Below are 72,089 nucleotides of genomic sequence, written 5' to 3' on the forward strand. Positions count from 1 at the left end.
GGTTAAAGATGCATAAAAGCACGAAGGACTTACAAAGGGTCCAAGCAAAGAAATCTTGATTCAAATTACTCAAGTATGAAGTGCTAAACCCCAACTTAGAGCAATTGAATCAGATTTTGTGAATTGCAAGGAATGAAAGTGTGGGTATTTATAGATTTCGGTCCACCGTTAAGATCGTTCCTCGATAAACGAGCTTCAATCTCAACCATCCATGTGTGCCCAATGAATTAGATTAACAGGGGTGCCCAAAAAAAGCCCCTTGAATGAAGAAAACCATGTCCAAAACCATAAACCAGCTGCTGAATCAAAGAAATCAGCTTGCTGATCTGGGCAGTTTACGCGCCTCGCGTAAGAATAGAGCCTATCTTACGCGGCCCGCCTAAGCCATGTTTGGAAGTTTGGCAGAAAAGGTCCCCATTTCAAGGCTCTAAAATGAAGTTAAAGTACAGGGAACATGAAATGTGCTCAAAAACATCTCGGATGTCGGTTTGTTTGGTCGTACGGTTGCGTTGTTCGGTTAATTACGACGAAACACGAACGGACGCGAAAAAACGATCCAAATTACGCGACGAATGGAATTTTATCTTGCCAATCACTAAAATAAAATATTTTAATGATTACATAAATTTTTGGATGTTCGGATATATTCAGAACGTAAGATATGCGCGAAAATGCAAACTTATGCACTTTTTGACGCTTTTAGTCCCTGTTTGATCTAAAAGTTTATTTTTGCGCACTAAACACCTCAAAGCCTATTTCTAAGCTACATAAAGGATATTTAGGGCATATTTAACTTATGATCAAGTTCCGGAATGTTCATTACAGTACGAATCGACATACTTTCGCAGTTTGTCAAAACTAGTCCCTATAAGCGAATAAACTTGATTTCGACACACCAAACCCTCTAAAACTTATTTCTAAGTTATGTAAAGGTTATTTAAGGTATGTTAAGCCTATTTCACTATTCCGGAGTATTTTTCGTGTTAAACTGATTACGTTTACGCATCAGTTCGCGTATAACCTTCTAGAAAGCGATTTAAAGCTCGAAATTGAACAAGAATTGATATGTGCAAATGATACGCATATTTTTACAAATCCCAAGTATGAAACACAATATTTCATTGATTTGGTATTTGTTTGATGGTCGAATAGACATAGATGTCAAAGTCTCCCCTACTTTAGGAACTTTCGTCTCAAAATTATACGTAGGAGTCTGTCTGTGACGTTGCGTTAAATAATTGTCTTGCATGGAATCTAGGGTGTTATCTGTTTGTGTAGAGTAACCCATCAAAGATATGCAAGGCGTAATCCTGTCATTTCCCTCAACGGATATTCTTCAGAAGCGAAAATGAGCGGATGGAGTCATTTTCCTCAGCGGGTTCTTCAGAAATGGAAATGAAGGAATAATCAAAAGGATATTCATTTCCCTCAACGGACATTCTTCAGAAACGAAAATGAACGGACTGAGTCATTTTCCTCAATGGGTATTCTTCAGAAATGGAAATGAAGGAATAATCAAAAGGATATTCTTTTTGGGTAAAGGGTTACCCCTGGTTAATTTTATAAATAACTCAAATCAGTACAAGGGTATGCCAGAATGACATACCAACTAGGCTTCACAAACCAAAGCCTAGGAAACAACACCAAAGACAAAAACACAACCCAGAAAACAACGACCAATGAACAAACTAACAACTAAGAAAACAGACACAGCCCCGAGCCACAAACTCGAAGAACCGAAGCACCAAGCGCTAGGCTTCTAACCCGGGTCATCCATCTGTTCGCCTGCAACGATCTCCCAATTCTTTAACAACCGGTCCACTTTGGAGTCACCTTTGAACTCGAAACCCATGAGCCGTAACCTGACAATGTTCTTAATCCTCTCAACCACCGACTCAACTTTAGCCAGATTATTAGAAAACAAGCAATTGTTCCTCTCAAGCCATATAAAGTATGTAGTCGCCGCAATGACCAATTTGCAAACAATGTGATCTACCTTCTTAGACGAAGCATGAACCAACATCCAATCCATAATGGATTGCCAAGAGTCATCAATCTGATCCAACGAAGCCATCACCTTGATATCATTCCATACCTTTGAGGAAAACGAACACTGAAAGAACAAATGGTCTCTAGAATCACGATTCCTCCTACACAGGGGGCAACACATAAGATTAAGGTTAGTAGCACTACCCACTTCCCATACCGCCAACCTATCTTGAGTTTTCAGCTTGTTCTTGATCACCAACCATAAATGATCTCTTTTGGAAACCATCTGTAAACACTGGTTCAGAGCAAGGATTGGGGGATCTAGGGTTTAGGTCGTTCTCTGAAAGATTGCATGGGGATGTTTTCATTAGTAAGAGCAGTACGAAGCCATTGAATGCACAAGAGGTGCAAGGTAACATGCACACATCTGGACGAGGTATAGACATCAGGTCACTAAAAATTGATGGGAACCCTCTCTTGCCGAAACGGGGTATTGTCCAAAAAGAGCAAACTCCAATCAATGTTATCGATGAATTGGAAAAGATTACTGTGCCGGTTCAGGTGGGTAATATAAGTGGAGGTGAAGATAATGTTCGGAACAGGAACACCATGCCTGTATCCTATGCAGCTAAGGTCATGATGAATGATGAGCAGAAAAAAGAAGTAAACTTCAGGAAGCTGGATTCTGCGGAAATGGTTAAGGATGTGGATGTGGTAATTCCTAGAGAAGTTGTTCGTAAAGTTCAGGAGAAATTTGAAAATGTTCTATATGGATATTTTTTAGGTAATCGGCTTCCGTTTCCCGTGGTTGAGTATTATGCGAAAAATGTTTGGTCGAAGTATGGTTACTCTAAACTGATGATGAATTCCGATGGCTTCTTTTTCTTTAAATTTGAGTCGAAGGAAGGTATGGCAAAAGTGCTGGAAGGGGGCCCATGGTTAATCAGGAAAGTTCCTTTATTCTTGAATGTTTGGACACCATCGGTTAGCTTGAAGAAGGAGGGGATCAAAACGGTTCCGGTATGGGTTAAAATGTTTAATGTTCCTATTTCAGTCTATACAGATGATGGCTTGAGTCTTTTAGCTTCAAAGATAGGTAATCCGAAGAGACTTGATGGATACACGGCTGATATGTGTGCGGATAGTTGGGGGAGGAGCAGTTTTGCTCGGGCTTTAATTGAGATAGACGCGGATCAGGAACTGAAAGATCATATCGTTATAGCCATTCCTAAGCTTGATGAAGATGGGTACATTACTGAAAAGGTAAAAATTGAATATGAATGGCAGCCGCAAAGGTGTTCCATTTGCTGTATTTTTGGCCATAATGACCAGAATTGTGCCAAGAATGTCCAACATAAAGAGAAACAAGTGGCTATTGATGAGGATGGCTTCACTGTGGATAAGAGAAAGGTGGCTCGTGGGGGTGTAATGAATAAGAAACAAAAGCCAAAACAGAAGTTTGTTTATCGGCCGAAGGTTAACAAGTATGGGCCGAGCACGTCAGGAACGAAACCGGATACGACGAGTGTTGCTACTAATGAAGGGGTACATACTCAAAACTCGTTTGCTGCTTTGCATTTGGATGATGGGGAGGCGGATGTCGGTGATACGAGGAAGGTTGATAATGGGAAGTCGGCTAGAATAGATAATAATGGGAAAGATACTCGAATAGATGAAGAGGTGGTGGAAAAGGTCCCTACTGAGATGGCTGACTTTATGCGTGGTGAGAGGCAAAAACATTCTGAGGGGGCAAGCACTCCCGGTCACAATGGTGTTGATGGATAGTATAGCTGCCTGGAACATAAGGGGCTTGAACCTTCCCCTGAAACAAAGTGAGGTTCGGCTTTTAGTGTCTGAAAATAAACTTTCTGTTTGTGCTCTTCTTGAATCTCATGTGGATATCTCTAAGCTGGCTAAGGTGTGTAAAAATGTTTTCCGGTCTTGGAATTGGACATCGAATGGAGGATTATGTGATAGGGGTACAAGAATTATTTTGGGTTGGAATGCTGATGTGGTTGATATTATGATTTTGGCCCAATCGGACCAAGTCATACATACTCAGGTCTTCTCAAAAGCTGATAATCATTCTGTTTTTGTTTCGTTTGTTTATGCTAAGAATAAGTATCAAGAGAGAAGAACTCTGTGGGATAATTTATGCAATCATAAGGGTTTATGTTATAACAAGCCATGGGTCATTATGGGTGATTTTAACTCAGCGTTACATATAGATGATTCTTTGTATGGTCCTTCCACCCCATCTATTGGTATGAGAGAATTTAATGATTGTGTTCAATTTGCGGAGTTAATGGATATCAAGGGTCATGGTTTACACTACACATGGAACCAGAAACCTTTGAATGGTGTGGGTTTGCTTAAAAAGATCGACCGAGTGATGGGTAATATGAAGTTCTTGGAGATGTTTAAGGATGCGTATGTCTTGTATCATCCGTTTCGGATTTCTGACCATACCCCGTGCATTCTCAAGATTGCTCCGCCAACCAAGTTTCGGCCGAAACCATTTAAGTTCGCTAATTTTATTACCTCTAAGCCGGAATTCAGGTTATGTGTTGAAAAGGAGTGGGCTACTAGGGTGGATGGCTACTCTATGTTTTCGGTCACTCAGAAACTTCGGCTTCTGAAGCCTTATCTGCGTAAGATTGTGTTCAATCAAGGGAATTTGCATGTGAAAGTTGCTGATCTAAGGAAGCAGCTAGATATCGTTTCCCTAATCAAAAGGATATTCACTTCCCTCAACGTACATTCTTCAGAAACGAAAATGAACGGATGGAGTCATTTTCCTCAACAGGTATTCTTCAGAAATGAAAATGAAGGAATAATCAAAAGGATATTCATTTCCCTTAACGGACATTCTTTAGAAACGAAAATGAACAGACGAAGTCATTTTCCTCAACGGGTATTCTTCAGAAATGGAAATGAAGGAATAATCAAAAGGATATTCATTTCCCTCAACGGATATTCTTTAGAAATGAAAATGAACGGACGGAGTCATTTTCCTCAACGGGTATTCTTCAGAAATGGAAATGAAGGAATAATCAAAAGGATATTCATTTCCCTCAACGGATATTCTTCAGAAATGAAAATGAACGGACGGAGTCATTTTCCTCAACGGGTATTCTTCAGAAATGGAAATGAAGGGATAATTAACAGGATATTCATTTCCCTTAGCGGATATTCTTTCAGAAGTGAAAAAATGAATAGCTAGTTCATTTTTCCTCAACGGGTGCTCCATCAGAAATGGAAATGAATAGAGTTAACTCTAGACACATGACAAAACTTGTTGTGGTTTCTGTGCACTAAATTCCATAATTATGTTTGCATCCATAATTACGTAATTCCTTGCATAGTAATCACAGTTTGTTTTATAATGTGAAGGGGATAGAATTTGATAAACAAGGTCGAGATAACTTGATTAGGTCAACACGTAAACATATAAGCACATAAACACATAATTGTTTTCTTGGTTATTAATTTGTTATCAGTTTGTTATTAATTGTTATTAACTTGTTATCGATTTGAACATGGGTATTCAAGGTATGCCAGGAACCCAGTCGATGGACTTCAACGTCCTTAAGAATCTATCTGAAAAGATAGGATGATCTTCCAAAAATTCGATTTCGTTTACAAGGAAACGTAATATTCGAATTAGGGTAGACAACAATTAAGGACTTACAGAAATACCCTTAGGTACCCTATTAAGGATTTATAGTGGTACTTTGGGTATTTGTCCCGAGTTGTAACTTGCGCCTTGTACTTCGTTTCCTTGGAAGAAACGGGTACTTGATTTTCGTGGAAAACGCAAGAGATCATAAAATGGAAGAATTTTGGGAGTAGTCTGTTCTACAAGGAATACAGTTCCTTGGTTGTCGGTATTGTAGGGGATATGTTGTTTATACATGCAACCACACAAGCACATTGCAATGTAAATAAAAAGATTTGTTTCTAAACAACAACAACAACTGTTTCATATACCATGACAACAAAAGAAAATAATACATAAGGCTTGATTATTTCTAAACAGCGTTGTCTTCCAGTCGGTCAAATGCTCATCCCTGCGCTGGATTTGCATTAGTAAGCTTTGGGCAATTTCTTCGAAAATGGCCTATCTCGCCACAGTTGTAGCAAGAACCTGGTGGAAAACGAGCTTAAGCAGGATTGTTGTCAGCTTGATTTGGTGCAGCTGCAGTTGGGCAAACCCTTGTTGTATGACCTATAAGTCCACAAATTAGGAATTTGCGGCACTTCACACTGGCGTGATGATGAAGGCTACATTAGTTGCACAAGGGTGCAGTTCCGTTGTATGGCTTCCTAGCAGGGGTTTGAGCCGGTTGGTTGGGGATAGCTTGATCATTGTGACCAAACCACGGCGAAGTTCTGAGAAGCCTTTCGCTTCTTGGACTTCTTGGAGGATTCAGTCTGCTCATCCTTTGGTTTCGATTCCTCGATCGGTTTCTTATCGCCCTTTCGGAAAAGTTTACTTTTCCGGATCTGAGATTTAGTAAAGGTAGCGGATAGCTCAATGGCCTGTCTAACTGCAGTGGGGTTGCTACCAGTAACAATGTCTTGTACTGAGTCAGGGAGGCCATCAATGTACTTTTCGATTGCGTTATCCAAAGGCGTAACCATGTTCGGGCATAACAGATTTAACTCCTCATAACGGTCCGTGTAAGCTCGATGCTCACCGCTATCTTGCTTAAGATCGTCGAATTCCCTTTCCAATGCCGTAATCTCATGACGAGGACAGAATTCCCTCATCATTAGAGCTCGAAGCTCTTCTCATGTTTGAGCCAGTGCTACCTTAGCACCCCTATCTCTCATCACACCATTCCACCATGTTAAAGCTCGTTTCTCAAAGACACTAGATGTGAATTCAACCTTTCGCTCGCTTGGACATTGAACATGTCTGAAGGTGCTTTCTAGACTCTCGAACCATTGCAGAAGTGCAGTCGCTCCTTGAGACCCAGAAAACTTTGATGGCTTGGCAGAGTTGAATGTCTTGAAGTTACAGGGAGCATTATTGTTGTTATTGAGGGCTTGGTTACATTGAACAATGATGTTTGGGATTGCAGCAGCCATTTGCTGCGTAATGATAGCTGCCAGTTCTTCATTAGGTATCTGATTGTCACGTCGAGGAGGCATTCTAAAAGAGGAAGCATGAGAGAAAACAAGTGAAATGGCATTGGGTAAGAATAGGATGTTATAATTACCGACCAAAAAGCATGGGTGATGGTCATTTGTTCGAACCACGAAGCAAACAAACGACACACAAAAGCTAAATCAAAGTAAATGGATCCTCATAATGTATCGCGAAGACATGCTTTAGCCTATAAGTGGACACTCATCCCAAGAGTTCCCAGGTAAGAGTGACTGGTCTGATTATGTGGATTTGTACGAACACTCTAGCCTTAGACAGAAAACTCAGGATACAGGCCCCACCCTTCCAGATTGCATGTGTTCACATTAATAAGACCCAAACTTTGACGAGATTTTGAAAACTTTGAAGGTTCAAAACCTTATAATAAATCATCCTAGAACAGATGATTAGTTTTCAAAGCGGATTCGAAAATTGTGTTCTTGTTGTGGTTGTCACCTAAAGATAGGCGACGGTATTGTTTTATGACTAAACGCAAGTAAACTCGCGTTAGGGTCCTAGGAAGGTTATAGTCTAGGTCAAAGCATTACTAATAACCTAATTCCCTATAACCATGGGCTCTGATACCAACTTTTCTGTCACACCCCGACCGCGTTAAAACAACAAACCGCAACGGAAACGTCAGGGAGTGTCGTAACAGAATCATTTTTTCACAACACATGTATAAAAGTTCTGTTTTATTGAATTAAATGTATTACATTGCATTGAAATTAGAAACAAAACATGAACAAATCAACTTTCATTGTTATTAAGTCACTAAGGCCTAGTCCATTCCTATGTGAGCATGCATCAATATCATCATCAAACATCATCAACTATGGTACCTGAAACACATGTGAAAATACGTCAGCATAAAAATGTCGGCGAGTACATAGGATTTATGTGAGTGTCATATTCAGGGCTCGTTTTACTTTTTAAAAATAACTCAAACAACTTTGTTATTCGATGATAGAAAACTTAATTTTGTAAAATGTTTGTATTGTAAATTAAATAACCAAGTCAAAATAGATTAGTTATAATTTATAAAACCTCGATACCATGAATCTTAACTCAAAACATTTGTTTAGGTAAAACCTAGATTGCAAATCGTTTTTGTAATAAAGACTCGAATGGTTTATATTGTTAGAAAAACCTTGTAGTATAACTTTGTTTTGATAACATTTGCCCAAGTGATCTAGATAACGCAATGATATATAATGTGTTAAAAGCACTTATATATAGGAAGTACCAGCGGCGTATCCACCATGCTTTTATCACATTACACTCGCCCCGTTACCTAATCACTTCCCTAACCCAACGGTTCAAACAGTTCCAAACGGTTCATATAAATCAAACAGTTCCAAACGGTTCACATAAATTAATCAGTTCCAAACGGTTCACATGGATCAAACAGTTCCAAACGGTTCAAACAGTTCAAATAGTAATATAAACCATATCATTTGTTTAAAAGACTCGAAAACATTTGGCACATATGAATCACCCCAAAACAGTTTAAATTGGTAAAAGAGGTGAACTATGTACTCACTTAAGGATGCTTAGAAGTCTTGAATAACAACTTAGCAAAGCTAGAGGGATCACGGAATCAAACGGAACCTAATATAGGTAACTACATTAATAACCGGACCTAAATTGGGAGATCGGATAGAATGAGGTTTCCTAAACCAAATGAGTATTGGAACTCATATGATATGGTTTAACAAAGTCTACATACTAAATCGAAACCTAACCTAAGTGCTTACGACCCATTACGACCCGTTTAGGTAGCTTACGCTACTTTAACGCGTCGTTCGCGTAAAACGCGTTCGGACCGCCTAACTAGTCCTATGACAAGTATTATATGCCTTAACATGTCTAATAATGTTACCTAATCAGTTTAGATGTAAAAATTTAGGTTACATATGCTTAAAATGAAATTATGCGTAAAAAGGGCATTTTGGTCATTTTCCTAAGGCATATAAACTACCTATCATACAACTACTTAAACGAAGTGACCATAAGGTATAACCTCAGAAGGTTATTCCCTATACAACTATAGTTACAATATATGCTTGGTCGGATCCTAATGATCAACCAAACGGGTCGGGTTCGAAAGTCTAAGCGGTTGTTTAGACCGCTTATCTTACGACCCAATATAAGCACTAATCTTAAAGTGACGAGTTAAACATGTTAAAACATGTTTAACTAAGTTTGAAAACAAGTTTGATATCAAAACAAAGGGTTTTGATACCCAAAAATAGTTTGGTTGCAAAATACGCATAAACGCACATTTTGACCGAAACTATGACTCGTCACTACACCTAATCAATGTGGTAATCAGTAGGTATAGTCACATGAGACTATGACCATCGTGATTACGCTCACGTTGCGAAGTTCAAACGAACTTCGTGTTGACCAAAGACTGGTCAAAGCAGAAAGTCAAACACTGTTTGACTTTCGTGCTTAAAAACACATAAAAGCACGAAGGAATACTTACAAAGGGTCCAAGCAAGGAAATCTTGATTCAAATTGCCCAGGTATGAAGTGCTAAACCCCAACTTAGAGCAATTGAATCAGATTTTGTGAATTGCAAGGAATGAAAGTATGGGTATTTATAGATTTCGGTCCACCGTTAAGATCGTTTCTCGATAAACGAGCTTCAATCTCAACCATCCATGTGTGCCCACTGAATTAGATTACCATGGGTGCCCAAAACAAGCCCCTTGAATGAAGAAAACCTCGTCCAAAACCATAAACCAACTGCTGAATCAAAGAAATCAGTTTGCTGATCTGGGCAGTTTACGTGCCCCGCGTAAGAATAGAGCCTATCTTACACGGCCCGCCTAAGCCATGTTTGGCAGTTTGGCAGAAAAGGTCCCTGCATGTCTAAAACTTACATTTTGATGCATTTTTGGCACGTTTAAGCCCCGTTAACCCCATTTCAAGGCTCTAAAATGAAGCTAAAGTATAGGGAACAAGAAATGTGCTCAAAAACATCTCGGATGTCGGTTCATTTGGTCGTACGGTTGCGTTGTTTGGTTAATTACAACGGAACACGAACGGACGCGAAAAACGATCCAAATTACGCGAAGAATGGAATTTTATCATGCCAATCACTAAAATAAAATATTTTAATGATTACATAAATTTTTGGATGTCCGGATATATTCAGAATGTAAGATATGCGCGAAAATGCAAACTTATGCACTTTTTGACGCTTTTAGTCCCTGTTTGATCTAAAAGTTTATTTTTGCGCACTAAACACCTCAAAGCCTATTTCTAAGCTATATAAAGGATATTTAGGGCATATTTAACTTATGATCAAGTTCCGGAATGTTCGTTACAGTACGAATTGGCATACTTTCGCAGTTTGTCGAAATTAGTCCCTGTAAGTGAATAAACTTGATTTCGACACACCAAACCCTCCAAAACTTATTTCTAAGTTATGTAAAGGTTATTTAAGGTATATTAAGCCTATTTCGCTATTCCGGAGTGTTTTTCGCGTTAAACTGATTACGTTTACATATCAGTTCGCGTATAACCTTCTAGAAAGCGATTTAAAGCTCGAAATTGAACAAGAATTGATATGTGCAAATGATACACATATTTTTACAAATACCAAGTATGAAACACAATATTTCATTGATTTGGTATTTGTTTGATGTTCGAAGAGACACAGATGTCACAATCGGATTGCCACCCGATCGGACAGCCATCCGATCGATGACCCACCTGATCCCATGCACTTTCCTTTTTGGGAAACCCTATAAATACCCCAACTGTCACATCAATTGATGTGACAGCTCCTCTCACTCGACCTAGCCGCTCTATAGCTTCTTTCTCTTGATTTCTCGCGATTCTTGTAAGTTTTGAATCTTGACTTTTAACCGTGAAATCAACAGATTTGAGGTGTTCTAGGGTGATGTCATCATAGAGTTCTTATGAACTTCATGTTTTGGCTTCAATCCACTAGGAACAACTTAGATCTGAACAATTTCCACATGAATAAACAAAGATCTTGCATAGATCTGAACATATTCAGGGTGAAAAGGATTGAAAGATGGTTTCTAACCTTCTTTCAACTCTTTTACACTCAATGCACTCAGAAACCGATAGAATCAGAGCTCGTTCTGATCTTCTACTTGTTCTTGGTGATGTATCGGTTCAAGATCTAAATTCTATCCAGGAGACTACTGATTTCGGGTTAAACATGAAACACCGTCTCGAACAGTTAACTGGTCGGACTAGGGTGATTGCTGTCTGATCGGGTCACTCGAGTCTGGATGAAGTTTCTGTTGTTTGGCACGTATCACATCGTCTTGATCAAACCACAAACTTTCAAAACAAACAAGTGACAAGACGGTCAGGCCACCGGGACAGATTGCCTTCCGATCGGATTGCCACCCGATCGGACAGCCATCCGATCGGCTTGCACTTGTTCCACACTTAAACTATTATTCTCAATTTTTCAGAGTTTTAAACATTGAACGGATTACCGTCCGATCGGATTGCCATCCGATCGAACGACCACCCGACCATCTGATGTTTGGACTTCAACACTTAAACAATTTTCAACATGATTCAATGCATGGACAGAGACCAACAGATTGCCACCCGATCGGATTGCTATCCGATCGAGTGACAAACTGCTGTGAACTTGTTCTCACTAAGTGTCCCACCAATCGGATCGTCACCCGATCGAACCGCCGTTCGATCGATCGACCTGAAGGGTAGAGATACTTCTCTGTTTTCAAAATGCTACAATGAAAACTTCAAAAGGCAAACCATCATACACAAACACATCAGATGACAACCCAATCAAATGGTCACCCGATCGGATGACCATCCGAACGGATTGTCATCCGATCGATCGGCCATCCGATCGGGTTACCGTCCGACCCTTTGACATTTCGCACCATTTTGCGCGTCGCTTATCGTTATGCTATCATTAACTGTTCAGGCTAATCTCTCTCAGTGCTCCCTTCAATCCAAGGCTATGTTTATTTGTTAAACACAATCTGTAAGTATACTCAAACCCTTTTTGCTTTTAGCACTTTTGGGTGTTACATACGTTACTTATTCTGAATCACAATCTACACACAACGCAAACACTATTTATACGCTAATCGCTCTCGCATTTTATGTGTTATTCGATGAATGCTTGTATGTTATGTTAACACGGTGATTGTTGCCTGACACCTTAGCAACGATAGTACTATTGTTTAGACTCAGCACCTGTCGGGGACAGGGGTTGTTAAGGGCTTTACTTCACGTGTCCCAGTGGGGATATGTGTTGCGCATTCTACAACTTGCAGTCACGTCTGTGCATATTTCTCTGTCAATAACCTACTTGCCTTCACTTTGTACATATTACATGTTGATTTTGCGTAAACTATTTCGAACTCTATATGCTATTATCAAACTTGTATGCTCACCTTTACACTATGTGTATTGACCCGTATTTTAACATATGTGACAGGTGTTTAGGATGCTATCTGCTAGGATGCTTGCTATGTGGAATCGAGTTAGGATGAGTCTAGAAACAGATGAACAATTAATTTATATTTATAATCTGAGTTGTCAAACATGTTTTTTGTTTTGAGAATATTGTTGTCTGTAATAATTAGATTACTTGAATGGGTTATGGTATGGGACATAGTATTAACTATTTGGTAATTTAGTCGTTATGGAATTTCTCTTGACAATCTGTTCACTCAGTGCCATGCCCTGAGATTTCCGCCTTCGGTTGGGGTGTGACAGATATAGCTAAAGTTTCTTGCTTTAAGTGTAAACAAAAGGGGCATTTCAAAAGAGAATGCACAAACAACAAAGCAGATGATAGTGTGAATCCTTTTCACGAAGATTACTACAAAAAGGCCATCTATCATCGCAACAATGAGTAACCATCAAGAACAAACCAAAAGCAAATTTAGGAAGGGTTGTCATCAAAAGAGAGGAAACAAGCTTATGTGACGATTCAAGATGATGAAAAAGAAGGGTTGACTGGAGTAAATACATAAAGGAAGAGAAAAGAGAGAAAAAGGCGTTGGTTGTTGAGTTCAAAGAAAGTCGAGAAGAAAATCATGCAGAGCATATTTGAGTGAAGAGTATAAGAAGTACAGGGAAGAAAGATGGGCAAATAGATGGAATCAAGAGAAAGAATGTTATGTTGATCCTCAAGGAAACCCAACAGTTGATCCTGACGAGGTAGATTTTGAAGCATTAGTTGCTGCAATTCCAACTATGGGAGTTTGGTGTTGAGGGCTCGAAGAGATTCCACACTACAGAGAAAAGGTAGAGGAAGGAATAAACAAGGTGATCTATGCCAGCTTAGAGAAGAAGAAGAAGAAGAAGGCAATAGAGGAAATTGTTGATAAAAGCCAGAACATGGTGAAGGAGGTGAAGAAAGAAAAAGTAGCTGATGAAAAGTTGGAGAAGCCGGTTAATGAAGCTGTTGCTGAAGAACAGCATGGGAAGGAAGAAGATCAAAAAAGGAGGGCAAAAGAAGCTGAGGTGTCGACTACGGAGGTAATATCTCAAACTGAATCTTTTAAAATATCAAACAAAACTGATCATAAAATTGATGAACAGTGCAAGAAATGCATGGAAACGTGCAGGGTTTGTACTGAAAAGGATAAAAATCTAAGATCCAGAGACATTGAGTTTACTAAAGTAGAAAAGGTATTCAATGTTATGAAATGCTTGAATATGAAAGATTTTTGAAAGAAAAAGAAAAGGAGCTAACATAGAAATGTGAAAATCTTGCAAAAAAAAAGTTTTAAAACAAAAGTGTTTAGCTAATTGCAACAAATGTGTTCAAAAAGATAAAACTATTTAAGAGTTGCAAAAAGAGTATGATGGAATGAAATTGTCATACTACCGGTAAAAGAAGCTTATGAAACTTTGAAGAGTAAAGTCAAAAGTCTGGATGATAGATTGTCAACATGTCAGGAAACAACTAAATTTCTTGAAGCCAGATATGAAGGAAAACAACTGGTTCTAAATAATTATATTGATGAAGTTGCTAAACTTACACAAGAACTAGCCGAAAAAGAAAAATTGGTTAATAAACATCAAAGTTATCATGCTTCTTCATATATTCTGGAACGTATTTTCAACATCACACCAGATGGTAAAGAGTCTGAAAAGAACAAAAAGGGAATTGGGTTAGAATACCATCAAGTTCCACCACCGTTGGAGGGTAATTATACATTCTATGATGGCGAAAAGGTGGAAAAAACAATAAACATGGTTGACCAATTATCTGACAACATCGATTTGACTTACACCAAACCTGATGATCTTGATGATTCAGATGTGGTAGGTAAGGTTGTTGAAAGCGTTCTGACAGAGGAGTCTACCAAAACAGATAAGTCTGAATCACATATTGAAGATGAGGAAAGTTTTCATGAAAAATTATCTTAAAAATTCAAAATTTGAGAAAGATGCGAATGATGATCTGATAGGATTGGCTTATACCATGATTGGATCGGACAAATTATTCTCAGATATTGAAGTTCCGATTCAGAATGTGATTTCAGAAAAGATTGACAAAGTTTTTAAACTGATAGAAATTGAGAAAACTGAAATTTCAAAATTTGCTGGGAAAAGCAAGAAATCTTTTTATAACAAACCTGGTTACAAAAAGAAAACATGAAGGCTGGGTTGGGTTATAAAAAAAAACAATATCAAAAGAAACGATTCGAAAAGACAAATTATCATAAAAAGATGACCATTGTTCATGGAAAAAGTTCAGAAGAAGAGAAAGAACTCCAATTTAGACGACAGTCTAATGAAGAGTTCTTTGGCCAAAAAAAGCAACAACAATAGGCCAAAGATGTTTCAAAAAGAACATGTTTTAAATGTGATCAAACTGGACATCTTGGTCGCAAGTGTCAAAATCTGAAGCCTGCTGATGTTGAAAGGAAAAATAAAGTTGAGGTTAAGAAGTCAACCAAGTTTGAGACAAAACAAACTTGGAAATCGAAATCAAAGACACCCAAAATTGAACCTAAACAGATTTGGAAACAAAAGGTTGATTTTCAAAAGCTAAAACAAACTTGGAAACCAAAAATATCCAAGTTTGAATCAAAACAAATCTGGAAACCAAAAATTGATCCAAGATTTTATCAAAGGAAGGTTTCAAAAGGTCAAATTTGGGTGGCAACGAAACAAAACAGGCTTGGGTTACTTTGTTCAAGTAATTGAGTTAATTGTATGTGCAGGTGCTCCTGAAGACAGCAGAATGTTAAATCAAGGAGAGGAGCAGTCTGGCACGAGAGTAGTCTGAACCCTGCAACTGAGAAACAGGGCGTTTGTTCGTTTTTATACATAAATAAACCATATTAAAAACCCTAAAAATTTAAGATTATAAAAAAACCAAAAATATGTTTTTATTTTGTCAAAAAACTGAAAAATGAAAAAAAAATGATTATTTTGTTAAAAATAAAAAATTTAAAAAATGTGTTGATTGAATATGCTGAAACCCTCACGGCTGAACAAACATGATTATTTCACAAATGATTAAATGGTTTTAACATTGTTAAAGATCAGTGTGTTGTAAATCATGCGGGTATTTTCTGCAAAACAGAGCATAATAGGTAGAAAATGAATGGCGAGACAAAGCTATCTGCATCGGATTGTCAAATTTTCTTCAAATGTGATAAACGATCTCTCTAATGATATGCCAATAGGTTTTTACACATTTAGTAGATTGATTTCGAGATATAAACCTAAATATCAATATCTTGCTTATCTCGTGGGGAATATCTCTCGGATATATGGGTAACCCCCGAAATCTTGGTTGAGAGGTTGCCTGATTCTGAGATACTAGGTTTTTATACTATTTGATATTTGGGTTACTATACCTGGTCTTCTGATTTTGCATCAGCATTGGCCTAGACCTGTATAAAACTTTGCGCACTTTAAAAGCTTTCCCTCTGCATAAAAATTGAAAAATATCGAAAGATATGAATCAAGTGCGGTTGTGAAGAAGATCCCTAAGTGGGACATACCTCAAATCGAGCCTTCATCTCTTTGATTTAACGGTAGTTCATACCTTAGCTCTCAAGGTCTCGCATTAACCCAGAGTGCAGATATCAATATAGTATATTCATCTGTAAGACTGAATCTAGAGAATCTTGATACATGAGTATATTATGAGGTGAGACACGCGAATCTCGAATCAGTTGAACTTCGTGTGAAACTTTAAGTGAATCAGTATACTGACAATCTAAGTGAATCATTTAGAACTTAAGGTGTTTATAGCTCAACGGTGCAAGTGATTTTTTATAAACAGATATGATCCTCTGATGTGAACTCAAACAAAAATATTGTCTGTAAATATTTCTTTACTGTTTTATGTTTTAGAAAAAAATCAAAAAGATTTTGTTTCTACTTTATTTTTGACAACCGATGTTTGAAAGCTGAGTTTCAAAATCTAAGTAAGCTAAACATGTGTCTAAAAATAAACAAGTTCATTGGTTTGAAACTTGATATTTTAAATGAAAAATCAAAAACAGTTTGTGAAAATCTCTAAGGTCATTAAGTTGGACTTGGATGATTATTTGATAAAAGTTTTGGATACTTTAACCGTCATATTCTGATGATTAGAATCAGGTTACGATCTTGTTTTTTTATTAAATTGTCAAATACTTGAAGTTGTTTGATGGGGGGGGGGAGAGTCAGGAAATCCTGGAAAATTACATACTGTTACATTTACATTTAGAGCCAGTATTCTGAATATATGTGTTTAAGGGCCAGGCAATAGTTCTTGGGAGATTTTAAATGGTGTTTAAATTGCTAAATTTGAGACAGGTTATTGTTCACTGTTAGATGTAAAATTCAGATTTCGGTGAACAAACAATGTCCTGTACAATCACATATTTGAAATGCTCCAGCTTATGCATGATTAAATGTTTAGAGCTAGGTTTTTAATCCTAAACTTGAATTGTCAAATATCTTATAAAGGTTTTGAGATGTGCAGGTAATAATCCAGATTATGATCCTAGTAACTGAAAGCACGAAAGCTTAAAGCAAGGGGGAGCCTGAGTTGAATGATAGGGGAGCATATAGAGGTGTTAGAGTATAAGGGAGAGTCTGTGGTGCGGAGAATGTTATCACTTTGTAAAGACTCTGAGAGAGAGAGAGAGAAAAGACAGAAAGCTACGAGATTGACTGCAGTAATATCCAAGGGGGGGGGGGTCTGTGAGTGCATAATGTCTATCACTTCCGTCAATCACGTAACGTAGCTTTATCAGTTGTAACAAGACCGGTGTTGAACTAAGTTGAACAACAAGATAATAATGGTTATAGTCCATTCGGACGGATGGACACAAAGTCCATCCGAACGAATGCGTGCTTTTTTTTGTTCAAGTGAGTCCATCCGTCCAGATGGAGTCCATCCGCTAGGTATGTTCATCCGTATGGAGGTTGCCTATAAATAGAAGTGTAGGGTCTTGTCATTTGATAACTTTTGGTGACTAGAGTGGGGAAACTCTGTCCATTTGATTTCATGGTTTTATACTGTCACAATATCAATAGAAATCAGTTTATAATTACGTCTTCATGTTCTATCCACAAACGTGATTGGATTCCGCACAACTTACGTGATTATATGCATTCAACGGTCAAGGAATCGATCCAGGATTCAAATCCACAGATTCACACCAACTCCCAGCAACAACCTCCGAACACCTCGTCCCTCTTACCCTTCACTCAGATCTTCCAAGGATCTGTCTATTCCAAGGATATACCCATATCCACTTTGGTGCCACAAGACAAGCCCTAACCATCCACGAAAGAAAAGGACTACCAGTGTGATAACAACCCGGGTCAAGTTTTGACGACAACGGGCAAATAAGTTACAGCTGCACCACTCAAGTTTTGACGAAAGATTCACACAGATGAATCTTAAACAAAGAAATTGAATTAAGCCAAAAGTCCTTTTCTGCTTTATTCCATGTACTTTAAATGGGAGAATTACAAGATAATAACTAACCCATGATCTCACGTGATCATGGCTAAAATAAAGGAAACAAACTTGACCCATCAATACCTGGAATAATTCAAACTAATAACGACAATAAACTTGAATTAAAATAGCAGCCTAATTAAAAAGGACTTGGACTTGGATAACTTGGATTGGCCTGCATGCATGTGTTCACATGAGAAGAGCAACCCAATTTACAAACAGATTCTTAGCTGTTGGGCCCGGGTCATCAGTAGCCGTTGAAGTATCAGTTGGGCCCGGGTCATTATCATCCTCTCCGGCTTGAGAAAAGTGTGTCCTCAAACTTGGAATACCCTCATCATCTTCATAGTACGACCATAGGTCAGAGACATTGAACGTTCCATGTACACTAAATTCACCTGGTAAACCCACTTTGTAAGCATTATCGTTGACACGTTCCAATACCTTAAACGGACCATCCGACCTGGGACTAAGCTTCAACCGGCGTTTCATGGGAAACCATTCTTTTCTGAAATGCAGCCACACTAAATCACCCGGTTTAAACTGAATAAAACGACGATGTTGATCGACCCGCTTCTTAACCTTGGCATTAACTTGTTCGATTCGACTGCGGACTGTTTCATGTAATTTCTTGATTTCTTGAGCTCTATCAGCGGCTTCTTTACTGAACTTAACTGAAGTATCCATAACAGTGAGATCTGTTGGATTGTAGCCATACACAATTTCGAAAGGGCTCAACTTTGTTGTAGAGTGTGGGGCCCTGTTATAGGCAAATTCTGCCTTTGCTAAAACCTCCTCCTAACCCTTGACATGCTTTTGAACCAGAGCTCGTAGTAATGTACCCAACGTGCGGTTTGTGACTTCAGTTTGCCCATCCGTTTGTGGATGACTAGATGTACTAAACTTGATCTTTGTTCCCATCTTTTTCCATAGGGTCACCCAAAAATGACTTAAAAACTTTGTATCTCTATCACTGACCATCGATTTAGGTATACCATGCAAACGAACAACCACTCTAAAATAAAGATTAGCGATGTATACCGCATCATGCGTAGTGGCACAAGGTATAAAATGGCTCATTTTAAAGAACTTATCCACCACAACCATGATAGAATCGGACTTGTGGACTGAACGTGGTAAACCAGTAATAAAGTTGAGGCTTACGTCTGCCCATGGTGCTTGAGGAACCGGTAAAGGCAAGTGTAAACCATGACCTAGTACCTTACTTTTAGCTCTCTGATAAACAAGGCAATGTTGTATAAAATAGCTTACATCCTTTTTAATTTTCGGCCAATAAAAATAAGAATTCAACATTTCAACTGTCTTTTAGATGCCAAAATGACCCGCGAGCCCACCTTCATGAACTTCCCTAATGATTACCTCACGAATAGAATGACAAGGTACACAAAGCCGATTACTCTTAAAGAGAAATCCTTTATGTAAATGAAAGTCATCAACAACATGGTTTATACACTTGCTGAACAACTCCCCAAAATCATTATCACCTTCATAGTATTCTTTAAATAATTCAAACCCAACAATCTTGGGTTGCAACATTTGTATCAGCAAACCCCGATGAGATAGAGCATCTGCTCCTCGATTCAGACTGCCCAACTTGTGTTTGATAGTGAATGTGAAGGATTGGATGTATTCAACCCATTTAGCATGACGAGGTTGAAGCTTATGTTGCCCTTAGATATACTTGAATGCTTCGTGATCTGAATGTAGGACAAACTCTTTTGCAATGAGGTAGTGATGCCAATGATCGAGTGCTCGGACCAATGCATAGAATTCTTTGTCATAAGTTGAGTATCGCAGCTTAGCATCATGTAATTTCTCACTGAAATAGGCCACAGGACGACCTAATTGAGTGAGAACAGCTCCAATTCCAACCCCGGATGTGTCACATTCGACTTCAAAAACTTCATCAAAACTGGGTAACGCCAACACCGGTGTGGATGTTAATCTATATTTCACTTCTTCGAATGCAGCTTGTGCAGATTCAGTCCAGTTAAACGTCTTCTGTTTCAACAAATCCGTTAACAGAGCCACAATGGTACTAAAATCTTTAACAAACCTACGATAAAACGAAACCAATCCATGGAAGCTGCGAACTTGTTGTAAAGATGTGGGTTCAGGCCAATCACGAATAGCTTTAACCTTTGAATCATCAACTTCAATTCCATTAGCAGAAACTACATATCCAAGGAACACCACTTGCGATTAGAAAAACTGACATTTGGAGAGATTCCCGTAAAGTTTTTCCCTAGCCAAAACAGAAAACACTTGCTGCAAACGGTTAACATGTTTAGTAGTGTTCTTGCTATAAACAAGAATATCATCAAAATATACGACTACAAAACGGCCCAAAAAAGGTTTCATCGCTTGGTTTATCAGCTGCATAAACGTGCTAGGGGCATTAGATAACCCAAAAGGCATCACCAGCCATTCATAAAGCCCCTCCTTGGTTTTAAATGTTGTCTTCCACTCATCGCCTTCGAAAATTCGAATTTGATGATACCCGCTACGCAAGTTGATGTGGGGTAAAATACACATATTTGTCCCGTGTAAATTGTATAATTTTTGTATAAGTTTTATTTGTTTTTATTTAGTTTAGTGTTATATTATTTTATATTGTGTTTTGTCCTGGTGCAAATGGAGCGAAATCGAGTAATAAATAAATAACTAGCAAGTTGAGTAGAATAGATCGCCAGAGACCGAATAAAAATTGCAACCATTTCCCGTGAGTGGGCCGAGCCCACTATCTCTATGTTGTCTATTAGAGACAACTTGCACATGTAGATGCATTGTGAAGCCTATTTGGCCATATATTATTATTGAGAGGAGGTGGGCTACATATGATGATTTGAAGGAATGAACGAAGGTAAAGGAAAAAAAGGTTATTGCTGCTACTATTATTATATTTGAAGGGTATTCTCATTATGGCCATAACAGAATAAATGGCAGCCGTATTAGAAGCCAACTATAGTGAATATCATATATTGGAGGCGACACCCACAAAAAAGGAAAAAAAAGATATATTATTTAAAGAAAAAATTGCCATATAATTAAATGAAGAAAAAGGAGGTGGCCAGAAAAGGTTATTATTATTTGAGATATTTTATCATCTCAACTAGTGCTAATATCCGCGAATTTTGCGGTGTTAAGAAATGATATGTTTTTTTATTTTTAGAAAAAAAAATAGGTTTATACTGATCATAAAAAATTGTATGCATGGACTTGTTATGAAAATCTGAAGTTGAAAATTAAAATAAACGAAGCATCATACTATAGATCTAACAAAACCATGTATTACAAACTCCTAAATTAAAACTGAGGGTTACCTTTTGTTATATTAAACATAGTGAACTCATGATAGTTGTGATCAAGAGAACTGAATCGCCATGAGTTGTAGGACTTGAGAGATAAGATAACTCAGCACACTACTATAAAATGGAGCATTAGACGGGGTGATTTAGGTTTTAAGACGGGGTTTCTAATCCCGTCTTAAAATACTGCTTCTTAAAAAGCGGTTTTTATTAGACGGGGCGTGTTAAACATGATGAACCCCGTCTTTAAATCCAAAATACATTTTCAAAAATTATTAAAATTATTATGATGGACCCCGCCTTATAATGTAAGCTGAAAAAAAATTATTTGGCATTTTGTGTCCATTCCAAACCTGCCCAATTCAAGCCAATATATACACCAATTCGAACCTTTTCAAATTGACCCAATACATAATTCAATTCGGAAAGAAACCTGTCAAATTACAATTCTTTCTCAAAGAATTACAAACTACATTAAATTATAAACTACATACAATTCAAAAATCTATATAAAGCTAAACTAATAGAATACCTAACTCTTTAAAAAGTTCGGCTCAATAAAATATCTACATCTAAATAAAGTAAATAGAAAAAGTTAATACAAATATCTTCAACGAAAACTAATAGCAAATAAAAAAATAGCATCAACATCTTCAATAAAGTTTTGTATGTATTTATATATGTCTAAAAACAAATATAGAATCAACTAAACCTTCTCAGTTTAAAAAAAAATCACACAACTAAGATGATAAGCTTAGTTTATAAATGAAAATAATAAATAATACTTACGACTGAACTTAGTAGCAGCATTAACAATCAAAGCTTCAAGCTTAAACAAATGGAAGTTCTTAGCAGCATTAACAATCAAAGCTTCAAGCTTAAACAAATGGAAGTTCTTATAAGCTCAACAATATTATTTCGTTAAGCATAGGCGCATAGCACGTTCAAATTAATAGAAAATCTGCACTGCTTCCATTCATTGAATAAGAAGCAGTTGATATTCTATTGCATATCAAATTTCCAAGTTTTGGGAATTCCATGGTTCGGTTATGGTGTGATAAAATATGACAGTCATATTGTGTTATCGGGTTTTATCTTGTTATAGGGTCTCAATATTAGAAAAGATAGGAGGCATAAAGAGTGTTTCAGTGCATTGGCTTCCAATAGTACAATTTACATATTGGTTTTAGTTTGCTTATGGTGGGTATATATTCACTTATTTTGAAAGGGCCTAGTTAGCTAATTGTGGTAGAGTTGTTAAGACTATTTAAAGTGGAACGGTTTAGTTGTGGTTTTAGTGTATTGGCTTTGGTTACATACTTACTGGACCTTGTTTGTTTTAGTCACATTATTTATTAGTTGTTTCTCTTTTTGTGGGCTGGTGGAGGTGCTTCGACATCCAGTGATCTTATTTTAGTTAGGCTGTGTTTTTCTAGTTTCTTTTGGGTAGTTAACTGTGTAATCTCTTTTTTTAACATCTTTTAAACAGCCCAACCCGAAACCTGTTCTGACCCGGGTCCGTTTCAACCTGAAACAAAACAGCCATTTTTAACTGACCCGTTTTGACCCACCACCCTACTCGCCCCAGGTAGAAAAACTTCAGTAACATCAAATACAAAAGTGACTAAAAAGGCCAAAAAACAACGAAAGAATGAGGACATACCACATTTTTGTCAAAAGGAACAAATTCGTACCACCATCAAACTCTGTAGTCATTTACATTCCCTCATTAACCCATATCAAGATTCAATAAGTATAACATGTTCAAAAAATTTCTCCCTAAATTGTTCAGATAACCCGAGCAACTTGATCTCTGATCCAATTCTGGATCCTTATCTGTAAAAAAATCAGAAGCGTTATTAGTGTGGCTTCTAAGAAAAATTAATGGCTAAATTCCCAGTATAGAAAATATTAAAAGTGAGAAAGATAAAGTGATAATCTAACAACATTTAGATGAAATTGCAATGAATAGCTTTTCATATGCTTCTTCTGGTGCGTGGGTTTCTAAACAAAGCTCCACAGTCCTTGCAATAATTCATCTTCCCCCTTTTTACTCTTTTTCTTCATTACCTTCTCTGATTTCATCCTCAATGTCAACAAACTCAACATGATAAGTTTGTAAATCCAACAATGATGATCGAATATGGACAAACTATAACATACATAGCAAAGTAATAAGGAACTAAAATCCAAGGTAAGAATAACAATCTTTATATCAAAAATCCCTAAAATTAACGATTTCGAATGACTGTGTTTGCATATTCAACCTGAGATAGCAAAGCAAAAATAATATCACATATCGAAACTTATTTGAAGAATTATTTGAAGATGAAATGAATACTTGAGCACTCGTAATAGTATTTGAACTATAGCTATCAACCAATATGCACGGGCGTAGGTACATAGAGACGTACGGGTTCGGTCGAACCCGTACCAAAACAAAAATTAGTGTTACATATACGTGTATTTTGACATCACACCCGTAGAAAAAGCCGAAATTTAGTTATAAACAGTCGATCGTTCGTCCCTCGAAAATTTCCGAACCCGTAAGAAAAAAATTTTGCCTACACAACAGCCAATATGATACATATACAAAATCAAACAAAGAGACCAGAAACTAAAATTCAAAAGGATACCACAATTAACATTAACAATAACTTATAAAAATACAATTGAATAGTAATTACTTCCTAATAGCAATTAATACCATATGTTAAAAATATGTATAACTCGATATACAAATAATACGATGGGGAAATTATAATAGCAATTGTTTCTATATAAAATAATGCTAAAAATAAAGCAATTAATTACATTCACTTTTGGTGTATCCAGATGATAGAAGCAATTATTTGCATTCACTTTTGTAGTAAATTAATTTTACTATATAATGAAAAGGTCAAACTTGCAAACGTTTTTTTTTTTTAATATGCCGTCTAGTCTAGTTACATGATTATATTAGAAGGTAATCTGACATAAGAAGCACAATACTGGAGTATATAAGGTGATCCTCATATGTATGGTAACTATAAAGGTCCTAATGAAGAATAATTCTATTAAACACATAGGAAAGATGTAATTGTACGGGAGATTTAATTACAAAGAAAATTAGACTAAAAGAACCCATAAAGTTTATAAAATGGAGAACCTGTTGCCTTTAGCATCGTTCGTCTCACATCCACAGGCATCTCCACGTCACATACGAACCAACAATCAGTCACCTAAAATAAGATGTTATTCAATAATCGATTCCTGATGATAACCCCTAAATCAAACAATCTATCAAATTAAACAACCTGGTATCAGAAAACACATTGAATTAAAGAAGAAACAGAGAAAATTACCCGTCAAAGAAAGCGGAGGCTGCTAACTTCAGAGATGGTAACACACTATTTTTAACAAAACTTTCACTATAAATTATGGTTCAATTGTGCTAACAGTAACACTATTTATACAATAACCCCCAAAACTGAGACAACGATACAATAGATTCTGTTATGCTAACATTATGGTTCAATTGTGCTAACATTATGGTTCAGATGTTGAACAGAAACACCAATATAACCTAAATCAAAGTAAAACATATACAAACCTAAGTATAACATATACAAATATATAGGGTTAATTAGATAATATGATGGATTCAGAAAAACAAAATATCAATTGAAGAAGAAATCGCCAAAGCATAAAGTGGCAGATGATTGTGGCTACGAAGAATCACAAATCCAAACATAAGTCAATTAAACAACTAACATAACTATAACTAATAAAAAATATATCCCTAGAACGCGTAACAAACTCAAATTAATAATAATATATTGACTTTAAAATAACACCAAATGTACGGAAGATTACATATGAACCACATATTAATCGCAACTGCCGTTCCCCCTCCATCCCCCAAAGAACAAATTAAATCAATAATAATAATGAGATAACACATGACTAATCAACAAACACATGACTTACTTGGTTGATTCATCGACGAAATCTAACATTTATGATGAAGACACAGATTAGAATCAGATTCACATAGGTGCGAATGAGAGGCAAAGAGTAAGTGATTGATGAGGGAATCAAAATAACGAATCAAAACCCTAAATTTTCAAGAGTATTCCATTACAATCAATATAAAAAATCTAATAGAATCAGCAATCATATTTAGTTTGCTTGAAGAAATCGTATACATGATTGAGAGAAATCCACATAAAAAGGATGAAGGATCGAGTGTATACAAACCTGTTGATTGAAGAAGAATAAGTAGATGGATTGGATGAGAGAAAGGGGTTTTTGGAGCAAAACCCTAGATCGCGAGTGAAGGATCGAATTAGTGACGAAACTTGAAGAGGCTTTTACAAATTCCTTCAAAAAGCCATTTGAGTCGGAGCTGTGAAACGACAACAGGTTAGGAAGCAGAAGAAAGATTCTAGGTATGGAAAAGATGGCATCGTCATAGAGGGAAATCAAAACACAAAATAAGTAATCAAGCATGAAGAATCATCAATATATATTGCAAAATTTATGTTGATCTACAAAGAACATGTTTGATTTACCTTATCAGACGTTTGAGATTGAGAGAGGAAGCTTGGAGAAGAAGCTGAATCTTGGAAACCCTAGTATGTGAATGAAAGGAGCGGGTTGTTCTTTATATATGGAATGAACTTATCGGACCCAAATGAGTGATGCGGATCCCGTGTCGGGTTAATTCATGGGAAATGAGGAGAATGCATATTTTGGTGGGAAAATGAGTTTCAGAGGCCCTAGGAGGGCGACATGTGTCCCCTAATTAAGGCTTTTATTAGGTTGTATAGATATATTGATAAAAGTAGGGAATTGGCAATATTTATTGGCAGAAGGAGACCATTACAAATACGACAAGTGGGAGGCTGCCGTAGAGGTTTTTTTTGGGGCTGGCTGCGACTAAAGAAAAAAAAAAGACAACGGGAGGAGAATCACATCAGACGCAAGGCAGGAGCAAGGGACGAATTGTGAAGCATCTTTTGCAAGGTTCAAGGCCACGGAATCATCAGGATCGAACGGGAAGCTTGGAGAACAAGAAACTACTGGGTTTTATTATTCGGTTTCTTTTATTTTCTAGTCTTCTTGTTTTATTCTAATGAATTCTCGTTCTAAACCTTGTTTGATTGTTTTTAAGATTATGTTTCTTGGCTAATTTTATTTAACTACCTAGATTGGATGAATGATTGCTAAAGTTCTGATTCTTATTATGGATTTATGAATTCTGTGGATTATTTATGAATTGTAGGCGATTTGTTCCATCGGTTAGATGTGTTTGCGTGCTTGATATTGTTTGAATATTGTTTATTGCTTCGTATGATTCTTGGTGACGGTCTTTATCACATAATAGAGTCGTGCTAGGGTTTTAGATTTTGGTGAGTGTCTATATCACATAATAAATCTTTACTCTTTAGGGTGAAATTGCGCAACTAACCTTAGGAGTAATATTCGGTAATCTTAAAATCAAGTGTTCTACTAATCGTCAATAGCTGAAAGGTGCGAGGTTATTGCTAGGTCTAAGTCATTAAACTAAAAGGTAGGAGCTTCGTTAGGAGTAAACCTATTGGCTAATGTCTAGCAAGTCTAATTGAGAAAACAAGTCTATCCTTGGTTTAGATCTCGACAGGGAGTGAGCCTCGTAGGATACTTTCATAAATCCATTAGATGTCTTGAAAAAGAGTCTAATAACCGGTAATCTAACAACCTCTAGGGTGTCATAGCGTGCTCTTGAGAAGGGTTAGGAGTCATTTAGATTTCCCAAAAGGTGAGAACTTTATGATCCCGGTTCCATAGTAAACAACTTCCAAATATAATTATAACTAAAAGCAATCAAGATTTCAGTCTAGATAGTGTTTCCACCATCCGAGTAAAAGTCCAAAGTTAGTTCAGCTTTAGTTAATTTAGTTAGTTTTAGTTAATTTAGTAGTTTGTTAGACCCCCCCCCCCCCAAAAAAAAATACAAAAAAAAAAAAGAAAAACAAAAAACAAAACAGTTAGGTTAGAGTCAGTCTAGTCAGAGTCTAGTAAACGTAGTCAGTAGAGTCTTGTGGGTTCGACACTCGGACTTACTTAGGCTATGCTACATTGACCGGTACATTTGCCGGTTGTGTGGTCTAGGTTTAGAGAGTCTTAGTTATAAATTTAAAACTTAGAGAGTCTAGTTTAGGGTTTGATTTTAGTTAATTTAATTAGACCACTTTTAGCGCATCACAAGTCAATCTTAGAAAACACAAAAGACCCATGTAATTCATCCAACAGATCGTTTAAGCGTGGAATATGGAACCTGTACTTAATAGTTATCTTGTTTATGGCCCTACTATCCACACACATAAGCCATTCGCCATTTTTCTTGGGTACTAACAAAGTCGGAACCGCACACGGGCTGAGTGATTCTCGAATGAGGCCCTTAGTTAACAAACCTTCTACTTGCTTGCGGATTTCCTCTTATTCCCGCGGGTTAGACCTGTAAGCTAGTTTATTAGGTAACATAGACCCCGGAAATAAATCGATCTTGTGCTGAATATCTCGCAACGGTGGAAGACTGGGCGGGATCTCCTCGGGAAACACCTAAGCAAATTGTTCGAGCAAAGGCTCAATCATAGGGTGTAACTTCAAATACGTTGGGTGTTCTTCCTCTCTAACATAATTTATGAGTATGAGTTCCTTGACGGATCGAAACTCACGAAAATTTGTTTTGAGAATAGTGGCAATCAAAACTGATTGGTTTTTATTATGGTGTTCATGTACTAAAGGTAATAGGGTGATTATGTTAATCCTCCTTAACAAAAGAATAGGTATTCTTAAACCCATCATGATGGACCTTTCGATCATACAACCAAGGGCGCCCCAACAATAAATGACATGCATCCATAGGAATAATATCACAACATACTTCATCCTGGTACTTATTCCCAATACTAAAAGAAATAAGGGCTTGATGAGTTACCTGAATGCTTTTGCTATGGTTGAGCCACTGGATTGTATATGGTGACGGATGGACCGTAATGGGTAGTTTTAGTTTGGTGATCATGGCCTGGGAGGCGGCATTGGTGCAACTTCCCCGGTTCACGATCACAGAACAAACCTTGTTAGCCACTGTACACCTAGTATGAAATATAGCTTCTCTTTGTGAAATATTCTTTTGTGCAACAGTACTATTTAAGGCCCTTCTAATAACCAGACACTCACCTTCATCAGGAAAAAGCTCAAGAATTCGTTCGGACTCACCAGTAACATCAGACGGGTCTTCATCATATTTTGGATTATCAACGCTTTCGAAGTCGGTAAGGGTGATAGCTCGGGTATTTGGACATTCTGAAGCAATGTGGCCAAGCCCATGACATCGGAAACAACGTCTTGGAGCTCGATTGGGAAGGTTAGAGGATTCAGGTTTGGTAGTGGGTCTGAGTGGGTTAGAAACGGAGGGCTTGGGTGCGGGTACAGAAGTTGGGTGGATAGGGGGCTTTGTGGCAGTGGGTCGGGTGAGTTCATACTTAACTTTGGATTTTTTTGGGCTTCAACCTTGTGAGCGAGTATAGTGAGTTCTGCTAGCAACGAGTAGGGGTGGAGTTCAATAACATTAGCAATCTTTGGGTCAAGAGCCCCTAAGAACCGAATTAAAGTTTGAGGATCGTCCTCATTCAAACCAAACCTCATGATAAGGGCTTCAAATTCTTGAGAAAACTCTTCCACTATTCTTGAACCTTGTTTAATAAAATGAAGTTTGGAGAAGTTGTCTTGTAAATAGTACGTGGGCATAAACTTCTCATTCATTAGTTTCTTCATTTTATGCCAACTCATCACCTTATCTTTTCACCGCTGCTCCCGTTTAGAACAAACATTAGCCCGCCATGTGGAAGCGTACTTCCGTAGTTTCAAAGCTACAACCTTCACTTTTCGCTCATCGGGTGTCTGCTTATAATCAAACACTCGCTCCACTGTACGTAACCACTCCACGAATTCGTCCGGATCAAGACGCCCATCGTATTCGGGGATGTCAACCTTAATGTCACTGAAGGGGTTTTCCCGTCACCTATACCGATTATAATTCCCCGCGTCCGAGTCATCAGTGTCATAATCATCGTCACGTTGATAACGTCTGGGAGATAGTGTTCTATCACGATTCTGTTGTTGTTCAACAGTGATGGACAACTCACGGACCTGCTCCTGCAACAACTGGACCTGTTGCTCTAAACCTTGTCGATTGGGATCCATACCGTTGGTTACTGTGTAAGAAAAATCGAAATCAACTGAACCGTTCTTCAGCTCTGATACCAGATGTTACAAACAACACTGGACCAGGCAAAAATAGCGGTTAAATTTTGACGACAACGGGTAAATAAGTTACAACTACACCACTCAATCGCACCTTTGGGCAACGATACAATTTCTCGAATACAGATACACCTTCGAGAACTTGAACCGTGATCCTTTGGTCACAACTCGAACCGCCAAGATCAAGCTAGCTAGGATACGAAAGATTCAAACAGATGAATCTTAAACAAAGAAATTGAATTAAGCCAAAAGTCCTTTTCTGCTTTATTCCATGTACTTTAAATAGGAGAATTACAAGATAATAACTAACCCATGATCTCACGTGATCATGGCTAAAATAAAGGAAACAAACTTGACCCAGCAATACTTGGAATAATTCAAACTAATAACGACAATAAACTTGAATTAAAAATAGCAGCCTAATTAAAAAGGACTAGGACTGGCCTGCATGCATGTGTTCACGTGAGAAGAGCAACCCAATTCACAAAAAGATTCTTAGCTGTTGGGCCCGGGTCGTCAATAGTCGTTGAAGTATCAGTTGGGCTCGGGTCGCTACCACAACATTCTCTCGTATCACCCTAGTCGATACTAGATTTATGGAGTACCAGCACGCTTGCATCGGTACCATCCAAACGACGTCAAAGGATGGAACCGTCTTTATCACCTTCTATCCCAACTTTAATATGGCTCTCAATGATCCTTCATTGTCGACAGCCTTGAACGCCCAAATTCATATCGGTGGTACGCCACAGGTCAACACCTTTCAGGCCACTTTTCACTACCAAATGGCATATCGTGTCCAAAACCACTCTTTGGACATCATGGTTCCCGGATCGCATGATAACTCTTGCGATGCTCTGCTCATAGACATTGACTCCAACACCACACCAACCTTCACATATGTTCCCAAACAATTATCCAGAGAAGAACTTACAAAGCTTTTACCTGAAAAATGGATAACAAACTATGAACATATCCACCAAGTACCGGTTCAGACAACAACAAACCCTGACTTTGTCCGCCATCAGGATGGACAAGTTGAAGTTCGGTTTGCAAAACAAGACCGAAGAGAAATTTTCTCTACGGGGAGCATGATTCAACCGGTAGACGAACCACACTTCCCGTTCGATGTCTGCGACTGCCAGGAATGCCTGGCCAACGCATATCAACTTGAGTACAAGGAGGAAACCAAAAACAAAAAGAAAAATGGATCCCAAAATGCCCTAAAGAAAAGATATGAAGCCGGAGGTCCAAATGTTGGTCTTCTTGGAGAACCGTCAGGAAAGTTTGACAACTATGTCCTGTATGGCTATTCAAAACCAAAACCTAAACGGTCAAAACCACCCCTACAGAGACATCCACCTACCCAACTAAGCGAATACTTTATGCTCGGAACAACACCTCTAGCCTCCAGCTCCCCTGAATACCAAGTTGAATTTCCACCCTTAACTTCTTTTTGAACATACCCATCAAAAAACCAAACATAGCTGGAAAATCAGGAACCCAACAACCATTAGTGCAAATGGTATTCCTGAATCAGTAACAGCTGCTGAAGCCACCCTGAGCTGGTAGAGTGAAAATGCTATTGCACAAAACAAGGCTCTCAACTTCATCCTAACTCAACAGAACAATATCACAAAAGCCCAAAAAGATCTAACAAGCAGAGTTCAAGGCCTAGAAGTTATCATATATCTGATCAAGACCAAAATCCTTGAGCTACTGAACTTCTCCAGGTAGTACACAACTCCTTAGGGCCACAAATGTGACAACCCTCAAAATTCCATGTATTCCGTACAATTTATTATTGATAATTAAAGTGTTTGACGACAATGTAGAATTACTTAACTGCTCTCTGATTACTGTGTTATACTTACATGTACTTGTTGACATACTAATAGTGTACAGAAAGGTCATTAAATAGTCCGTTATGCTTTCCTGTGTGTTGAAAATTAATTATGTTACAAAAATATACCTATAAGACACCTTACGGAACAATTAAACAAATTAACGAAATAGTATCCGACCGAACAACCGGACATTACCCGAGACACCAAAATTTTGTCAGAAATATTATTTTATTATTCTTAAATAATTATGGTCTCAAAAATTCCCTACACACTATAGAAACATGACATACACTCACTATTCAAGAAAATACCCTTAACCTTCTAATTATTTACCCACTAATCATCAAATTGTACAATTTACCCCCCCCCCAACCGATTTTTGATCCCCATGGACCCCATCCCTAATCATTTCAAATCTCTACCAAATAATTCTTCTAATTTGTGATTGGGCCTCCTTTATTTGCTACATTGGCCAAGAAATCACACTCATTACAAATAGGGTGGCTCATGAGTTCCAATGCACCCTATTCACTCTCTCACCTCACTTCTCTCTCTCTCATTTTCGGCTCCCCCATAGCAGCCACCATCACCGCCATTTTGACATCACCATCTCCTTCATATTCAAGTTCCATTCAAAGCTTTGAAGGATCCATGAAGGTTGCATCTTGAAGAGCATTCAAAGGAGCTTGTTCTAGCTTTTTCATCATCTTTTCTCAACATTTTCTCATTAGATTCATCCCTAGCTTTAAGCTAGTGTTAAGTCCTTGCTAAACCCTTGATCATCTTGTTTGTAGTTAAAAGTTGTAGTATGATGCTATTTACAAGAACATTGAATGGAATAAACTATAAATAACTATGCTGATTTACATTTTCAGCCGACTTCAACAGGCTGTAACTGGACCATTATAAATCTAAAAATTGATTTTCTGAAGCCTAAATTATGTATTTTTGAATAACCGAACAAATGGCACTGGAATCGTAATTTTTCGAGAACGTTTACTATTTTTAAAGGACTGTTTTTGGACAGCAGCTCAAGCTGTGTTTTTACTGCAGAAAAAGTGTGTTGTATTCGAAATCATAACTTAAAAACTGAGTAGAATTAGCTCATGGAATTTTTACCGTAGATGGTCACTGTTGTCTCCGTGACCTTCCAACTGGAATTTCATCAATCGGACTCACGAATAATTTTTAGTGAATTATTCCGTAGACTGCAATCAGAAAGTAACAAATCTGATTGCAGTCGGGTAAATGAATTTCTATAAAATATTGGTAATGAACTGGACCCCGATATTTTTACACAATAAAATTTGGATCATATAAGACATCCTGTAAAAATTTGGGAATTTTTGAAGTAAGTTAACTATTTTATTAAAATCCCCGAAAACAGCCCAGTTTTGAATATAAAAGCTGAAACGACATAAGTGGTGATTTGCGTGTCTAAATGTCGGGTAGGTCACCTGAGAATAATCTAACATGTTATATGTCAATAAAAGTGTTATGTGCAATGTCGTATGTTTGCTTATGAATGGGAATAGGTGGGAAGTTTATATGGGCATAAATCGTTAAAGTGATGCATGTTATGTGGTAGATGCGTGTAGGAATTTTGTGCTTATTTGAAGTCACTAATAAACTAAGTGGTAATCATACTTGGACGTGATTGACCGACCTTGACTGTTAGCTATCTTTGAGAATCTAACCGAGCAAACCGAGGTGAGCTCACACACTTTCTAAGGCATGGGATTCCCGGCGGTTTGGGAATGGGTTAAGAATTTAAAACTGAATCTACATATCCTCCTTGGGTAGGATATGTACGGCCATCCTCCTTGGGTAGGATGCCAATATTAATCCTGCGTATTCTCCTTGGGTAGAACTACGTACGTTCGTCCTCCTTGGGTAGGACAACAACCTTAAAACTTCCTAGACAAAACTTTATCATAAGTCCCTCATTTTATATCGACTTAATCGCCGAGGCCAATGGCGAGCGGGTCATTAGTTAATAGCGCTATTAGGTTTAACAAACCACACACCGTGCCAGTCGGACGGGCGAGTACTAATGGAATATGGCAAACCATCAGTGATGATAGACACTGATGTAGGGCACAACTTACTTGCGTAGTAGTCGATATCATGCGGTCTAGTGGTTCACATGGGGAAGCCCCCACTGATCTTGGATATGGTTTGGGTAATAAGGAATGAACTGGTTAATTTTACTTTCAACTACGGGGTAACCCCCACGGCAATTACGCCAACGAAAGACAAACCACGTTTTCGGAAACAACTTAAAACTAAATAACCAAACGTGAACTCACTCAACTTTGTTGTTGACTCGTTGTTACATGCCTTACAGGTCGTTAGATGCTTATGGAGCTTGCACGAGAAGGAGGTCGTTGTGGGATGCGGACTGTTATGTCCCGTACTTAGTAATTAATCTATATAAACATATGGGAACTTATGTTTTGGGACTTTAAACTTATGAACTACGAACTTATGTTTTTGAATTTATGTTTATGCTTCCGCTGTTTAATTTAAAACTTGGTTAACTGGCTTTTGGTCACCAATTGTATTGTGGTTGGTTTTATTTACTTAAATACGTTGCTCAATATGATTGGTGGCTCGATCCTGGTCACGTCACGCCTCGAAGCGGTGGTACTCCACATGGTGGATTTTGGGGGTGTGACAGATTGGTATCAGAGCCATTGGTTATAGTGAACTTGGTTTTAAAAAGAGAAAACCTTTTTGACAAAACCAGACTATAACCTGTATAGTGCTCAACAATCCACAACGACGCTTCGCTCCACGTGCAAGACTCGACACAATAGGTGGTATGATTTATGTTATATTGTCGGTTAGATAGTTCACACTGTGCATTAGTTAACATGATAACTACTATTTGAACCTTGTGTGCTTACTCTCTACTGTCATCCCACACCTACGCACTTTTGCGACACTTTTCTCACATACGTTGCTTCGTTGTGAAGATCATGAACGGACGCGGAGGACGTATTAACCTAACTCAAGCCCAGTAGACGGCTTTGATCAATGAACGAGTTGCTGAGGCACTCGCAGCTGTCCCTGCAGGAGGTATAACCTGCTACTTCGACCTGTCCTAGGACGTTTAGATCCTACCTTCGCAAACCAACCCTCGTGCTTAACCTTGTCTTTTATTCCCACACCACAGGTCAACATGTTCAGCCTCCTGTGTGCACATTCAAAACATTCATGGATTGTCGACCTAGTACTTTCAGCGGCACAGAAGGAGCTGTAGGTCTCCTTCACTGGTTCGAGAAGCTCGAATCTGTCTTCGAAATGTGTGAATGCCCAGAGGATCGTAGGGTGAAATATGCTACTGGAACACTTGAGGGTGTTGCATTAACCTGGTGGAAAGCACAGGTTCAACTGCTAGGGCTGGCGGTTGCTAATGCCACCCCATGGAACGGTTTCAAAGAACTGATCAAAGAAGAGTACTGCAGTCGTGATGACATCCACAAGCTGGAGGTGGAATTTTTCAATTTGAAAATGACGGGGTCTGAGATCGAGGCATACACGAAGAGGTCGAATGAATTGGCTATCTTGTGTCCCACTATGGTAGACCCTCCCATCAAGCGCATTGAGCTGTACCTCAAGGGTCTTGTACCAGAGATTCAGAGTCACGTAACCTCAGCTAACTGATCAGGCAGTTGAGCAGAACAAACTGCCCAAACGTATTAGCGCTACTGCTTCTGACGCTCCTAATGATAATAAGCGCATGTGGGATGGAAATTTGGGCAAGGGTTCTGCTTCAGCTCAATCCCAGCAGCGAAAGACAGATGAGTACAGGAGCCCAGTCAGCAGTCTTCTGGGAATCAAGGTCAGGGTGGGTACAAGAGAAAATCACCCTAAGTGCAATCGGTGTAATCTGCATCACAGCGGGCCGTGCAACAAGGGCCGTTGTCAGAGATGTCACAAGCTGGGCCACGAAGCCAAAGATTGCAGGAGCCCACGTATTGCGAATCAGAATCGCCAGCAACAACAACAAGCCCCACAGAACCACCAGCAGCCGCATCAGCAGGGAAATAAAGGATGCTTTCAGTGTGGCGCTGAAGGCCACTTTAAGAGGAACTGCCCCCAACTGAACCAGAATCAGAACAACAACCAAAGAAACGGGAACCACAATGGAAACAACAACGGAGGTAATAATAATGGCAATGGCGCCCAAGGTCGTGTGTTCGTGATTGGTCAGGGTGAAGCAAGGAACGATCCCAACGTTGTGATGGGTAAGTTTCTTCTGGATGATTTCTTTGTTACTGTTTTATTTGATTCGGGTGCGGATACTAGCTACGTGTCCTTGTAGGATCGGATTTACGACCTAAATGAGTCGTTTGGAAGAGCTCTAATCCGTTTCAGAGGCGGAAACTAAGAAACGAACTTGTAAACAGCTAGAAAATCACTATAATCCTCTTTTCATTCAATAAACAATTGTCTACAACGAGAGGAAATACCGGCAGCACCTCGGTATCGAATTACACACATGTTACAAATGATAACCGTTTGAAGACTATTTATAGGAATGGCCTGACCGTTTGAACATGCTCAAACGGTTAGCCTTCAAACGACCAAACCTTCAAACGGTAGTCCTTCAAACGGACATGACTTCAAACGACCAATCTTAATTCAAACGGCCAGGCTTCAAATCTTGATTTCCGATGTCATGTTTGATCAAATCCACTCTGAGACTGAGACTCGACATCAGACGAAGACGACAGATGACTGCACCAACAGACTCCCCCTCAGATGTTGACGAGTCTGAAGTGTCGAGTCTTCACAATCTTCAGTCTTGATCTGTTTCTGAGCTTCACTTTCAGTCTATTCTTGCAGGTCTTCAGACTCCCCTTTGCGATATGCTGGCATTTCTTCAGATCATCAGCATCATCAGCTTTAGGATCGTTGTCTGGCTTTCTGACTAGCAACTTTTCATCCTATCCTGCAAAAACTCTACCTCAAAGTAAATTTCTCTCACATACATATTTCAAATGTAAACACTCGCACTATTCAGAGTCTCTATCAAAACAATTACAGATCTTCCAACCAGAAGAACCATTTTAGGGTTAGATTATGAAAACATTAAATTCCAAACAAACACTCCCCCTCAAATATTGCTCATCATATTTAGCACTCAGAATTTTGAAAATCTGCTTTTCAATATCAGTTGTCAAAAATCCTTTTGAATTTTCAAAATTTTATGCTAAAACTCACCAAAAATCTTTTTGAATTTTTGAATAGAAGTAAATGCAGAAACGAAATATTTACAGACAATATTTTTGTAAGTTCGTGTAAGAGGATCATATCAGTTTATGAGACATGTCACTAACACCGTTAAGCTGATTTCATTTTCAGTTCTAAACAATTTACCTATATTGTCAGTATGTTTGTCCTCTTAAATTTTCACACAGATTTCAACTGTTTCGAGATACGCAATTAGTTTCTTAGATACTTAAACTTATCCGTGTGTCCCATTACTCGAATATACTCCCGTATCCAGATCCCAAAATTCAGTCTTACAGGTGAGTATACCACAGCTGATATCTGTAAAGGGGTTATGTGCGAGGGCCGTGAGAGCTCAGGTCGATACTTCCGTATACGCAGAGAGATGACGGCTTCGACTTTAGGTGGGTCCCCTTTAGAGGATCTTTTGATTACAACAGCAGCGACTATCAATTTTATTGTTTCATCAGCTTGCTGAGGGCGATGCTATGTTTCAAGCATTTTGCGAAAAGCATTATCCGGGGACTAGGTCAATATTTCCATACAGCAGAAGTCCCGGGATAATACCCCAGATATCACTGAGTATAAAGACCTAGTATCTCAGAATACGGGACCTTTCAAACAAGATTTCAGGGGTTACCTATATATCCAAGCAGTTTTGTTAACCCACAGAATAAGCAAGTTTGATTTTAGGTTTATATCTCGTTACAGTTTACTAAATGTGCGAAAACCTACTGACACATCCACAGTAAGATTGTTTATCACATTTTTGACTATACATTTCTTTAGCGTGTCGTGATAGTCCACTGATGTACTATCATTTCCTCTTTTATGCAACAAAAACTCATTTTTCAGTTTTATCATGTTTTTGACTTTTTCAAATTTTCTGATGTTTTTGGATTTTCTAAAAATTCTTACTCCCCCCAAAATTCAAATACATCTAATGAAAATTGAAAACAAACTGTACAGAACATGACAACTGATATCGAATCACTTCAATTCGTTATTCGCTTGGCATAAACAATCAGAACTCCCCCTCACAACAAACTATTTTCCCATTTAGATTTCAAAACACTTAAGTTTGTTTTAATCAAAATGGTTTTTCCGGAAAATAAGTTTTGTTGATTTTACCACTTGTAAAATTTGGGGATCAAATCATCACATTGTTTTACCAATCTTTTGAATGATAGTTAACTCAAATTCAAATTAATGACCTTGATTTAACCACTTGTACGATCAACCTAGTTCAAATTCTGAACCACTTATAACAATCACATACATACAACTCAAACCTGTTTTTCAACCAATTACCATCAGTTGGTTGAATTCTCAAGGTGCCGATTCATACTCCACGCTTACAAACCTGGGAGTTCCGGCAAGTCCTGCAATTTCTCAAACACAGATTTAGAAGGATGCCGATTCATGATCCACGATTACCAACTTGGGATCTCCGGCAAATCAGGTTTTTATTCTTTGAAAAATATATCCACCCAAGCCTAACCTTCCTTGGGTGTAACTACATCTTTTTCATCTTTTCTTTCAACAGACTTGTAAACACGTCCTTTGGAAGCATAAAAATCTTCGATACTTTTGGCCTTACCGTTGACCATTTGTCCAAAGATACGTTTCACATTTCCGTTGAAAGTCTTTTCAACATCAAATTTTTTCTTGTCAGAATAAAATTGATTTGAAATTTCAACTTTTCCAACTTTCTTCATAAAATTTTCAGCACACAACGATGGAAAATTTTCATCGTTCATGGTTGGAACTTTCCTTTCAATCTTTTTCTCAACACATGGCTCCTCTGATTTTATGGAATCAAATTCATCACCAGAACTATTACCTGAACCTTTCACAACCCATTTTTGATTTGGCACATTAGCTTTCCTTTTTGAAGCACTCTTTGAACATTCTCCTTTCTCAAAAGTTGAATTTTCAAAGCAAGTGAATTTCCGGGTTGACAGTACAGTCTTCTCAACAACTTTTTCTTTCATTTTACCAGAGACTTCCTGTTTTGGTTTGAATGCCTTCGGACAATCTTTAGCAACATGACCAACAGCTTTACACTGAAAACAGGTTCTGATTTCTATCTTCTTCTGAACAACATTCTTCTTTAACACTTCTTGCTTCTTGGCAAGGAATTCCTGATTCGTCTGCTTTCTAAATGATTGTTCTTTTTCAGCTTCTGACGTTTTCCCTGAAACAAACATAGTTTTTGATTTATACATTTTTTCATTTTTATAGTTTTTCGGTGGAACAAAACCAAGACCTTTCTTTTTGAAATTACGATTATGGTTTGGTTTCTTTTGGAAACTATAACCACAATTGTAACCCATTTTCTTGTTAATTCTTTGTTGAACTCTTGAAGTGTATTGTTTAGGTTTTCCGGAAAGATTTAAATCTTTTATTTCAGAAATATTAATTTCTGTTATTTTGAAAACCTTTTGAATCATTTCAAATCTGAGACTTCTTATTGGAAAACTCTCGTCAGAATATAATTTGTCAGAACCTTTCAAAGTATATGCCACTTTGACTGATTCATCATTCAAATTAGATTTCGAAAGTAAAAATTCTTTATCATAAACCCGTTTGTTCTTATTGAATGTCGGCTTTGACGCATTTGACCTAGACTTTGACTCGGGTTTGGACTCCGGTTTTGACACTTCACTGTCATCTTTTTCTAACACCTGATCGATCACACTTTTTAACAACTTTGACTCATGATCAGTGTCGGATGACATATACGTGACATCGATACTATCTGGCAAGTTATCCGACGACCCAGACTCCCATTGCAAATTGATTGCTTATTGACTCTTTCAGAATTTGGATTTCGAGGCATAAATCCATATTCGACCGGGGGCGGACATCTATTATAGACCACACTTGATTTCTTACCAGAAGATTTCACTTTTCCTTCATCTTCAGTCACTTTCATTTCTTCAAACGTCTTCAAATTCTCCACTACTGGATAAATCCTGTCAACAACAAAAGAAGAACATGAGTAACTGTTTAACAACTTTTTAACTTTCTCATCTATCTTCTGTGTCGCCAGCTCCAATTCTAAATCAGCACATTTTTTATATGAAAGTTAGCATCATCCAGCTGTCTAAGATATGCTACTTTCAAAGTATTCATCGCCATTGCTTGTTCACCACTCGAATCAGTATATTTGTTGATTTCTCTGTTCATTGTGTCATACGATTCTTTCAACTTGTGAATATTGTGCAACAACTCATTGTTTTGTTTGATTAATGAATCACAGTTCATGCACTTTTCAGAAACTTCAACTCGTTCTGCCTCAATTTTCACTTCATATTCTGGAACTTCTTTGACACTTCTGCTTGCTTGTAAAAACTCAGCTCTTCTTCTTTTCTCAGCTTTCGCTTCAGTTTTCAATCTCTCTTCCTCTTCTTCCTCTTCTTTGTTCTTCCTTCGTCTTTCTTCAGCAGCTTCCATGACTTTTCTGCACCTTTCTGCACATTTCAAATCATATGCATTAGCAAAGAAAGCATGAGAAGTGTTTTTGGACATCTCTTTGGTCATGAGATCTTGATCCGGACAAAAATCATCCCAAGTAAAACCTTCAGCCAACTTCTCATCATTTTGTTCAGCCAAACACACTTTGCTGTCTTTCTGAAGATACTTTTCCCAGGTAAAATTATCATATTTTCCCTGACTAACAACACATGCCTTTCTATCAACCACATCTCTCCCATTAGCTGTTTGTGCCTGTTGCTGTGCTGGTGGTGTGATTTGATGATAGATGACCTTCTTGTGATAGTCGTTATTTCCAAAAGGGTTCTGGGCTCTGGTAGCTTCACGGTTTTTGCACTCCCTCTTGAAATGCCCCTTCTCCCTGCAACGAAAACACGTAACTTTAGATTTATCAAAACCCAAAGCTGAAACGTTTGCATCACGAAAATCATCACGGCCTGTAATTTGTTTAAACTTTTCAGCACGTCTCATCACACTCGCCATACACCATTTGATATCTATCAATTCCATTTCCTCAGCATCGATTTGATCGTAATCCTCTTTCGTAAGCATTGGATTTCCGATCTTTCCTGCAACAAAGCAACTATAAGACTCTAAAATCATCCCTAACAAAGACATTTGATTTTTTGCAATTTCTTCAGTGTAGTCTTGATCATTTTCAAGGTTTAACACAATGTTACACTGAAGTTTTCTACCATTCTTTGTTACAGAGATGTTAGGATCGTATGATGAAAATCTTGTGCTGTTTGATCCTTGAGATGCCTTCTTCTCAGGAGAATCTTTAACACTGTAAGCAGTTTCGATCTTTGGAGAATACTTTGTAGAATCTGTAGCACCACGCTTATAGTACAAACTGATATCCTGATCTCCATCATAGTTTTTCATTCTAGCGATCTTCCTCTGCTCCATCTCCTGAACTTCCAGATAATTGATAAAATCTCCCAGTGTCATTTTCTTATAATCTGTTTTGTTTGACCACATCATCATCAGAAATGTTCCCCATGTTTCATATGGTAGCGCATCTGCAAGTTTTTCAATCAATTCATCAGTATCTTTCTTAACACCAAGTTTCGTCATATTTCTCACCAAGTTACAATATCTATCAGTTATTTGCTTGGTACTTTCATTTTTCAATCCCCTAAATAAGTCAAATTCCTTTTTCATGAGAGACATCTTATTCCTAAGCATATCGTCACTTCCAGTAAACTTTGCTTCCAACTCTGTCCAAATCGAATGTGCAGTTCCATCATGTTGTAGCAGTATCAAAATATCTTCTTTTATCGCTTGCTGAAGCAGACTCACCATCAATTTCTCATCTCGATATTTCTTTTTATCTGCAGTACTCATCTCTCTAAGTGTTAACGGAGTACCATTCACAACATCGTTCTTTCTGGGCTTAACATATGGCTCTTCAGTGTGTTCCCACGCATCTAGATGATAAGCCTCGACCCAATTTCCAAAACGTTCAGACCACATGTTATAGTCATCAATATCCATGAGTTTGGGTGGTTTCTGAGATGTTCCGGTTTCATTTTCAATCATAGCACTTTGAGTCACTGACATCGGTGTTGCAAAAGCGTTATAAAACTCAGAATCCATATTTAACACACTGAACAACTTTCAAACGGACAATAAAGTTTCAAATGGTACCCTATTTCAAACGATCAGTTCGCTTTCAAACGGAACACACGTTTTCAAACGAAAGTTGGTTCAAACGATGAACTTTCAAACGGAACAGTTTCAAACGGTAATGATCTGTTCAAACGACAGGATATTGTTCAAACGGACAACAGCTTCAAACGATAGGACAGTAGCTTCAAACGATGCTTCAAACGATTGGACGGTTTTCAAACGATAGGAACCTGATTTCAAACGAAACAGTCTATGACGTCATCATTTCCCGAACAGTTTCAAACGGACAAGCAGCTTTCTATCAGTTTACTTCGATTTTCAGTCTGAATCTTTTAAGGCTTTGTTAAATGTCAATTCCGAACACAATGTTAAGTTTTGAGCTGATTTTGACCGTGGAAAGTATCGGCTTTGAGAAAGAAGGTGTAGAAAATCAGATTTTCAAGCTGAAAATGGCAAGAACTCCTCGTCCTGAGCTCTGATACCAATTGTAGGATCGGATTTACGACCTAAATGAGTCGTTTGGAAGAGCTCTAATCCGTTTCAGAGGCGGAAACTAAGAAACGAACTTGTAAACAGCTAGAAAATCACTATAATCCTCTTTTCATTCAATAAACAATTCTCTACAACGAGAGGAAATACCAGCAGCACCTCGGTATCGAATTACACACACGTTACAAATGATAACCATTTGAGGACTATTTATAGGAATGGCCTGACCGTTTGAACATGCTCAAACGGTTAGCCTTCAAACGACCAAACCTTCAAACGGTAGTCCTTCAAACGGACATGACTTCAAACGACCGATCTTAATTCAAATGGCCAGGCTTCAAATCTTGATTTCCGATGTCATGTTTGATCAAATCCACTCTGAGACTGAGACTCGACATCAGACGAAGACGACAGATGACTGCACCAACAGTCCTTAAAAGTTAGTCAGATGCTTAAACGTACTGCAACACTTTTGACCACCAAACACACGGTAGAGCTAGCAAACGGTAAAGGTCTCGAGGCCACGCACATAGTTAAGGGTTGTAACCTCATCTTAGCTGGTCAGACCTTCTCTATCGATCTTATTCCCATCACACTTGGTAGTTTCGACGTCGTTATTGGGATGGATTGGCTATCTCATCATCAAGCGGAGATTATTTGCAAGGAGAAAATCGTCCGTATTCCTCGTCCTGGTAAAGAACCCCTCGTAATTCGTGGCGACAAGAGTGGTGCTGTTGTAGGCATCATCTCATTCCGTAAGGCCCAGAAATGGTTGTGAAAGGGCCACACCGTTATTCTAGCCCTCGCTTCTGATTCATCCGCGGAAGAAAAGAAGATAGAAGTCATTCCTATTGTGCGTGACTTTCCTGAGGTATTTCCCGAGGAATTACCTGGTCTTCCGCCTCATCGCCAAGTCGAGTTTCAAATCGAGCTAGCTCCTGGAGCAGCACCAATAGCTCGTGCACCTTATCGACTTGCTCCGTCCGAACTTGAAGAACTGTCCACGCAACTACAAGAACTCTTGGAAAAGGGTTTCATACGTCCTAGTTCTTCGCCTTGGGGAGCTCCAGTGTTATTCGTAAAGAAGAAAGACGGTACCTTCAGAATGTGTATTGACTACCGCGAACTCAACAAGGTGACCGTGAAGAATCGTTATCCTCTTCCACGCATTGATGACTTGTTCGACCAGTTGCAAGGGTCGAGTATCTATTCTAAGATTGACCTAAGGTCAGGCTACCATCAGTTGAGAGTCCGAAAGGAGGACGTCTCCAAAACAGCATTCAGAACTCGTTACGGCCATTACGAGTTTCTGGTTATGCCTTTCGGATTAACGAATGCACCTGCGGTCTTCATGGATCTCATGAACCGAGTGTGCAAGCCCTACCTGGATAAGTTTGTCATAGTGTTCATTGATGACATCCTGATCTATTCTAAGAGTCAGGAGGAACACGAGCAACATCTGAGGCTTATTCTGGAACTTCTCCGAAAAGAGCAGTTGTATGCCAAGTTTTCAAAGTGTGACTTCTGGCTTCGCGAAGTCCACTTTCTAGGCCATGTGGTAAACAAAGATGGAATTCATGTAGATCCATCCAAGTTTGACTCGATCAAGAACTGGCCTGCACCCCGTACACCAACAGAAATCCGCCAATTCTTGGGTTTGGCAGGATACTACAGAAGATTCATCATGGATTTCTCCAAGATTGCGCAACCCCTCACTTCACTGACTCAAAAAGGTGTCACCTATCGTTGGGGTGATGCACAGGAGTCCGCATTTCAGCACTTGAAAGATAGACTTTGTAGCGCACCAATCCTCTCATTGCCTGAAGGCACAGATGATTTTGTGGTTTACTGCGACGCTTCCATCCAAGGACTTGGTTGTGTGTTGATGCAACGTGACAAGGTCATTGCCTACGCATCGCGCCAACTTAAGTTCACCAAAGGAACTACACTACGCACAACCTGGAATTGGGAGCAGTTGTCTTCACGCTTAAGATATGGAGACATTACCTGTACGGTACCAAGTGCACCATTTACACCGATCACAGGAGTCTTGAGCATGTCTTTAAGCAAATGGAATTGAATATGCGACAACGCCGATGGGTCGAACTCTTCAATGATTATGAATACGCTATCAAATATCACCCGGGCAAAGCCAATGTGGTGGCCGACGCCCTCAGTCGAAAGGATACTATACCCAAGCGTGTACGTGCTTTACAGCTTACCATCCAATCCAACCTTCCCGCTCAGATTCGCGATGCTCAGGTTAAAGCATTGAAGGCAGAGAACATCAGGGCTGAGTCCTTACAAGGATCGAGGCAACGGCTAGAACAAAAGGAAAACGGTGCCTACTATGTTAACGGGCGCATTTGGGTTCCACTGTATGGAGACCTACGCGAGCTTGTGATGGATGAAGCACATAAGTCTCGTTATTCGGTACATCCTGGTTCGGATAAGATGTACCACGACCTAAAGACTACATACTGGTGGCCTGGTATGAAAGCCAGCATAGCAACCTACGTCAGCAAATGTTTGACTTGTGCGAGAGTCAAGGTCGAATACCAGAAACCATCAGGCCCACTTCAACAACCAGAGATACCAAAATGGAAATGGGAGCAAATTTCCATGGATTTCGTCACTGGCCTGCCCAGATCTCAACGCGGATAGTGGATCGACTGACCATGTCTGCGCATTTTCTGCCTATCAAGGAAACGGATAAGTTTTCTACCCTAGCAGACATCTACTTAAAGGAAGTGGTATCAAGGCACGGAGTGCCAACCTCCATCATTTCTGATCGTGACGCTCGTTTTACCTCTGAACTGTGGCAAGCTATGCATAAGTCTTTTGGCTCACGTTTAGATATGAGCACCGCTTACCAACCACAGACGGATGGGCAATCTGAACGCACCATCCAAACCCTTGAATACATGCTTAGGGCATGTGTAATCGACTTTGGTAACGGCTGGGAAAAGCATCTCCCGTTAGTGGAGTTTTCATATAACAACAGTTACCACACCAGTATCCAGGCCGCTCCGTTTGAGGCATTGTATGGGCGAAAGTGCCGATCACCTCTCTGTTGGGCAGAAGTTGGTGACAGCCAAATCACTGGCCCAGAACTTGTAGTAGATACAACCGAAAAGATTGCTCAGATACGGCAGCGAATGGCGGCAGCTCGTGACCGCCAGAAAAGCTATGCTGATAAGCGAAGGAAACCACTCGAGTTCCAGGTTGGGGATCAAGTGCTACTCAAAGTCTCACCTTGGAAAGGTGTAGTTCGTTTTGGAAAATGAGGCAAACTCAATCCGCGTTATGTCGGACCATTCGAGATCATTGAGAAAATTGGCAAGGTCGCTTACAGGCTGAATCTACCGGCCGAACTCAGCGGAGTCCACAACGTTTTCCACGTGTCGAATCTAAAGAAGTGTCTGTCAGATGAGACCCTCATAGTTCCTTGCAGGAGCTCACTATCGACGACCAGCTGCAATTCGTCGAGGAACCAGTAGAGATTACTGATCGAGATGTTAAGATTCTCAAGAGTACCAGAATACCTCTCGTCCGAGTTCGTTGGGATTCCCGCCGTGGCCCAAAGTATACCTGGGAACGAGAATACCAAATGAAACTCAAGTATCCCCAGCTGTTTAAGAAAAATGCAACCACTACTGAGGCTGAAGCTACCACAGAATTTCGGGACGAAATTCCAAATCAACAAGGGGATGATGTGACACCCCGGGAAAATCAGGAAAACAACGCAACTTAACTAGCTTCCTCAGTAACCAAGTGCTAAATTTCGGGACGAAATTTTCTTAACAGGGGGAGAATGTGACAACCCTCAAAATTTCATGTATTCCGTAGAATTTATTATTGATAATTAAAGTGTTTGACGACTATGTGGAATTACTTAACTGCTCTCTGATTACTGTGTTATACTTACATGTACTTGTTGACATACTAATAGTGTACAGAAAGGTCATTAAATAGTCCGTTATGCTTTCCTGAGTGTTGAAAATTAATTATGTTACAAAAATATACCTATAAGACACCTTACGGAACAATTAAACAAATTAACGAAATAGTATCCGACCGAACAACCGGACATTACCCGGGACACCAAAATTTTGTCAGAAATATTATTTTATTATTCTTAAATAATTATGGTCTCAAAAATTCCCTACACACTATAGAAACATGGCATACACTCACTATTCTAGAAAATACCCTTAACCTCCTAGTTATTTACCCACTAATTATCAAATTTTACAATTTACCCCCCCCCCAACCGATTTTTGATCCCCATGGACCCCACCCCTAATCATTTCAAATCTCTACCAAATAATTCTTCTAATTTGTGATTGGGCCTCCTTTATTTGCTACATTGGCCAAGAAATCACACTCATTACAAATAGGGTGGCTCATGAGTTCCAATGCACCCTATTCACTCTCTCACCTCACTTCTCTCTCTCTCATTTTCGGCTCCCCCACAGCAGCCACCATCACCGCCATTTTGACATCACCATCTCCTTCATATTCAAGTTCCATTCAAAGCTTTGAAGGATCCATGAAGGTTGCATCTTGAAGAGCATTCAAAGGAGCTTGTTCTAGCTTTTTCATCATCTTTTCTCAACATTTTCTCATTAGATTCATCCCTAGCTTTAAGCTAGTGGTAAGTCCTTGCTAAACCCTTGATCATCTTGTTTGTAGTTAAAAGTTGTAGTATGATGCTATTTACAAGAACATTGAATGGAATAAACTATAAATAACTATGCTGATTTACATTTTCAGCCGACTTCAACAGGCTGTAACTGGACCATTATAAATCTCAAAATTGATTTTCTGAAGCCTAAATTATGTATTTTTGAATAATCGAACAAATGGCACTGGAATCGTAATTTTTCGAGGCCGTTTACTATTTTTAAAGGACTGTTTTTGGACAGCAGCTCAAGCTGTGTTTTTACTGCAGAAAAAGTGTGTTGTATTCGAAATCATAACTTAAAAACTGAGTAGAATTAGCTCATGGAATTTTTACCGTAGATGGTCACTGTTGTCGCCGTGACCTTCCAACTAGAATTTCGTCAATCGGACTCACGAATAATTTTTAGTGAATTATTCCGTAGACTGCAATCAGAAAGTAACAAATCTGATTGCAGTCGGGTAAATGAATTTCTATAAAATATTGGTAATGAACTGGACCCCGATATTTTTACACAATAAAATTTGGATCATATAAGACATCCTGTAAAAACTTGGGAATTTTTGAAGTAAGTTAACTATTTTATTAAAATCCCCGAAAACAGCCCAGTTTTGAATATAAAAGCTGAAACGACATAAGTGGTGATTTGCGTGTCTAAATGTCGGGTAGGTCACCTGAGAATAATCTAACATGTTATATGTCAATAAAAGTGTTATGTGCAATGTCGTATGTTTGCTTATGAATGGGAATAGGTGGGAAGTTTATATGGGCATAAATCGTTAAAGTGATGCATGTTATGTGGTAGATGCGTGTAGGAATTTTGTGCTTATTTGAAGTCACTAATAAACTAAGTGGTAATCATACTTGGACGTGATTGACCGACCTTGACTGTTAGCTATCTTTGAGAATCTAACCGAGCAAACCGAGGTGAGCTCACACACTTTCTAAGGCATGGGATTCCCGGTGGTTTGGGAATGGGTTAAGAATTTAAAACTGAATCTACATATCCTCCTTGGGTAGGATATGTACGGCCATCCTCCTTGGGTAGGATGCCAATATTAATCCTGCGTATTCTCCTTGGGTAGAACTACGTACGTTCATCCTCCTTGGGTAGGACAACAACCTTAAAACTTCCTAGACAAAACTCTATCATAAGTCCCTCATTTTATATCGACTTAATCGCCGAGACCAATGGCGAGCGGGTCATTAGTTAATAGCGCTGATAGGTTTAACAAACCTCACACCGTGCCAGTCGGACGGGCGTGTACTAATGGAATATGGCAAACCATCAGTGATGATAGACACTGATGTAGGGCACAACTTACTTGCGTAGTAGTCGATATCATGCGGTCTAGTGGTTCACATGGGGAAGCCCCCACTAATCTTGGATATGGTTTGGGTAATAAGGAATGAACTGGTTAATTTTACTTTCAACTACGGGGTAACCCCCACGGCAATTACGCCAACGAAAGACAAACCACGTTTTCAGAAACAACTTAAAACTAAATAACCAAACGTGAACTCACTCAACTTTGTTGTTGACTCGTTGTTACATGCCTTACAGGTCGTTAGATGCTTATGGAGCTTGCACGAGAAGGAGGTCGTTGTGGGATGCGGACTGTTATGTCCCGTACTTAGTAATTAATCTTTATAAACATATGGGAACTTATGTTTCGGGACTTTAAACTTATGAACTACGAACTTATGTTGTTGAATTTATGTTTATGCTTCCGCTGTTTAATTTAAAACTTGGTTAACTGGCTTTTGGTCACCAATTGTATTGTGGTTGGTTTTATTTACTTAAATACGTTGCTCAATATGATTGGTGGCTCGATCCTGGTCACGTCACGCCTCCAAGCGGTGGTACTCCGCATGGTGGATTTTGGGGGTGTGACAACAAAGCCCAAAAGGTCTTCAGCAAAAAGAAGCTGAGATGAAATTCCTCAAAGCATAGCTTACAGATTTAGAGAGACAACATAAGCAACATAGAATCTCCACCTATGTTGATGACCCATGGAGACTGCCATCAGCACCATTTGTACGAACGTCCTTTGATCCCCAACCATTACCATCATCACCGTTCCTACAAACCTCCCATCCTTAAACCTCTGGTCAAAAGAGCAAGCAAAAATTAAGGCTAGAAAGGCTTCCCTCTAAAAGTATCAATAAAATATCGTGCTCAAGCAGAGGAAAAGGGCCATCAGGTAGCAGACAAAACATAGATGATAGCGTCATGATGACCTCCATGAAAGCTCCTGGTAAGTTGCCAACAAAAACGACAGCAAGGAATGCATGCCAACTATCACTCCGGTAATAGCCCCACAAACATACGATCATACATTATCGGTTTCTAAAGAAAGCTCCACCTCCCACTTCTATGAATAATTACCCCGATAAATGAATTTGAGCATCTGTACATGAACGAGGCAGAAACTACTGAAAAGGTTTATGTTTATGACATTGACGATCAAGCATCCCAAACATCACCACAGACAATTGAAAGGGCTCCTCCAAACACAGATTCAAAACAACAGTCCACCTTTAACGGCATTCCTCTAGCAAAATGGCGCGACCGAAGCATTGAAATGTTGACCTGGTGAACAGCTGAACTTCAATATTATAACATCGACATGGTCATTAAACGTTTCTTGGTGAGGTGTTAAGGACGACTTCGGGATTGGTACATAAGTCTTGGCGAATACAGGCAAACAAACATCCTAAAAAGCAAGAACCTAGAAGAATTCGTAAACGCAATTTATTATGAGTTCATTGGAAATCCCCTAGATCATACAATCCGAGCTCAAGAAAAGTTCTTAAAAAATGAAATGTTGTTCTTTTCGTCCGAAAGACCTCGAAAAACACTACAACAAAATGTCTGAAAGATTTTACTGTCTTCATGGCATTGATGATGTAAACCTTAAACAAGTGTTCCTGAACTCCTTCCCAGAGTCCCTCTCAAATGAGGCATACAGAGCCTTAGAAACCAAGAATATGACAGTTGCTCAAGCTTCCCTTGGTGGTCTTTATCAACTAGTCATGAAGGCCTTAACAAAACTATGCAACCAAAAATGGTTCTTAGTTGAGTTCGAAAAAACCGGAAGCCGACTCGGGTCTGCATGCAATGACAAGCACTTAAAAATAAAGTGCAAAGATGATTCATTATGTAGCTGCTCAAAGCCCCATAGAAAATTCAGATTTGTCCAGTTTAAAACGTCCGATAACTACTATTCTTCGAGGACGGGCAAAAATAACTCTCAAAGAAAATGGAAGTTCCTAAACAAAAAATCAAAAAGGGGTCGGAACACAAATGGGTGCTATGTTTGTAACAAGGAAGGTCACTTTGCAAAAGACTGTAAAGATAAAAGGAAGACCCAAGCCCTTCTTGAAGCCATCAACAAAGTTGAACCAGTAGTCGTTTCTGATATAGAATCACTATATTCTTTAGACGAATCAGGGAAAAAATGATATGCACCATATCCTACAGTTCAAGTGATGAATCAGAAACAAGTGAGACGTCTAAATCTGAAGACGAGCCAATGCTGATCTACATGATGGAAGAAGTTTTCAAAATACTCACGATTACCAGTCACCGACACTGGCACCAAAAATGTACAAGAAAAACTAAAGATCACAAAAACACAAACAGTGTCCTAGCCTAAAAGATCACGTGATAGATTCCTTGACAAAACAGTTTGAAGAAACAGGAACCCTATCACCCAAAAAGAATCCTCTAGCTCAGCCTAAAAAACAAAAGATGTCACAAAGCAAAAGCAAAGTATTGATGCGACTCCCACCCTGCAGACTCCTGCCACAACGGACAAATGCATTAGTTAGACAAGCAAGAATGGAGAATTAGGCCCATATGGTGTCAGAATAACGTGTGGTCACAAAAGAAGCTTACCCCGGAAGAAAGGCAGAAAGACAAGGAATGCCTTATCAAAAAGGAAACAGAAAACCCCCAGAGCGTTAGGCCAATCACAAGGAGCCAACAACAAAGAACAAACAGAAGAAGCTACCCAAGAACCCATCATTACAAGGGATGACCATTCTTCAAGAATCCTACACAACTATTCAACAAAATAAAGAAAAGATCCTTAAAGATTCCATGTCGGATGGCATTGTCTATTTAGAGGCCAGCAACAACAAGAGCCATCACAACCCAAACATCTCCAGTCCTAAAGAAGTATTCATGAGTACGTCAAACCTCCCAAACACAACCACTCTCATCCAAAAGCTAAAAAACAAAAAAATGTCGCTACAAAAATCATCGAAGTGGTTTCCAAACACTCCATCACAGATGAATCCCTCTTGAACTACAAAAACCTCCTCACACTCACTTTTAAAACATAGGGCCTGTTAATGGACGGAGATAAATTCTTCCCGGATTATCCCTTCCTAAACGTTTTCAGACTAAAAAAACATGCACAGGCTATCGAAAGAGGGTCTGGCTTTCCTATGGTACCTCTCATAGTCTTTTGGCATTGCTAAGACTTTTAACTCCAACAAGGTGTTAGCCTATCTCTTAGACTACCAGTTAGAAGGACTGCCAGAGGAAAAGAAAAACTTTTCCAAGTTCCTCGAATGGTTTCTCCCAATCACTGACTAGGACTATCTCATGAGGGACTTCCTAGAAGACACTGCATGGTTCTCTTCCACAAACCAAGTTATTTTAGAAAAGATGGGTATGACCTAAATTCTACAGGACCACCAAACTTCATACACTCTTGGTATGATTTAAACCCCGCAGGATACTGCTACAAGATCAACTACCGAGATGCTTGGATGGACAGTCGCATTAATCTCGCGAAATCAAACCCGATAAAAATCGAAGATCCGCCACCAAAAATCCTGAACAGTGAACACCCATGGAAAGAAGAAGACCCTCAAACGATCGAATGGGAAAAGACTATCATAGAATATTTTAATAATATCCGCGCATTTACACACCCTCATATGATCGTTCTACCAACAGACCCCGGGAAAAACTCGGTGTTTGCTCTTGCTTAAGACGAAGAACCATTCCACAAGAATCCGCCCCCGTTTACTATCGAGATCCGCGATTTCGCAAAACCAAATTAAATCGGGCTATGAATGTACTTATTTAGTGTGCTAATGGTGTGTTTAGCTTAAATAAAGCTTTAATCACTCTTAAAGTGATGTAAACACTTATGTCATGTATTTTTGTTATTTTTCTAGATTTGTTCTATGTATTATTAAGTGTGATGTCATGGATGATGTAATTAAGCCTTTCCTTGACCTATAAAAGGAAGGCTCCCTCTCATTTGTAGATCATCCTTGGAAAGAAATAAAATCTTCTTCTATATTTCTCTCGATCTTCTCTCTACATTCTCACTTAAATTCCATAGTCTAGTATAGAGTCTTGAGTCTCTCTGAGTCCTTTTAAGTCCAAACTCTTGAGTCTTTTATGTTATCACCCTAGTCACCCTTCTAAGTCTTACTAGTCTTATATAGATCAACGATACCCTCCCCCCAAATCAAACCAGTTATTAATACCAAGGAATATTTTAAGGGCTTACTGGTCTTATCTTAGAAAGCATGAGTCCATATTGGTTTCAAAGAAAAGTGCTTAAAAACGACATACTGAGGAATATTTTAAGGGCTTTTGTTGTTTTTCACATAGATTATTGTCGTTCTATGCGGAAAACAAAACCCCGTTTTTTTAAATGATTATGTGACAACATTTTTTGTTGATTCTTTCAAAAACCTCGTTGTTCAATGCTTGCAAGAGTTGTCAAACTTTTTTTAAGCGTTCTACTGGCATTTGATGAGATGTTCATAGGTTTGGACGGTGATTTGTAGTGATATGTTTCGTTCATGAACATGCAGTGGGTCGTTTTTTGATTTTGAACTAAAAGTGGTAAAGCACTTGGATTCGAAACTGAACCTGGGTTTTGGGGAACAGCTGTTTTCCGAAAAATTGTGGAAATGTACTGAAATTCCACAAAGCCAACAAAAGAAAGGGAACAAAGTTGACTTTCTTGTTAGTTTGTGAGTGAATATTTTAGTGTGAAAAAGTGGTTAAATTTCTCTTCATTGGTTGAACTAACATTAGAGTATATGGTTTCTTTAAACGCGTAATCACCAAAAAAAGGGAAAACGAGCACAAGCGCAACAAGGGGCCGTCGCATGAAACAACACACATAAACGTCGATGAAAGTAATAGGTATGTAACCCATGATACGCGTTTTGTGTAAAAAAGAAAGATTGGTATGTAAATATTTGTCGCATCAATATCCAAAACTTGCAAAAACAATAAAAATAGTGACTAACTAATGTGTATAGATGTTAGATTACCACTGTTACATATGTGGGTTGTATACCATTGTTAACATTATAAAATTTGCGTGCCTAAAAAACGTTAAATATATATGTTATTACATATCTAAGGTAGTGTTTGGTATGCAGGAATTAGGGGTGGAATAGAATGAATGATTACGAGGGAATGAAGAAAAGAGTGTTTGGTTGGTCAATGGAATGGAATCACCCATTTCAAAAGTCATTCCATTCCCTCAAAATCATTCCTTCCACCCCCATGTTTTTTTTTTCCATTCCATCCCATCTTGCACCATTCATCAACAACACCACAACCCACCACCTTCACCACAACCCACCACCACCCACCACCAACGCCATCGCCGCCACCACCTCACCCCGACAGCCACCGCCTCCGCCGCCACCCACTCGCCACCATTATCACCCACAGCTGCGACCAACCGCCAACGCCACTCGTCGCCACCCACCACCATCGTCGACGCCACCACCACCACCACCGCCACCACCAACCGCCACCGCCACCAACCACCACCTCTGCTGCCACCCACCACCAACCGCCACCTCTGCTGCCACCCACCACCAACGGCACCTTGCCGCCACCACCACTCGTCTTCACTGTCGCACCGCCACTCGCCGCCACCACCACCACCCATCGCCGCCGCCGACACCCACCACCGCCACCTATAACCACCCACAATCACTACCACCGACCACCACCACCACTCACCGCTGATTTTATTACTCCGTTTTTCTTGCCTACCGGATAATACACACGATTGGTCTACTCACTACCTACCCAATAACCGCTCCTCGGACGGAGCCATACCTGTGTTACCAAAACTTGCTAGCCGACAAAGGTCGAACTTTCTTACTTCTTTATTGAAAGCGAAAGAGAAAACTGACTTACTGAACTTTTTTATTGAAAGGGTATAACTAACTGGCTGGCACCTTACGAAGTAGTATACTTCTTTTTTTAGTAGTTGGAGGCTTCACATACTCTTACTACTCGAGAGATAGGGTAGCACCCCCCCCCCCCCCCATCCCGAAGTGACAAAGATGAAAAGTGCTTTTGCTAACTCTTTCTCGTCTTCAAAAAAGTATCAAAATGCAGTTATATAAGCTATCACTTTTGCAATGAAAGATCAGCTCATCGAAGGGAAAAGTGAGAGTATCAACCGTTTTAGACAAAAAGTAGGGCAAGTCATCAGGTATCGAACTAGGGCATCGTCAAGTATATATTCTATTTTGAGGGAAAAAGATAAGGAAAAGATGGACTATGCCACATGGCCACTATAAAGAAAGGAAAAGTCTTATCTTTCCATTCACACATGGTAACCAAACAAGACATGGAATGGTAATGATCCATTGCATTCCCTTGTCCATTCCATTACCTCGTCCATTCCATTCCTTCGTCCATTCCATTACCCCATACCAAACAGACCCTAAGAGTGGTACACATATTTATATAAAAACGTGTATCAGATTGAAGATGTTACACATATGTTCACTGTATATTTTCTATGTAACAACTTGGGTTGAAAAATTGTAAACATATTACTGATTTTCTTTTAAACGTATACATGCATTATATTTCTGTTCTTAGATTCCTTACCTTTTTGTTGTGAACTAACACATGTGTTTTACATGTTCAAAATATGTAAACAGATGAAAACACAGAAGACGAAAGTGCAGCCAGCTAAGGCGGTGTTCACGTTAAAGGTAACGTATGTTTTGATTACAAAGTACACAAAAAATGGGGAAAAGCCACCGAAATAAATTTTTATACAATCCTTTCTTCGTGACGTCTTTCAGAGATGGTTTGAATGGAAATTCAAACACAAGCAAAGAACCAGACATGGATGAAGGGGGGTGAAGAGACTAATCAAAAGGAAGTTTGTGTGTGAGGGAAGCATAAAAAAGAATACAACAGTTCAAAGAAGAAACGGTTGTCGGTTAAGGAGGTTAGGAAAATGAATGCAACAAAGGGCAGTTGCAGAAAACAACACACAAAATCGTCGATGAAACTAATAGGTATGTATCCCATGATATGCATTTTGTGTAAAAAGACTTGTATGTAAATATTTGTCGCATCAATATCCAAAAAATGGCGAAAACAATAAAAGTTGTGACTAACTAATGTGTATAGATTTATATGTTACATTAACCAGTGTTACATCTCTGAGTTGTGTACCATTTTAACATTATAAAATTTGCGCGCATAAAAAATGTTAAATATATATGCTACATTAAGAGTGTACATGTACACATATTTATATAAAAACATGTAATAAATTTAAGATGTTACACATATGTTCCCTGTATATTTTGTATGCAATAACTTGGGATGAAAAATTGTAACTATATTACTGAATTTTTATCAAACATATACATGCATTATATTCCTGGTCTTAAATTCCTTACCTTTTTGTTATTGACTTACGCATGTGTTTTACATTTATAAAATATGTAATAGATGAAAACACAGAAGACAAAAGTGCAGCCAGCCAAGGCGGTGCTCACGTCAAAGGTGGGGTGATATGGCGCTGACATGGAGGGTGGTGGTGGTCATTTGGGTCATGACCACACTACATAGCCTTATTTATTTGTGATATATTCCTCACATAACTTGTATTTTTATGATTATGATAAGGAAACTAAACTAAAATAATGCAATGCTACTTTACTTGGAGCAATTGATATTTTCAGATTTGTTTCAACTTTATATCTCACCAATTTTAATCAATGAAAAATCAAGAAAATGTGTTCATGTAAGAAAATCACAAATATATAAAACATACCCCTACTACATGGTGTTGGTGGGTGGCAGTGGGCGAAGCGTTTGCTGTTTACCCGAACCGTTGTCCAAATAAGATAGTACTCAAATTTTCGTGTTAATAAACCAATCAAGCATCCCTTTCTTTAAACATCACTTCAACGTAAGAGGTCGCATCATCTCTCTTTGGGCTTGACGCCGTTGAGTTGAACTTGCGGAGCAATATGGTGAAACACGGTACACATATGATGTACAGTATTCCCAGGATAAACGGGGCCATAACCAACCATCCCAACAACTGCACGTAATGCGAACAAGTTACTAATCATATGTTTCTTTGTGTGTTTTGAATTATCTGATTGACAACACCAACTGAAAAAAATGGTTATTGGATGTACTTTGAAGTTGTAATAGACACAAATTTTGATTTTGATTATTTAATAAATAAATTACTAAAATGACCAATAAATGCAAAAAGGTAACATGCAAATGGAAATGAGTTCTTTTAATTTATTTTACCAGAAAACAATAAGTTTTGTTGCATTTCATTATTATTTGACACGGATATGGCAGAAAAACCAAAACTCATGTGATTTCGAGTATGGGATTAGATATAAAAAAAATCACAGGTCTAGGACGGGAATGATACTAGGTGATATTACCAAAAACGATCACATACTCATTTGCCCGCATCGAAATTGAACATACTATGTAATGTAAAAGTTATAATATTTAGTATTTTATAGTTGTCAGAAACATGAAATTATTGAAAATATAAAAATGTTACGAGGGAATCGGACTGGGTAACTTTTAATCATACCATTACCCGTGAACCCATTACATTAGGTATGAGACTAGGATTACTAAAACTCGGCTCATTGGCTGATTGTAGCAATTTAATTTGATTAAAAAATTGGATTATAAAGGATATTTGACATACCGCATGAACAATGCTTAGAAAGATCTCCATAGAAGCTTTGCCGGTCAATACCTTCCTTAAAGCATCAGAAGTTAACGGAAAATGAGCTCCGCCCGTAAGAAACTCACCAAAGCGTAAGAATACTATCACCAAACTAATCGGAAAAACAAGTATAAGAATTGCTGATGTAGTTCATCTATCCCATTACAGTAACAACAATTTATATAACTTTTTTCGACATTTTAACGTTAAATTATCCACTTTCTCACCATCAAGATGAGCATAACTTTGATGCTTCCAGGTAATATATTATTTCTTTTGTGGATGGGACAATGTTAGATACTTGATAAATGGTCAAAAATATACTTTTAGAAAAAAAAAAAAAAATAGTGGAAAAGTAGTGAATCGTATATGTTTTTTAAAAACTATATAACTAAAACGATAATTTGATGTTTAGAATAAAAAAGATTTTGGAGGCCATATGCTTTCGAAACCATTTTGGACGACTTCCTCCTTTTAAGCAACTACAATTTAATGTATCTATTTGACCTGTTAGAGATTTAACATAACCCAAACCGACCCATCCCCTTTCATGGGTCTAGTTCTAGTCAACATAAACTTGAACAACTTGTCGTCATTTGGGACAGCAACTAAAAAGAAAAAGCAAAAGTAGGAGATTCAGATAAAATAGAAAAGACTCAACCTCAGCTCTATTGGAGTAATGATGAAATTGGCTAGCATGACAGTCGGGGCGTTTATAGAATTTCCAAGCATTGCTATAGCCAGCACACAGAAGAAAAAAGGCACTCCTGTTGTTAGAATATAAGAATTAGGTTACTGACTATGCCAGATAGACACAGAAGAAAATAATCCTCTTAATAATGTATTCTTGTCATGAATACAAAACAAAATAACCCACGAAAAACTAAGCCTGTACAGTGTCATTCAAAAATCCTTTATTTTGGTAACTAAAACTTCATTTTCGCCCAGCCATGTTGTGGTTTGACGGTTTTGTAGAGGTCACAAGTTCAAGGTTGGTCGATGGTGGTGGAGAAGAAAACCAAGATTTCATGAGTTTTCCAACTACATGATCTCTAAACCAATGCTTATAGAAACCATATAATCTGAATTGCAATTCATTTATTCAAGAACATACCAACAATTGGGAACACTCCTAAAGTGATGCCAAGAGCGGCAGATAATGCTAACTGCTTAGGCTCTGCTCCCCTAGAATACAAGTGCAATAAAAACAAGTGAGTATCTTGTTCACTAAGAATATAAACTAAACAATAATAAAACTCTCACTTCACTACTTTTAATGTTAGCCGATCTTTCAAAACACAAAAAGGAACTTTGGCCTCATAATCGATTTTAGACACTTGAAAAGTTCGGCAACGTAGTATTATTGACGACACTTCAATTCACAGATCCAAATCTGTCAATGTGGCCACTAAAGAGATTAAGTTAAATTTTAGCATCATGCTTTCTGGAAGACTGAAACTACAAATTACATATAGAAACTTGAAACCAGCTAGTAAGTCATTTAGGAGGGGATATCATGTGTCCCATCACACATTCAATACATCCGCCCTATGTCAACGACGGTAATGACTACTTTGGTATGACACAATTTGTTTTATTGTTTTGTTTATGCTTTGTACATGATATCAATATATGTATTGTTTGTCACATCTCTACTTGTTGTTATCCATTGCTACTGGACATTACCCAAACTAATTAGAAACATGAAGAATCAAGTTTAACAAAAGGGTTGGTTTTCAAACTTCTGTAACAATCTTTCTTAGATTCTAAACTCTTCCGTAAATGCCAGAAAACTATAAATTGACAATGAGACCAGAGCATAGCAAAGGTTATACATTAAATTCTGATTTTAAATTCTTTTTTTTTTTTTTTTTTTTGAACAGCAAGGAACGACGTGCCAACCACCGTGACCAAGGTCGACTACTAGACCGCCGGCAGCCCCTTGGCTCTCCCCAGGCAAAAACCCGACCTCCACCGGCCCCCGAAGACACGACAGTGAAATAATCGGTAAAACCTCGCCTCCCATCCAAGTCGAACCGGCGCCACGCGTATGCCGCAGAAAATAACGAGGAGAGTGGGAATCGAACATCGGTCACAATTATTTCCTCAACCACTCCATGACTACCTGATTGACAATTCTGATTTTAATTTAGACGTCACTAGAGAAACAGGAATATGATGTATCTACGCCTGAAAGTTCCGGTTTAAAGTTTACCTGAATTTGCAAATCCTATGCTAATTACCTAACTACACTCCTACTTCAAATGAAATCAAATCTTAAGATGAAACAGTAAGAAAAATGTAGTTGAATTGAAAATCCAAAAAATGTTTACTGCATTGAAATATAATATAAATAAAACAGACCTGCTGAGGATTTCCACAAAAGGATCAACGACCTTCTTGTTAAACCAGTTACCGATTCCTTGCAATCTAAACCGTCTCACCAGATCCCCCATTCTTACTTGAAGCTAACCACTGGCTGGGTTTTATATTTTTTCAATTTTTTGGCTTCAAATTTAACATTAACTAATTATAAACCTCGCCTCTTTCCTTTCCTACAGATCCAATTGGGTTTTGTTTTTGACTTTTGAATGAATCGAATCTACGCGTCACAACCATCTGTCAGTCGGTCAAACACGTATCCAACTTTTTTTTTTAAGTTTTAAAGTTATGCGACATGTGGATTACACGTATGTATGCGTTAGAAAGTGACGTGGTGTAAAAAAGGAGGTAGTTATTTCATGTCACTTTGACAAAATGCTATCATTTTATCGATAGTAATCTCGACTCAAGTTTTGTGATAAAGCTCATATATTCCGTTCCAAAAATCATCACTATGTTGGTTGGTACCTACTAAAAATATATATTATAATTATTTCTAAAAATCATCGGTACGTATTAAAAAATATATATTATAATTATAAGATGTATTTCTTAAAATAAACCGAATTCTCCAAGATTGAAAGCCAAGCTTTCGTCAACACCAACTCTTCCCCGTTTGTCTAAGGGGTCACGCGACGATCCTCTATTGTTTTTTTTCCTTCTCAGCCTCGATTTTCTTTTTATGGTTTCGATTTTTACGCGTAGAGGATTCGAGTGGTGTAGGTTGAGTTTCCGGTACGGATTCTGGTGTAGGGAGCATTTGGGAATTGAGATAGAGGAGGGAGCGGTTGTTCGTCAAGAAGAAAGATGGTTCGATGCGTTTATGCATCGATTACCGCGAGCTTAATAATTATCAAGAATAGGTATCCTTTGCCCAGGATCGACGATCTGTTCGATCAGCTACAAGGAGCAAGCTACTTTTCCAATATTGATCTAAGGTCAGGCTATCATCAATTGAAGGTCAAAGACGAAGATGTACACAAAACTGCGTTTAGAACTCGTTATGGTCATTACGAGTTCCTAGTGATGCCTTTTGGGCTCACTAACGCACCTGCCGCATTCATGGATCTCATGAATCGCGTCTGCAAGCCTTATCTAGACAAATTCGTCATCGTCTTCATCGATGACATTCTCATTTATTCAAAGAACCAAGCTGACCACGAGAAGCATCTTCGATGTTCTGAAACTACTTCGGCAGGAGAAACTTTATGCCCAATTCTCAAAGTGTGAATTTTGGCTTCGTGAAGTCCAATTTCTTGGACATGTGGTTAGTGAGCGTGGTATCTAAGTAGATCCCGCTAAGGTTGAAGCTGTCATGAACTGGTAAGAGCCGAAGACGCCTACAGAGATTCGCAGTTTCTTAGGATTGGCAGGATACTACAGACGCTTTATTAAAAACTTCTCAAGAATTGCAGCACCCCTGACATTACTCACTCGCAAGAATAGCAAGTTTGATTGGGGGCCTAAGCAGCAAGAATCTTTTGATACTTTGAAGCAGAAATTGAGCAATGCTCCAGTGCTGACTTTACCTTAAGGTATTGATGAGTTTGTAGTGTATTGTGATGCATCACACACCGGGATGGGTTGTGTGTTAATGCAAAAGGGCAAGGTCATTGCCTATGCTTCATGTCAACTAAAGGTGCATGAGAAGAATTACACCACCCATGATTTGGAGTTGAGTGCCGTGGTATTTGCACTAAAGCTTTGGAGGCACTATCTGTATGGGACTAAATGGGTGATATACTCTGATCACAAAAGCCTTCAACACCTGTTCAATCAAAAGGACTTGAACATGAGACAGCGACGCTGGATGGAAACCTTGAATGACTACGATTGTGAAATAAGATACCATCCAGGAAAGGCAAACGTGGTCACTAATGCCTTAAGTAGAAAGGAGAGAGTGAAGCCTCTAAGGATCAATGCCAAGCGCATTGAGATAAAGAGTAATCTGAATGAAAGATTGTTAGCTGCACAGAAGGAAGCTGTGCTAGAATCTAATTATCCTGAGGAAAAGTTAGGAGTGACTGAAGAACAGTTATCTTATAGTAAGAACGGAATTTTGAGGTTAAATGGACGAATATGGGTTCCTGTTTATGGAGGGCTTCGGGATGTTATCCTCAAGGAAGCCCACAGTTCCAAATATTCTGTTCACCCTGGAGTTGATAAGATGTACCAGGATTTAAAGGCAAACTATTGGTGGATAGGCTTGAAAAAGTCTATAGCTGCTTATGTAGCTAAATGCTTGACGTGTGCTCAAGTCAAGGCTGAACATCAGAAGCCGTCAGGTTTGCTACAACAGCCTGAAATTCCCACTTGGAAATGGGAAATGGTGACGATGGATTTCATCACCAGATTGCCAAAGACGAAGAAAGGAAATGATACTATGTGGGTCATAGTTGATAGACTGACTAAGTCAGCACATTTCCTACCCATTAAAGAGACTTATAGCTCCGACATGTTAGCCCAATTGTATGTTGATAAAATTGTATCTCTGCATGGAGTACCAGTGGCTATTATTTCAGACAGAGATACCAGATATACGTCGCATTTTTGGAAAAGTTTCCAACAGTCTCTGGGCACGCAATTGAATTTTAGTACGGCTTACCATCCTCAGACGGATGGGCAGAGTGAGCGTACCATCCAAACTTTGGAAGACATGCTGCGTGCATATGTAATTGATCTAGGTGGTAGTTGGGATAAACATCTACCATTGGTCGAGTTCTCCTATAACAATAGCTACCATACCAGCATTCAGGCTGCACCTTTTGAGGCACTATATGGTAGGAAGTGCAGAACGCCCATCTGTTGGGCAGAAGTAGGAGACACTCAATTATCAGGTCCTGATATAGTCTTTGAGACAACGGACAAAATTGTCCAGATTCGCGACCGCCTAAAAGCTTCCCGGGATAGGCAGAAGAGCTATGCTGATAAAAGGCGAAAACCCTTCAAGTTCGAGGTTGGTGATAAAGTTTTGCTCAAAGTATCACCTTGGAAAGGGGTTGTCACACCCCCAAAATCCATACGCGGAGTACCACCTCTTGGAGGCGTGGCTGACCAGGATCAAGCCACCAATCATATTGAACATGTAAGTAATAAGTAAAAGTAACTGTAATTCAACCAAACCAATATGAATGGTGTTCAAAACATAAGTGCAATGTCCATGTTTAGCGGAAGCATAAAAATAAACCCAACATAAGTATGAATATGTAATGTCAAAATGTTTAATCAAAGCATTCACGATCCTTGTCCACAACGACCGCGCCTCCCAATGCAAGCTCCATGTATACCTAACGACCTGCAAGGCATGTAACAGAGAGTCAACAACTAGTTGAGCGAGTTCACAGTGGGTTGTTTAGTAATAGTGTTCATTTCGTAAAACGTTTGTTTGTTTAGTAACCCATGTATCGTTTATCATTACATCGCGGCCCTCCAGGCATGTTTGCGAAGATTAGTGGGGGTTTCCCATGTATTGTAGACTAGTTTTATTTGTATCGCGGCCCTCCAGGCATGTGTGCGAAGTTTAGTATCAGTATCGCGGCCATTCCAGGCATGTGTGCGAAGATCAGTATCAGTATCGCGACCATTACAGGCATGTGTGCGAAGAGTAGTGGGGGCTTCCCCATGTATCACTAGTCTAGCAGTATCTATAAGTGACCTTTCCCAACCGAGGTCAGTAATTCATAATTCCCAATAACAACGTAAGTACAGATAATCATCCAATCCCATTCCCTACCCCGGGAATCCCATGCCTTGGTAAGAGTGTGAACTCACCTTGGTTTGCTCGGTTTGTTATTGTGCTTCTAGTGTTAATTAATGGTTAGGTCCGTTACACGCGACCTAAGGTACATTGCACATAACTCAATGTAAGTGTTTACGTTCAAATAAGGTTTATAATTCCTTGGTGTCCAAACAACTGTGTTCTGTGTGATAATTGTTTACAGATTGACATGACATAGATTGCACATACATACAGTAACATACAGTAACACACAGTGGCATGCAAGGTGTTCCTCATACAGGGTTTTGAACTTAGCATTATAAGTAAACTCGGATCCCTGGTGTTAACATTAAGCTCTAATACTGGTGTTTACAATAAACTCGGGCACTTATATTTACATGAAACTCGGACTACACGCACACACATCAAACTCGGACTAAGCATCCTCTCATAAACTCGGACTCCCCTCTTGTTCATGTTACAAACTCGGCCCCCCCCCATGCTAACCATAAAACTCGGACATCTAGTCCTTGGGTGAAACTCGGACCAAACAACAATAAGAACTCGGACCAAACAGTCAACACAGCTCGGACCAAATACCCTCTAGGAGAAACTCGGACCATGTTTCATTTACAAAAACTCGGACCAACAATCACTCCCAAAACTCGGACCAAACTTCAATCTAAAACTCGGATCAAGCATTCAACCTAAAACTCGGACGATGCATTCAGTCTAAAACTCAGACCATGTGTGCATCAATAAAACTCAGAGGACAAGTGCATTTTACAAAACTCGGACTTTGTGACTTCACAAAACCCTGACACAAATCTCCGGACTAACAATCATGCAAAATATTCAAAACCAAATCACAGTTTATAATGGAACAGTTACAAGTTACGATCAAAACCCTACTTTTCATTCATTGGTAAATGTTGTAACCTAATCAACAATCAACCAATTCTAACATATCAGGCATCCTATTGTCAGGCATTTGATTACACAACTACCCACAAACTATTGCAAAAACAATCAGGACTTTAATAAACACAGAGTCATTGTTTGGAGAACTAGGTTTTGCATGAATCAAATAACCAATGATTAACAACAAATAATCATTAAACGTTTACCTTAGATTGATTCTAGATGGATTGGGAAATCAAGATTGATGCGAGAGAACTTGTGTAGCCAAGAATGATGAGAGAAATGATTGTAGAGAGAATGATTTAACTGCCGTAGAATGATTTGTGAGGAAGGTTTTAGGGTTAGGAGTTATTAAGGTTTCACTAACTACTCTACTCACCCCTAAGTATCATCTTTTACATAAAACACACACACCGCATATAATTTACAGTCAAGGCACAAAGTTCTCATGTAAGTCAAATAATGCATAAAGTAATGCATAGTTCCATGCAATGCTAAAGATTGTGTGACCAACTTATTTGTGTTAAGTAAAAGCATTAACCTGATGTTACGGGTTGTCACATTATCCCCAACTTGAAAGAAATTTCGTCCCGAAATTTAGCATGCGGTTACTGAGGAAGCTAGTTGTGTTGTGTCGTTTACTGGTTTTCCTGGGGTGTCACATCATCCCTCCGTTGATTTGGAATTTCGTCTCGAAATTCTGTAGTAGCTTCAGCCTCAGTAGGAGTTGCATTGTTCTGAAACAACTGGGGATATTTGAGTTCTATTTGGTCTTCTCGTTCCCAGGTATACTCTAGGCCACGACGGGAGTTCCAACGAACTCGAACAAGAGGTATTCTGGTGTTCTTAAGGACCTTAACATCCCGGTCCGTGATTTCAACAGGTTCCTCGACGAAAAGTAACTGTTCGTCGATGGTGAGTTCCTTCAAAGGAACTATGAGGGTCTCATCTGACAGACACTTCTTCAGATTCGACACGTGGAAAACGTTATGAACTGCACCGAGTTCTGCTGGTAGGTTCAGTTTGTAGGCCACCTTGCCTATTCTTTCAATGATTTCGAACAGTCCAACATACCGCGGATTGAGCTTGCCTCGTTTACCAAAACGAACCACACCCTTCCAGGGTGAGACTTTGAGTAGCACTAGATCCCCAACTTGGAACTCGAGCGGTTTCCTGCGCTTATCAGCGTAGCTTTTCTGATGGTCACGAGCCGCCGCCATGCGTTGTCGTGTCTGTGCAATCCGTTCAGTAGCATCAACTACCATTTCTAGACCTGTGATCTGACTATCCCCCACCTCTGCCCAACAGAGAGGTGACCGGCATTTACGTCCGTACAATGCCTCAAATGGAGCGACTTGAATGCTGGTGTGGTAACTGTTATTGTACGAGAACTCCACTAACGGGAGATGATTTTCCCAGCTGTTGCCGAAATCGATAACGCATGCACGTAACATGTCTTCCAGAGTCTGGATAGTGCGCTCAGACTGCCCATCCGTCTGAGGGTGATAAGCTGTGCTCATGTCTAACCGGGAGCCAAAAGATTTGTGCATTGCTTGCCACAGTTCTGAAGTGAATCGTGCATCACGATCCGAAATAATAGAGGTTGGCACTCCATGCCTCGAAACAACTTCTTTCAAGTAAATGTCTGCTAATGTAGAGAACTTGTCAGTTTCTTTGATAGCCAAGAAGTGAGCAGACTTTGTGAGTCGATCCACGATCACCCAAATAGTATCGTTCCCACGCTGGGATCTAGGCAGGCCAGTAACAAAATCCATGGAAATTTCCTTCCATTTCCATTGTGGTATCTTTGGTTGCTGAAGTAGGCCTGATGGTTTCTGGTATTCCGTCTTGACTCTCGCACAAGTCAAACACTTGCTGACGTAAGTCGCGATGAGGGCTTTCATGCTAGGCCACCAATACGTAGTTCTAATGTCGTGGTACATTTTATCCGAACCTGGATGTACCGAGTAGCGAGACTTGTGTGCTTCATCCATCACAAGTTCTCGTAAACCGCCATATAGTGGGACCCAAATACGCCCCGTTACATAGTAGGCGCCGTCTTCCTTTTGTTCTAATCGCTGTCTTGAACCGCGTAAGGCTTCAGCCCTGACGTTTTCTGGTTTCAATGCTTCTACCTGAGCATCTCGTATCTGTGCAGGGAGACTAGACTGAATAGTGAGTTGCAATGCTCGCACGCGTATAGGTACAGTATCCTTTCGACTGAGAGCGTCAGCCACAACATTGGCCTTGCCTGGATGATACTTGATGGCGCATTCATAATCGTTAAGTAGCTCGACCCAACGACGTTGTCGCATGTTCAATTCCTTCTGCTTGAAGATATGCTCGAGACTCCTGTGATCGGTGTAGATAGTGCACTTGGTACCGTACAAGTAGTGTCGCCATATCTTAAGCGCGAAAACAACAGCTCCTAGCTCTAAATCGTGTGTAGTGTAATTCCGTTCGTGAACTTTAAGTTGTCGTGAAGCGTAGGCAATGACTTTATCCCTTTGCATCAATACACAACCAAGACCCTGAATCGACGCATCGCAGTAGACCACGAAATCGTTTGTGCCCTCTGGCAATGAGAGAATAGGTGCGCTGCATAGCCTATCCTTTAAGTGTTGGAAAGTTGTTTCCTGTGTATTACCCCAACGATAGGTAACACCTTTCTGTGTCAGTAATGTAAGCGGCTGTGCAATCTTTGAGAAGTCTTTGATGAACCGTCTGTAATAACCCGCCAAACCCAAGAATTTACGTATTTCCGTTGGTGTACGCGGTGTAGGCCAGTTCCTGATCGAATCTACCTTGGATGGATCAACATGAATTCCATCCTTGTTTACCACATGGCCTAGAAAGTGGACTTCACGAAGCCAGAAGTCGCATTTTGAAAACTTAGCGTACAGTTGTTCCTTTCGAAGAAGTTCGAAGATAAGTCGTAAGTGCTGCTCGTGTTCCTCCTGGCTCTTGGAGTAGATCAGGATGTCGTCGATGAAAACGATTACAAACTTGTCCAGGTAAGGCTTACATACCCTGTTCATTAGATCCATGAAAACTGCAGGCGCGTTCGTCAACCCGAATGGCATGACTAGAAACTCGTAGTGGCCGTAGCGAGTTCTGAATGCTGTTTTGGAGACGTCCTCATCCCGGACTCTCAGTTGATGGTATCCTGACCTCAGATCAATCTTTGAGTAGTAGCTCGACCCTTGCAACTGGTCAATCAAATCATCTATACGTGGTAGAGGATAGCGGTTCTTCACTGTCACCTTGTTTAGTTCGCGGTAATCTATGCACATCCTGAAAGTTCCATCTTTCTTCTTCACAAACAGTACTGGAGCTCCCCAGGGCGAAGAGCTAGGACGTATAAAACCCTTATCCAAGAGTTCTTGTAGTTGCTTTGACAGTTCTTCCAGTTCAGTTGGAGCTAAACGATACGGTGCGCGAGCTATGGGTGCTGCTCCTGGAGCTAGTTCAATCTGAAATTCGATCTGGCGATGAGGCGGTAGACCAGGTAAGTCTTCAGGAAACACTTGAGGAAAATCGCGTACAACAGGGATATCCTCTAATCTCTTCTCTTTCGTTGACGCGTCTGTAACAAGTGCTAGAATGGCAGTGTGACCCTTTCGTAAACATTTCTGAGCCTTCAAAAAGGAGATGATGCCAACCACGGCACCACTCTTGTCGCCTTGAACTTCGAGAGATTCTTTACCAGGACAGGGAATACGAACGATCTTCTCCTTGCATAAGATCTCTGCTTGCTGCTGGGATAACCAATCCATACCAATGACGATGTCGAAACTACCCAGAACTATAAGAATGAGGTCGATGGAGAAAGTCTGATCGGCTAAGACGATGTTACAACCTTTGACTACATGTGTGGCCTCTAAACTTTTACCGTTGGCTAACTCTACAACATGTTTGGTGTTTAAGGGTGTTGGTGTACGTTTTAACATTTGACTAACTTTTAGAGACACATAACTGGTATCCACACACGAATCAAACAATACAGTAACATAAAAGTCGTCGAGAAGAAACTTACCCATAACCACGTTAGGATCATTCCTTGCATCACCCTGCCCCAGCACGAACACACGACCCCTGGCATCGTGCCATTATTGTTTCCCCCATTGTTGTTCCCATTGCCCTGATTGTTGTTGTTCTGGTTCTGGTTTAACTGGGGGCAGTCACGTTTGAAGTGGCCTTCAGCACCACATTGATAGCATCCCCTGTTGCCTCGCTGCTGTTGCTGCTGCTGGTTTCGTGGAGCAGGTGGTTGTTGTTGTTGATTCTGACTCGCAGGTCGTGAGCTCCTGCAATCTTTAGCCTCATGACCAAACTTGAGGCACCGCTGACAATGACCCTTGTTGCACTGGCCGTTGTGGTGCTTGTTGCAAGTATTGCACCTTGGAAGGGTTCCTCGATACCCACCCTGTCTCTGACTACCCGAGTTTGTTGACCAGGGCTCTGGTAGTTATTAGTCTTGCGTTGCTGAACCTGAGACTGAGTTGTAGCTGAACCTTTGTTGGAATCCCCATCCCATTTCCGTTTGTTATCACTGAGATTAGCGGAAGTAGTAGCACCGGTAGCACTGATACGTTTAGGCAGCCTGTTCTGTTCCACTGCCTGATCTATGACGCGATGAGCAAGACGTTGAATATCCTGGATATTATTAAGGTTGGCTGATGTCACGTGGCTTTGAATTTCTGGTGCCAACCCTTTGAGATACAACTCAATACGTCTGATAGGAGGGTCCACCATAGTTGGACACAGAACGGCCAGCTCATTTGACCTTTTAGTATAAGCTTCGATTTCCAACCCCGTCATTTTCAAACGAAAGAACTCCACTTCTAACTTGTGGATGTCATCACGTGTGCAATATTCCCGCTTGATCAGCTCTTTGAAATCATTCCAAGGGGTGGCGTTAGCAGCTGCCAGCCCTAATATCTGAACTTGCGCATTCCACCAAGTTAGCGCAATTCCTTCTAGAGTACCAGTGGCGTATTTCACCCTGCGAGCCTAAGGGCATTCACACATCTCAAACACCGACTCGAGCTTTTCAAACCAATGGAGGAGTCCCACTGCTCCCTCCGTGCCACTGAACGTGCTTGGACGGCAGTCCATGAAATTCTTGAAAGTGCAAACGGGTGGCTGAGCGTGTTGACCTGCTGTGTATAAGAACAGGACAAGATTAAGCACAAGAGTCGGTTTAGGAGTGTAGGATCTAAAGATCCTAGTGTGAGTTACGACTGCAGGGTATACCTCCCGCTTGTGCAGCTGCAAGTGCCGCAACAACTTGTTCGTTAATGAGGGCCGTCAACTGGGCTTGTGTCAAGTTAATGCGTCCAGCCATGAACTTCATAGCAAAGGTAACATAAGTGAGAGAGCGTTCGCGAATAGTGCGATGACAAAAGAGAGTAAGCACACAAGTGTTCTCAAGCAACAAAGAATAGTAGGCAATGTAATCTAAGCATACCACGAGCAAATTTCTATGTAATCTAGCAAGTAGACAATGTAAACATGAATAGTAGTACCTAGTATGTTGAGTCTTGCACGTGGAGCGAAGCGTCGTTGTGGATCGTTGAGCACTGTACTGGTTATAGTCTGGTTTTAATAAAAACGTTTTCCCCATATTAAAACCAAGTTCTCTATAACCAATGGCTCTAATACCAATCTGTCACACCCCCAAAATCCACACGCGGAGTACCACCGCTTGGAGGCGTGGCTGACCAGGATCAAGCCACCAATCATATTGAACATGTAAGTAATAAGTAAAAGTAACTGTAATTCAACCAAACCAATATGAATGGTGTTCAAAACATAAGTGTAATGTCAATGTTTAGCGGAAGCATAAAAATAAACCCAACATAAGTATGAATATGTAATGTCAAAATGTTTAATCAAAGCATTCACGATCCTTGTCCACAACGATCGCGCCTCCCAGTGCAAGCTCCATGTATACCTAACGACCTGCAAGGCATGTAACAGAGAGTCAACAACTAGTTGAGCGAGTTCACAGTGGGTTGTTTAGTAATAGTGTTCATTTCGTAAAACGTTTGTTTGTTTAGTAACCCATGTATCGTTTATCATTACATCGCGGCCCTCCAGGCATGTTTGCGAAGATTAGTGGGGGTTTCCCATGTATTGTAGACTAGTTTTATTTGTATCGCGGCCCTCCAGGCATGTGTGCGAAGTTTAGTATCAGTATCGCGGCCATTCCAGGCATGTGTGCGAAGATCAGTATCAGTATCGCGACCATTACAGGCATGTGTGCGAAGAGTAGTGGGGGCTTCCCCATGTATCACTAGTCTAGCAGTATCTATAAGTGACCTTTCCCAACCGAGGTCAGTAATTCATAATTCCCAATAACAACGTAAGTACAGATAATCATCCAATCCCATTCCCTACCCCGGGAATCCCATGCCTTGGTAAGAGTGTGAACTCACCTTGGTTTGCTCGGTTTGTTATTGTGCTTCTAGTGTTAATTAATGGTTAGGTCCGTTACACGCGACCTAAGGTGCATTGCACATAACTCAATGTAAGTGTTTACGTTCAAATAAGGTTTATAATTCCTTGGTGTCCAAACAACTGTGTTCCGTGTGATAATTGTTTACAGATTGACATGACACAGATTGCACATACATACAGTAACATACAGTAACACACAGGGGCATGCAAGGTGTTCCTAATACAGGGTTTTGAACTTAGCATTATAAGTAAACTCGGATCCCTAGTGTTAACATTAAGCTCTAATACTGGTGTTTACAATAAACTCGGGCACTTATATTTACATGAAACTCGGACTACACGCACACACATCAAACTCGGACTAAGCATCCTCTCATAAACTCGGACTCCCCTCTTGTCCATGTTACAAACTCGGTCCCCCCATGCTAACCATAAAACTCGGACATCTAGTCCTTGGGTGAAACTCGGACCAAACAACAACAAGAACTCGGACCAAACAGTCAACAAAGCTCGGACCAAACACCCTCTAGGTGAAACTCGGACCATGTTTCATTTACAAAAACTCGGACCAACAATCACTCCCAAAACTCAGACCAAACTTCAATCTAAAACTTGGATCAAGCATTCAACCTAAAACTCGGACCATGCATTCAGTCTAAAACTCGGACCATGTGTGCATCAATAAAACTCAGAGGACAAGTGCATTTAAAAAAACTCAGACTTTGTGACTTCACAAAACCCTGACACAAATCTCCGGACTAACAATCATGCAAAATATTCAAAACCAAATCACAGTTTACAATGGAACAGTTACAAGTTACGATCAAAACCCTACTTTTCATTCATTGGCAAATGCTGTAACCTAATCAACAATCAACCAATTCTAACATATCAGGCATCCTATTGTCAGGCATTTGATTACACAACTACCCACAAACTATTGCAAAAACAATCAGGATTTTAATAAACATAGAGTCATTGTTTGGAGAACTAGGTTTTGCATGAATCAAATAACCAATGATTAACAACAAATAATCATTAAACATTTACCTTAGATTGATTCTAGATGGATTGGGAAATCAAGATTGATACGAGAGAACTTGTGTAGCCAAGAATGATGAGAGAAATGATTGTAGATAGAATGATTTGAACTGTCGTAGAATGATTTGTGAGGAAGGTTTTAGGGTTAGGAGTTATTAAGGTTTCACTAACTACTCTACTCACCCCTAAGTATCATCTTTTACATAAAACACAAACACCGCATATAATTTACAGTCAAGGCACAAAGTTCTCATGTAAGTCAAATAATGCATAAAGTAATGCATAGTTCCATGCAATGCTAAAGATTGTGTGACCAACTTATTTGTTTTAAGTAAAAGCATTAACCTGAAGTTACGGGTTGTCACAGGGGTGATGCGATTTGGCAAGAAAGGTAAGTTAAGCCCGAGATATATAGGAC

The 72,089-nt window shown here is 39.3% G+C and overlaps 3 protein-coding genes and 3 long non-coding RNA genes across 11 annotated transcripts; 2 read left to right on the top strand and 4 right to left on the bottom strand.

The window, feature by feature from the left end:
* Positions 1-1,759: 1,759 nt before the first annotated feature.
* On the bottom strand, positions 1,760-2,275 carry LOC110870121. Its single transcript, XM_022119323.1, has one exon. The coding sequence runs from the start codon at positions 2,273-2,275 to the stop codon at positions 1,760-1,762; it is 516 nt and encodes a 171-aa protein (XP_021975015.1).
* Positions 2,276-18,177: 15,902 nt separating this feature from the next.
* On the bottom strand, positions 18,178-26,149 carry LOC110873028. Of its 6 annotated transcripts, none has more exons than XR_004865438.1 (6): positions 25,990-26,149; positions 25,676-25,823; positions 24,585-24,657; positions 23,384-23,511; positions 23,100-23,272; positions 18,178-20,373 (listed from the first exon to the last, which is right to left on the bottom strand). It is a non-coding gene; the product is annotated as an uncharacterized LOC110873028 (long non-coding RNA). The 6 variants fall into 6 exon arrangements; XR_004865439.1 differs by having other exon boundaries at positions 18,180-20,302; XR_004865440.1 differs by lacking the exon at positions 18,178-20,373 and adding an exon at positions 20,382-23,011.
* Positions 26,150-30,411: 4,262 nt separating this feature from the next.
* On the top strand, positions 30,412-31,188 carry LOC110870120. The gene has a single exon (XM_022119322.1). The coding sequence runs from the start codon at positions 30,412-30,414 to the stop codon at positions 31,186-31,188; it is 777 nt and encodes a 258-aa protein (XP_021975014.1).
* A 21,244-nt stretch (positions 31,189-52,432) lies between these two features.
* LOC110873027 lies at positions 52,433-56,020 on the top strand. Its single transcript, XR_002554873.2, has 4 exons — positions 52,433-53,303; positions 55,079-55,132; positions 55,226-55,444; positions 55,887-56,020. It is a non-coding gene; the product is annotated as an uncharacterized LOC110873027 (long non-coding RNA).
* A 58-nt stretch (positions 56,021-56,078) lies between these two features.
* Positions 56,079-59,780, bottom strand: LOC110873026. The gene is made up of 5 exons (XM_022121943.2): positions 59,512-59,780; positions 58,262-58,332; positions 57,809-57,914; positions 57,127-57,259; positions 56,079-56,484 (listed from the first exon to the last, which is right to left on the bottom strand). Exons 1-5 carry the CDS (start codon positions 59,601-59,603, stop codon positions 56,317-56,319), a joined length of 570 nt encoding a protein of 189 aa, XP_021977635.1. The 5' UTR covers positions 59,604-59,780; the 3' UTR covers positions 56,079-56,316.
* LOC118481319 lies at positions 59,005-59,495 on the bottom strand. The gene is made up of 2 exons (XR_004865443.1): positions 59,363-59,495; positions 59,005-59,272 (listed from the first exon to the last, which is right to left on the bottom strand). It is a non-coding gene; the product is annotated as an uncharacterized LOC118481319 (long non-coding RNA).
* Positions 59,781-72,089: the final 12,309 nt, after the last annotated feature.

This window comes from Helianthus annuus, chromosome 8 (genome assembly GCF_002127325.2).
Source record: "Helianthus annuus cultivar XRQ/B chromosome 8, HanXRQr2.0-SUNRISE, whole genome shotgun sequence".
Lineage (NCBI taxonomy): Eukaryota > Viridiplantae > Streptophyta > Magnoliopsida > Asterales > Asteraceae > Helianthus > Helianthus annuus.

Coding starts and splice junctions, on each gene's coding strand:
- LOC110870121 (XM_022119323.1), bottom strand. CDS start 2,275: ATGGTTTCCAAAAGAGATCATTTATGGTTGGTGATCAAGAACAAGCTG.
- LOC110870120 (XM_022119322.1), top strand. CDS start 30,412: ATGGCTCTCAATGATCCTTCATTGTCGACAGCCTTGAACGCCCAAATT.
- LOC110873026 (XM_022121943.2), bottom strand. CDS start 59,603: ATGGGGGATCTGGTGAGACGGTTTAGATTGCAAGGAATCGGTAACTGG. Junction 57,915..58,261: donor AGGAGTGTTCCCAATTGTTG/GTATGTTCTTGA, acceptor TTCTAACAACAG/GAGTGCCTTTTTTCTTCTGT. Junction 56,485..57,126: donor TTCTAAGCATTGTTCATGCG/GTATGTCAAATA, acceptor CATTACGTGCAG/TTGTTGGGATGGTTGGTTAT.